The 72,089-nt window shown below is 35.0% G+C and overlaps 2 protein-coding genes, 1 long non-coding RNA gene and 3 pseudogenes across 4 annotated transcripts; 2 read left to right on the top strand and 4 right to left on the bottom strand.

The window, feature by feature from the left end:
- Positions 1 to 18,681: 18,681 nt before the first annotated feature.
- Positions 18,682 to 21,473, bottom strand: LOC148210042 (uncharacterized). The gene is made up of 5 exons (XM_088126232.1): positions 21,293 to 21,473; positions 21,069 to 21,202; positions 20,066 to 20,340; positions 19,727 to 19,988; positions 18,682 to 19,425 (listed from the first exon to the last, which is right to left on the bottom strand). The coding sequence occupies exons 1-5, from the start codon at positions 21,471 to 21,473 to the stop codon at positions 18,682 to 18,684; spliced, it is 1,596 nt and encodes a 531-aa protein (XP_087982358.1).
- Positions 21,474 to 28,647: 7,174 nt separating this feature from the next.
- On the bottom strand, positions 28,648 to 29,322 carry LOC148210043 (trans-resveratrol di-O-methyltransferase pseudogene; annotated as a pseudogene).
- A 2,890-nt stretch (positions 29,323 to 32,212) lies between these two features.
- On the bottom strand, positions 32,213 to 38,588 carry LOC111023437 (trans-resveratrol di-O-methyltransferase pseudogene; annotated as a pseudogene).
- Positions 38,589 to 44,392: 5,804 nt separating this feature from the next.
- LOC111023429 (putative O-methyltransferase 3) lies at positions 44,393 to 46,086 on the bottom strand. The gene is made up of 2 exons (XM_022300859.2): positions 45,188 to 46,086; positions 44,393 to 44,842 (listed from the first exon to the last, which is right to left on the bottom strand). The coding sequence occupies exons 1-2, from the start codon at positions 45,947 to 45,949 to the stop codon at positions 44,516 to 44,518; spliced, it is 1,089 nt and encodes a 362-aa protein (XP_022156551.1). The 5' UTR covers positions 45,950 to 46,086; the 3' UTR covers positions 44,393 to 44,515.
- Positions 46,087 to 55,946: 9,860 nt separating this feature from the next.
- LOC148210044 (uncharacterized) lies at positions 55,947 to 59,118 on the top strand. The gene is made up of 2 exons (XR_015792386.1): positions 55,947 to 57,097; positions 58,574 to 59,118. It is a non-coding gene; the product is annotated as an uncharacterized LOC148210044 (long non-coding RNA).
- Positions 59,119 to 61,873: 2,755 nt separating this feature from the next.
- On the top strand, positions 61,874 to 65,108 carry LOC148210045 (uncharacterized; annotated as a pseudogene). The gene is made up of 3 exons (XR_015792385.1): positions 61,874 to 62,802; positions 63,980 to 64,771; positions 64,879 to 65,108. The product of XR_015792385.1 is annotated as an uncharacterized LOC148210045 (transcript).
- The last annotated feature ends 6,981 nt before the right edge of the window (positions 65,109 to 72,089 follow it).

Consider the following 72,089-nt stretch of genomic DNA (forward strand, 5'->3'; position numbering starts at 1 on the left):
CAATAAACATAATACATATATGACCACCTGTCCATTTACAAACCCAAATTCAGCAACATCCAACACTTCTCTATATATGTAATATAATTGTAGTAAGATCACTCATTCCTCCACGAACTACATTCAGCAACATATCCAACATTTCTAAAACGTAACCCAACTACTTAACATCAAACAAATAAAATTACAAATCCATAAATAAGCCTACACAAATATTTCAACAAAAATTACCCATTCTATTCAAACCTCGTCAATTTCTTCTTGAACTATGTATTATTCACTTTTGAAGTTGTTATGTATATTGATGGATCTGACTTACTTCCCTTCGCATCATCACCTACAAATAAAAAAATGAGTTCATAGGCATTGAATTCAATTATAATACCTGATCTACATTTTGCTATATTTTTTCTTTTCCCCCTGTTGATAGAACAAAATTAGTTATATTCTACATTTTATGAATTCTTAATATCTAATGACATGTTGTTTTCTAGAGGTTTAACATGCTTGTTGACTATAAAATTATATAACAGTATAAAAAGTAGGAGAATCCTACGTGAAGAAGCAAATTTAACTTGAATAAGAGTTTTGGGCTTACCTTATTCCATTACTTTAGATCAACCAACTGAACTAGAGGCATGAAACTTACATTGTTTCTGTAGCTCGAAATCCATCAGCAGCGATCTCATAAGCCTAGAATTCCTAAACTCTACTTGTAGAAAACCAAATTGATCGCCAAACTCCACGCAGATTCGAAGGATCAAATGGAGGTGATTGAAGTTAAACGAACTCATTTGGTTTGAGAGCATCGAATGGGCTAACTTGGCTTCAGCAAGAGAGTGATATTCCAGGCGCGGAGGACCTCGCAAAGCAAAAAGGATAAAAATGGAACTTGCTAGAAAGTAATTTACCTAGGTTCACTCTTCCATGCAAAACCTCCTCAAGAGTTCCATTGAATCACCAAATTATCACAAAACTCTCACTATAACCCGAGATTGAATAACTGTGTCTATGAAATGCTTACCTATGTGCACAAAACAATGCTATTTTGTTAACAGTCAATCAACTCTCTTTCAACTACATTAATGGAGAGAAAAGAAAAAACTATGGTAAACATCAACAAAAGAAACCAAAAAAATAGAGAATGATAATGGATATTTCATCACCAGATGGAATAGGATCTAATCATTGATTTATCTCTTGCTTATAGAATGAATTTACAAAACCTATCCCTTATATGTTAATTGTACTTCCCTGTTATGCAGAGATAAACAAATTATCTTACAAGATACTTTTTAAAATTTCAATTAAAGCTGAATACATTACCCATCAAGAAATAACATAAACAATAGATATGGAATAGTGCCAAAACTGAGCAGAGTAATATGATACTTGAACTCAGTGGACGACTAAAAGGACCTATGCCTCATCATAGTTGTAAATATAATAGATGAGATGAAACCCAAGAAGTCCATTATACTTTGCTAATTAAATAATCTTCTACAATATATCACTTTTAACAAGAAATATCGGCCGCGTAATTATACAAAATATATCAAATGTTAAGTTCATGACACTGTACGCAAGAATTTCTTGCCATCAGTTGGGAATCAAACATAATTCTACTATAAGAAACGTACAACAATTGGTAAAAACTACGAGGTTAGACAATCACTACAAGGAAAACGGGCTTCAGCGACCAAATTGATTTTCGTAGCTGGAATGCTATTGTGACGCTATATTTTCGTCGCTATTTATTTATTACATATATATTTTTACTTGTACGTTTTTTTATTTCTTATGGTGACATTATGCGATTCCGTCGCTAAATACAACGACGTTTTCATTATTTCGTCGCTAAATAAAATCTAAATTTCGATATTAACTACTTAGTTTTCACTACAACAAATTTAAAAAAGAAAACGATGTCAATCAGTGACCGTCATCTATGCGAGTGTCCTTGTTTCTTTTTCAATTACGGACGGTTTTAATGACGAGCAATGCCCGACATGGAAAGTTTTGTTTTCATGACGGGTATGACCGTCATGAAAGGATAACCATGATGCGCAGTGACCGACATCTTTACGAGTGTCATTGTTTCATTTTAATGATGGACGACTTTTAAGGACGGTCATTGCCGGTCATCGTATGTGCGTCATTAAATGTGTGTCATTAAATGTACGTCATTGTATTTGTGCTCTTAACGACGAGGATTGCCCGTCATTGTTTCTTTGATAATTGAATAAAAGAATAATATTGTTGGTTACACGGTAGCAAACCAACAATATCCTCTTTCTCAATCTACAAATAAATATGAAAATATCCTCTAATTCACAAAGAACCATGGGAGAAGAACACAATGAATAATTCAAGAGTTTTCAATAATGAATATGGGCAAATTACACCATTACGCAAAAAAAAAAAACTTGGAATGTAATATATATGTAACACGATGCTTTATAGTTAATGAAAGCACACATTACCTCAACAAAATACCAACCAACTGAACTAAAGACATGAAGCTTCCAACATTTCCAACGGTGCCCTTTCACAAATCTTCCAACATTTCCAACGGTGCCCTTTCACAAATCTTCCAACAATAGTTGCTCATTCTATTCGGACCTCGTCAATTTCTTCCTCAACTATGTATTAGTTACTTTTGAAGTTGTTAGGTATATTGATAGCTTCTTTTCCTTCACATGATCACTTACAAATAAACAAATAGAGGCATTGAATTCAAATATAATACATGATTAAGATTTTGCTATTTTTTCTTTCTTTTCTTTTCTCCCCCATTAAATAGGAGAAAACTAGTTTAGTACGTTTCAAACTTAATGGAAGAAAAGTCAAATTTCAAACACTAATTGACATCCAGTACAAGTTATTACCAGCCCATATGGGTTATTAAAGTACTGCCTCCTCCACAATGGCCTCAATTTCTCCTCTTCTAGCATCCTCAACGGTGAAAATATTTTTCTACTAAACTTTCCTAAAATTGAAACCTGCATGGAGAATGGCAACTCAATTTATTGCCCGCATCAACATAAAATCCACCCTTGTTAACTTCAAGCACCAAACTTCCATGGATGCCATAAAAATTATGAATAGTAATAATGGCACAAAGAGTTGAAACAACGATTGACACAAGCAAAGACCAGAAAACCCGACACATATGCAACCTACGAGATGATAATGTGTTTGATTATTAGTAAGGTGTTAAATCTTCCAAGTGCTACTAATCAAACTTCTATGAAGGATGCACAAGTGAGGATGAAGTTAGAAAAGGGAACATAAAGTGAGCTCTAAGTTTCACTTGATCGCAAGTCCATATAATTTAGTCTTCCAACCTATTCACACAAAATAGTATCTCAATATTGCAACTCAAATCTAACCAACCATGTCTATCTCCTTCCAACCTATTCACAAAATAATATCTCAATATTATTTTCTAATGAATTTATTCCATTTGACACCACTACAACACTACAACAAACTTTCTCAACGTTGTTACAAAGCAAGACAAAGAACAATAAAAACTACCTATCATAGTTATCACATACTCCAAGTGTTAAACTAAAAGAACAAGAAAGCACCAGCGAAGATGTAACCTTGAAAACCATAAAGATTTAAACATATAAGACTATTCACTTGCAATATTTTAAAAGTTATCAAATTGATGTTTACAATATTCAACCATTTAAAAAGTTAATATATTGCTGCTAGAACTGATCCTAATGCCTAAGAAGACTAATTTACTTCCTTACTTGAACAATATCTATTTTACCCCTTGTACCTCTCTGACATTGAGTTCAAAAGAGATTAGCTAACTTTAATGGTGATATCCCATCAGAATAGGTAATAAACAGAAGTTAAATAGCGGCGGGTAAAGTTTTCCAACACAAGTTAAACAACACATCAGAACTCAATAAGTGACTGATCTTAATATTTCACTGACAGAAAAACTATGCAACACAATTAATATTGGAATCAATTTAAAGACATTAAATGCCTTCATCAAAGAGCACAAATATTTCAACCGTATATTTATCCCTTTTCCTATAAAACTATAGATAAATACAACCATATAAATCATTGTTATTATACTTACTTGAACTACTAATTATGACCCAAGGTCAATATAATTAAAAATAATTGAAACTCAATTTTACCTCAACTTAGTTATAAGGATTAAAAAAAAATTATTAGAAAATGCAGCCCAGAATCTAGTTATAAGAATTTTTTATGTAGACACCGGAGAGTAGAAAGATACCAACTTTTGATGCATACATACATGTCTCTAAAGTTAACCATGTGAGTTCTCTTTATTAAATCATACTATTTTAGTTGCAATTTTTTTTTTAGTACAACATGTGGTGGGGGTGGGAGTTCGAACTCATAACCTTTTGGTTAGAAATAAGTGTCTTAACCATTTGAGCTATATTCGGTTTGACATTTTTAGTTGCAGTTATGTTGTTATTTTTGGTGTATTCTATTAAGCAGTTATTTATTTCTGTTTAATTCTCCATATCAGTTAGTGTATTTTGGCCTATAAATAGGTCTGTAATATCTTTAATAAAGTATGGAGAATTACCTTTATTTCTCAAAAGGTATTGTTACATGGTATCAGTTTTTTTTCAAGCCCTTTGACTCACGTCGTCTAGATCCTTCTCCACGCGTCCGCCATTATTGTTTCTCTCACATCGAAATTCTTGTTTCTTCCGCCATGGCTGACTCCTCAACCTCGAAAGAAATTTCTTCTCAGATTTTTCTTCTTTCAAATATATTTAACTTGGTTTCGATTCGTCTTGACGCTTCCAATTTCGTCCTGTGGAAGTTTTAATTGACATCTATCCTGAAGGCACATAAGCTTTTTGGCTTTGTTGATGGTTCTGATGTAAAGCCATCTCCTCGATTACCTTATGTTACTCCGACAGATGTTCCTCAATTGAATCCGACGTTTGAAGACTGGATTGCGAAAGACCACGCTCTTATGACCGTGATTAACGCCACTTTCACCGTCTGCTCTGGCCTACGTTGTTGGTTGTGAGACTTCTAAGGAAGTTTGGGATACGTTGGTGAAGCATTACTCATCCAACTCGAGAACTAATGTTGTAAATCTAAAATCTGATTTACAATCAGTTGTCAAGAAGCCGTTGGAGTCCATTGATCAATATATTCAACGCATCAAAGAATTCAAGGACAAACTTGCGAAGTTTTATGTCCTGATTGACGATGAAGACCTTATCATCTATGCTCTAAACGGCCTCACTGCTGGCTATAACACTTTTCGAACATCGATGCATACTCGTGAGAAGTCTGTGAGTTTTGAAGATCTTCATGTGTTACTCGTCTCAGAAGAAACATCTATTGAAAAGTAGAATAAACGTGATGAAGTTTTCGCTTCTCCTACTGCTCTCTTGGCTACAAGTTCTATGACTTCTCGGAATCAGAATTTCAATCCCAATGTGGGACGTGGTCGTGCTTCTGGTAAGAATCACTTTTCTAAAGCGAAATCTCCTAATTTTGCTCCAACTGGCAATTATTCTACTAATGTTGGACGAGGTCGAGGTCTTCTCCCTCTTGCTCCTACTGGCAAATCATCTCAAGAAGGTTTCTCTTCAACAATTTTTTGTCAGATTTGCCTGAAAATTGGTCACTCTGCCTTGGATTGCTTTAATAGAATGAATTACAGCTTCCAAGGGCGTCATCCTCCTATTCAGTTGACAGCAATGGTGGCCAATCACAACTATGCCACTCTTGCATCCTCTAATCCCTCATGGCTTACTGATTCAGGGTGCAATGCTCATGTCACTGCAGATTTGGATCAACTTAGTACTGCTTCTGAATATTCGGGCGATGAACAGATTGGAGTAGGTACTGGTCAGTCATTGCCAATTGCCCACACAAGTAGTGGTATTCTTCATACCTCTACCTCTTCTCTAAAACTTTGCAACCTTCTTCATGTTCCAACTATTTCATCTAATCTTCTTTCCGTTCACCAATTATGTGTTGACAATAATTGCTTTGTTGTTTTCGATTATAACTACTTCTATATTCAGGACAAGTTTTCGGGCATGATTCTCTTCCAAGGACCTAGTCAAAATGGCTGATACCCAATTCCCTCACTTGACTCTATTGCTTTTGCTTCCATTTCTTCTTCCACGGTTGCTCATGTTGGCACACGGGTATCTTCTACTTCTCGGCATAATCGAATAGGACACCCAAATGATGTTACTCTTAATATTGTTTTTCTTAGATCTTTAAATTTGTCTACTCATTGTAAAGCATCTACTGTTGGGTGTGTTGCCCTAAACTCTTAGTTTGTATTTTGTGTAAAAAAAATGTATATTCAATGAAGTTTTATTCAATAAATTTGTTGTTGAATTCATAGCATTGCATTGTCCAAAATCCAAAAAACTAAACATCCGAGGTTATTTTAGTGTAACCGGGACAGTATATGTACTGGGTATATATTTGATATACGAGGTATATATTTGATATACCCTGATATACAAGTGGATAATGTCCTGTGAATAACCTAAAGGGTTTATAGTATATGGATAAGGTTGGGTACCTTATCCTGGCAACACTATGGATACGGTCCACTCTGTAAAGGTTACAGACGACTCGATTCAGGTCGTTCGTGTGGAGACATGCGAGTGGGGTATCCTATACAATGAGTTTGTATAAGACCGGACCACGAAATAGTCAATCTTTAGATGTAACACCGTTAACTAATAGATTGTTGTTTCTTAGGATGACCAGACAACTCATTCTCAATCCTGAGTGAGTTATAGACTCCTGCCCGTGAGGGCTCGTCCTTTGATCTGTATGGGTGAGAGTGGCCCGAGTTGTTGACTCAATATTCATACCATTTTGGGGACGAGACCTAGTGGGGAGCTAGGAACATAACTTCACAAGATAGAATTCACTCCTCTCTAACTTTAGGGGAATAGATTGTTCCCTTAAATGCTGACTCCGGGACTTGAACAAGGGGCTCCACCCTCTCATTGGCCCGAGAGGGACTTCCGATTATTGGTCGGACCATAACCGGGTTGTTCATTAGAGGAGCAGTGGTATTTAAGGAGTAAGATGTAACTTAGGGCTAAAACGGTAATTTGTCCCAACTTGAGTTACGAGCACTCGTGAAGGATTGACTTGTCATTAATGGTCGTATATCCATGGACACGAAAACATTCTGCAGTGAGAAGAGTGCAACTGCGGGTCTTTAGTGGAATGACCTGTAGTTAACGAATCTTGATTAACTCAGTCAATGAGTTTGACCGATTAATCTTGCATCGTTGGAGCTTCTGATCTGTAGGTCCATTAGGTCCCCTTGCTAGCTCATAACGGGTAAAACGAGGATCAAGTTTTTGGAAGAATTTGAACTGTTCAAATTTCATAAGGGATTATATGTATATTGATACATTATAATATATAGTTAATTCTAAATTAAAACTATATATTATGAGAGAAATTATTTGAATGAGATTCAAATAAAATTGATATGAATAAGATTGATATTAAAACTATAGGTTAAAAATAATGTGCATACGATGTACATTAAAACTACAGGTTATACAAGAGAGAGTTGTTTGAATATGATTCAAACTTATAATTATATTTAATTAATATTTGAATTTGATTAATTATTAATTAGATTAATAATTAATTAAATTATTGATTAATTAAATGTTAATTAATTAATTTTAATTAGTTAATTTAATTAATTGATTTTAATTAACAAAAAGAAAAAAAAAACAAACACCACCTCTCCCCCCAAAAAGGTAGGGGAGTGGTGATGTGGTGATGTGGGCAGTTATCCCACATCACCTCCTTTTTGGTAGAAAGCAGAAGTGTTCTGCTTAGGCTTTCTCAAGAAAAAAACCTGCAACGAAAAAGATAGAGAACTCTCATCTCTCTCAAGCTCTCTCAATACTCCCTCTCATTCCAAACGAGGTGCTCCCACAAGCACGGTCTCGAGACCCAAGAGGATAGCGAGGAAGACATGGTGGTGGTGTTCGGGTGGAAACCATTGAAGAAACGTTCTTCAAAGGTAAAGTTTTCCCCTGTATTTTCTTCTTAACCATTTTGATTTTGTTTCCCACATATCACGAACAACGGTCCGCTTCCTCTCCGGGATTCACATCCCTTCAATTGGTATCTGAGCCAGGTTGTTGTTATGATTTTTTGGGAGCAAAATCGGTGTTTTTGGTGGGTGTTTTCATATTTTCGAAATATGGGTTTGTAGGTTTGAAAATTTCCGATTTTTGGCATTTAGATAGCGTTTTTCTTCTTGATTTGATCATGTAAGGGCCCGGTGTTTTGGATATATTGTTTCTGTATTGAGTCTGTAAGTCCGAGTCGCTCGAAAGTTGTTCGTGGCATCGGATTTGGCGAAAAATTGCAGAAAACAGCGAAGAAGACGGCGCAGACAGCGCCGTGGCGCTATGCAGCAGCGCCATGGTGCTACAAGGACAGCACACAGCGCCACGGCGCTGCACTGTAGCGCCATGGCACCATGTCTGGGCGCTGCTACTGCGACATTTTGCTGCTGCAGCACCGTGGCACTGCCTTTAGGCGTCGAGGCGCTGTCCCGGGTGTTTTTTGACGAGTTTCCGTGGTTTTGGTTCGCTGTTTGAGGGCGGTTGCAGTCGTTTTCTCTTTTTTGTATTATTTTGCTTTCTTAGGGTGCTAAAAACCGTTCCAACTTTGCTATTTAATTATTTTATGCATTATGAATGTATATTTTAATTAAAATCATATTGCATATTGTACGCCATATAGTTTTAAAATCCCACCATAGGTTACATGCATAATATGTATGTTTGATATATAGTATGTATGTATGGTCATGCATCATATAGTTATAAATGTTATAATGTATGAATGCATGTTATTATTTTCATAATTAATATAAGTGTTGTATTAATTAGATGAAAATAAAGTTGCATTGAGCATGACATTACTTTGGTTAATATAATTGTTATATTAATGTATGCTTACAATGCATGATTATAGTTTTAATTTCTTAAATTTTATAAGAGTTATAAAATGTGATAGAAAGAAATTAAAATCTATAATAAAGAATTGCATGCAAACATAGGGTCTAAGTTAATTAATTTTAAAGGGGTTTAAAATTAATTAGGCCTTAGGTTATATCTTCTAATATGATTAGGGGATAGTCTTTTATTTTATTTTAACTAGGTTTAAAATGAAATGATAAAAGACTAAATATAAAATATTGCCTATAAGGGAACCCTGTCTAAGGAAGGTTCTCTCTAGGTTGAGGTATTTAAGCTGACCGTAAGGGAACACCTCTACCTGGGAACCGACCTAGGGGTTGAATTAGTCAATATTTTATATACATGCAATAATGTCGTTGGTTTATTAAAGTGCTTAATGAACAAAAAAATATTGTACAACTACCAATATAAGAGTTATATTGGGCCGACTAAAATTTCACTTAGTTAATTTCATTTAGTCGGAATTTATCTAAGTAAGATACCTTAGTCTTAGAATACTAAGTGGGAGCAAAAGAGAATATGTAATATACTGCGTATATATTTGATATACAAAGTATATACAACATACTTTTCTCTCTTTCACATGTTCTCTTTTATATTCACACTGTGAGTTCCATGCTCGGCCTCATGTCGCCCTAGCCGCGGCCTCCCTACGGAAGGTGTTTGCATGGTTCAATATCGAGGTGAATGGAGATAGTATTCATAGTAAGTGGGAGAAGGACGTGTGACAACACATCCTGCGGTCTCCGCCATTGATTTGCACCGTGAGGTTTCATATATGACCTGCGTGTCGTCCTGGAGCGACCATCCCTATGGAGGGTTCATTATATGGAATCAAAACTAAGGCAAACTCCATAAATGGATAAGGGTCTCTTAGATTTTGCTCCAATATTTTCCTTCCCTACGGCGGGATTATTGTGGTGGATCTCTGAGGTCCGAAAATGACGGGTCACAGTTACGGGGAGTTGTTAAGTTAGTTAGCAATTTCCTGACCAAATAAACGATTACTTAAGTTTATAGAAATAAGAGTTATTCTGGTGTAAAATTTAGTTGAGAACGTCTCAATTCAGTGAAGGAGTACCTGTCGGTCCTATGGTAGTTGTTGCTCTAAATCACTGAAGCGTCGTTGCAAAACAATTTTGTTAGGGTGCTTAATTATTTTTGCTAAAATTTGATTGGGTTTAAAGGCTAATGCATGAAACTGATATAGGTTGTTTTTACTTTCAGCATGTCTAGTTCCATTATTGCACTCCTAGCGGTTCAAAAACTTAACGACGAGAATTACAAACAATGGAAATCAAATCTAAACACTATTCTCGTGATAGATGATCTTAAGTTCGTCTTGCAAGAGGATTGTCCTCAAGCTCCTACACCTTACGCCACTGTGGCGGTGCGCAACGCCTATGACAGGTGGATCAAGGCCAATGACAAGGCCAAGGTCTACATCCTGACGAGCATATCTGATGTGCTTGCCAAGAAGCACAAGGACACGGTCACCGATAAGGAGATCATGGACTCGTTGCAGAGTATTTTTGGACAACCGTCCTCACAGGCTCGACATGAAGCCCTTAAGTTCGTTTACAACTCCCGCATGAAGGAGGGTTCCTCAGTGCGAGAACACGTTCTCAACCTGATAGTCCAATTCAATGTGGCTGAATCGAACTGGGCCGTCATAGACCAGCAGAGTCAGGTCAGCTTCATTTTGGAATCTCTTCTGAATAGTTTCCTGCCATTTCGCAGCAATGCAGTTATGAATAAGCTGGAGTACACTCTTACCATGCTCTTGAACGAGCTGCAGACCTACTAGTCTTTTATGAAAAGTGAGGGACAAGAAGGGGAGGCAAACGTTGCCACCTCAAAAAGGTTCAACCGAGGTTCATCCTCTGGACCCAAGTCTGCGCCCTCTTCTTCTGGAAGTAAGACTTTTAAGAAGAAGAAGGCTACTGGTAAGAGGTCTAAACCTGACTCCGCTACTGCCGCTGCCAAGAAAGGCAAGGCCAAGGTTGCAGAGAAAGGAAAGTGTTTCCACTGCAATATGGACAGGCATTGGAAGCGCAACTGCCCAAAGTACTTGGCCGAAAAGAAGAAAGCCAACGAAGGTAAATATGATTTACTTGTTTTGGAAACATATTTAGTGGAGAACGACGACTCCGCCTGGATATTGGATTCATGAGCCACTAATCACATTTGTTCTTCATTTCAGATAATTAATTTCTGGAGGCAGCTTGACGCCGGAGAGATGACTCTCAAGGTATGAACGGGAGAGATCGTCTCAGCTGTGGCGGTGGGGGAGCTCAAGTTGTTTACAAACAAGAATATGTATATATTATTAGATAATGTGTACGTGGTTCCTAAAATTAGAAGGAACTTAATTTCAGTTTCTTGTTTGTTAGAACATTTGTATTCCATTTCATTTAATTCAAATGAAGCGTTCATTTCTAGAAATGGTGTTAATATTTGTTCTGCTTTGCTTGAAATCAACTTGTATGTGCTAAGACCAACCATAACTAAAGCAAAATAAAAGGTAAAAAAGTATATATTATGAGAGAAATTATTTGAATGAGATTCAAATAAAATTAATATGAATAAGATTGATATTAAAACTATAGGTTAAAAATAATGTGCATACGATGTAGATTAAAACTATAGGTTATACAAGAGAGAGTTGTTTGAATATGATTCAAACTTATAATTATATTTAATTAATATTTGAATTTGATTAATTATTAATTAGATTAATAATTAATTAAATTATTGGTTAATTAAATGTTAATTAATTAATTTTAATTAGTTAATTAAATTAATTTGTTAATTTAATTAATTGATTTTAATTAATAAATAGAAAAGAAAAACAAACACCACCTCTCCACCTCTCTCTCAAGAAAAAAACCTGCAAGGAAAAAGACAGAGAACTCTCATCTCTCTCAAGCTCTCTCAATACTCCCTCTCATTCGAAACGAGGTGCTCCCACAAGCACGGTCTCGTGACCCAAGAGGATAGCGAGGAAGACATGCTGGTGGTGTTCGGGTGGAAACTGTTGAAGAAACGTTCTTCAGATGTAAAGTTTTCCCCTGTATTTTCTTCTTAACCATTTTGATTTTGTTTCCCAAATATCACGAACAACGGTCCGCTTCCGCTCCGGGATTCACATCCCTTCATCTACTTGCATCTGTCAGCATTGTATCCTTGCTAAAATGCATCAATTGTCCTTTTCTGTTTCATCTAGTGTTTCCTTGTATCCTCTAGAACTTGTACATGCGGATGTGTGGGGACCTTCCCCTGAAATTTCAATAAATGACTTTCGTTATTATGTTTCCTTCGTTGATGATTATTCCAAATATACTTGGTTTTAAACGTGTCCTTTGTTTTTAAGACTTTAAAGTCTCTTGCTGAAAATTTACTTAACTCTCATATTAAGATTCTTAGAACTGATGGGGCAGGGGAGTTTATTAATCATTCACTTGGATCTTTTCTTCAAACACATGGTATTTTTCATCAAAAGTCTTGTGCCTATACACCTCAACAAAATGGTGTAGTCGAGCGCAAGCATAGACATCTTGTCGAAACTGCCATGGCTCTTATGTCTCATGCCTCTCTCCCATTTAAATTTTGGCCTTTTGCCTTTGCATCTGCTGTTTTTCTTATCAATAGATTTCCATCTTCTAACTTGTTTAACAAATCTCCTTTTGAACTTCTCTTTCACAAGCCTCCCGATTATTTCTTTCTTAAAACTTTTGGGTGTACCTGCTATCCTCTCTTCAAACCGTATAATACTCACAAACTTGAGCCTAAATCTACCAAATGTATTTTTCTTGGCTACCCTCTTGATTATAAAGGATACCTTTGTTACAACATGAGCACCGATCGAGTTTATACTTCTCGTCATGTTCTCTTTGATGAAAATAGCTTTCCTTTTACTGATCTAACTTCTTCTTCTTCTAACACACCTATATTACCTTTTTCCTTACTTCTTTCTCAACCTGAATCCTTTTCTGCTATTTCTCAGCCTTCTTCTTCGATTGGCAATAATTGTCCTCTACCTCATTCTCCTTCTTACATTGTTCCTCATTCTCACCCTGATGTTCCTGAGTCTAGACTTGAATCTCAGCTTGCACCACATGCTCCTGATATTAGTTCTAATACTACTGCACCTCCTACTAGTTCTCTACATGCTATGTCTGAGCCTAGTGCTGCCCCTATTGCTTCTCAGAATGTTCATAGCATGCAAACATGGAGTAAGTCAGGGATTTCAACGAAGAAATTGTTTATGGCTGCTATTAGCTCTTATTCTGATACTACTGATGAACCATCTCCTTTTACCAAGGCCTCTAAAATTCTTGTTTGGTGTCAAGCTATGTCTGAAGAGTTTCAAGCCTTGGTCCAACAGAATACTTGGTGTTTGTGCATCAATCCAAGTATACTAAAGATGTGCTTCATCGTTTTGGTATGACCAATGCAAAGTCTTGTTCTACACCTTTGGCTTTAGTCTCTTCTACTGATTTGGGGATCCTTTGCTCTGCTGATGATTCTCGAAATTATAGAGCTCTTATAGGTGCTCTTCATTATCTTGCTTTCAACCGGCCGGATATTGCATTTGTTGTAAGCAAGCTCTCTCAATTTATGCATATTCCTCATGAAGCTCATTTGGTGGCTGCTAAACGTATTTTGCGTTATCTCAATGGTAGTCTTGGTCATGGCATATTATTTCGCAAAAGTACTTCTGATCCCCTAAGACTTCTTGCTTATTTTGACTCTGATTGGGGTAGTGATTCACTGGATCAACGTTCTACCTCTAGGTATGTTGTTTTCTTAGGGAGTAATCCTATTTCATGGGGAGCCAAGAAACAAACAACAGTTTCCAGAAGTTCTACAGAGGCTGAGTACAGAGCTCTTACCTCAACTGCTGCAGAAATATATTGGATCAGACAAGTTCTTTTTGATCTGCATCTTTTATGTCTCCAAGCCTCCACTTTTATTATGTGATAATATTTCTGCAATACAATTGGCTCATAATCCGGTTTTTCATGGCCGTACTAAGCATGTGGAAATTGATTTCCACTTTATTCGAGAAAAAGTGGTGCGAAAGGATATTGATCTTCAGTATGTTCATACTTCTCAGCAATTAGCTAATTTGTTCACCAAATCACATACCAGTAATCGCCATCTACAACTTAGGAGCAAACTCATGCCCCGAGGCTTTGTTTGAGGGGGGATATTAAATCATACTATTTTAGTTGCAGTTATGTTGTTATTTTTGGTGTATTTTGTTAAGTAGTTATTTTTTTCTGTTTAATTCTCCATATCAGTTAGTGTATTTTGGCCTATAAATGGGTCTGTAACATCTTTAATAAAGTGTGGAGAATTACCTTTATTTCTCAGAAGGTATTGTTACACTCTTTGTAGCAATAGATGGAACGACTAAAACTATTGAACTACACAATAAAGTCCATGAGGGTTTTCAAAAATACACTTCTATAATGATATACAAAGGTATCAGATGGTTGCCTCCGTAAGTTTATGGACTTCTGCTACTTTCTACATTTTCTCACCCTCCAACTGGGTTGTCTTTGCTACTAGCCTGTTTTATAGCATAGTAAAGTTAGAAGCCTATGAAAACAATTTGTAAGAGCTTCAAACAAAATGACTGAAAGATCTTGAATTAGAACTTATAACTACTGGTGAACCCCACCTCTTTTCTTTTTTATTTGTACGAGGACATTTTTACATAATGACCAGCTTGACGCCAAAAATCGCTATATGTTCAAGCATACATTATGAGGCTCAGGGGGTTTATGGTTTGATGTTTGGGTTGTGAGGGGTTCTACTCATCATAAATTTATGACATGATCCAATTGTTGAACACTACTATTATGAGCATTTACCAATTTAACATCTGAAAATTTTGAAAATTCAGAGACTAAATTCAAAGCCAACAATGGTTTGCTCAGTACATTTTTCTTAAGACAAGCAGCATAAAAAGAAAATCCATTACTTTTGGCCTTGCTATAGAACTACACTTTAAATAAAGGTCAGTCATGGGCTGACTCACCAAACAATACAACTTCAATAAAATCTTACTGCAATGAAGATCATAAATGTGCAGTGAGAGTTGAAAGAATATAGATGAAGGAGTATAATTAAACCAAAAATACTAAAACTTATATCATCCATGAAAGTAAAAATCTACTAAATAAATCAGATGTAATCTAAAAAAAAAAGCAACGAAGGCCAAAACAATAGAACATAAAAGATATACAAACCGTTCAAAGAGCCTCTGAATTGTCTAAAACTATTATTCTGATGAAAAAAACAATTAATATTCAAAAGTGTTAATTACAGAAGAATCGAAAAATAAAGAGAGGGAAAAAAACCTGAAATACTTTGGCAAGATCGGGGGTTAGATACGTCTAGAAAATTGGATACAGAAGCAAAGGATGAAGATGATGATGCTACTCAAAGCCCTACTACAATTACGGGGCAAGATGCAACTACAGGGTGAGGCACAACAACATCAGGTGACAACGGAAAGAGACGACCAAGAGAGTGTACAAACCTTGACAAGAAGAAAATAAAAAATCAGGAAAACAAGATGGTGAAATCAATGAAGAAAAAAAGGAGGAGATTCACTCTGCCATTCAGTTCCACCGCTTCGAGATCTGAAGAATCGAAACATTCAGATATGGAGATCCATCGTTGCTAAAGATCTGCCATCGCTGCTCGAGGGATACTCATTGCTACTTGAGGTATTGCCGGAGGCAGAAAGGAATGTCAAGAATGATTCGACGGAGGAGTTGGAAGCGTCGTTCGCGTGTTTGAGAGAGAAATGAAAGAAAGACGATAGCTTGTGTTATGGCAATAGAAAGGAGACAATAATTTTTGGAGTGAAAAATTTTGGGAGTGAAATTGAAGTGAGGGTTACAATTGTGTAACTTTTAATGTTGGGCCTAGCCCGACATTGAAACTTCAGTTTTGTTTTTTTAAATTTTAGTGCTTTTTTTACTTTGTCCGTCATGGATTCCTCCGTGCTTTTTCGGTCCGTCATTGTTTTCTCCGAGTTTATTTTTTGTGCGACATTAAAACCCAAATTTATTGTAGTAATCCGAATCTTCGAATCCTGACAAGTTTACCGACAAGTTTCAATCGTGCACAAATAATTTCATGTGATCAATGTTTTTTACCTTAAAAATATATCCAAAATCAAAATGATAATATATAATATAACAAACTACACATAAACACATCTATGAACACATCTATGAACACACATCTATATTCAAGCTTCAACAACAAACTTAACAACATTCTAACAATTATATAACAAACTTTATATTCACAAGTTTCAAGCTCCAACAATAAACATAAACCACGTTCATATCCACATTCACATTTTTCAAACTTTAACAATAAAACATCACACACATCCAAAAGTTTAACCTCCCCCCCCCCCCCCCACCCCCCATATAATAACAAATTTCATATTCACAAGTTTCAAACTCTAACAATAAATATAAACATAAACCACTTCCATATCTTTCATAGTTCAACTAAACATCAAATACATCCAAGAGTTTGAACTCCGACAAAATTCAATTCTCATTCAAAAGCTCCCTCATCTCAACAACTATATAACAAACTTCATATTTACAAGTTTCAAGTTCCAACAATAAACATAAACCACATTCATATTTTAGCTCCAACAAAAAACATAATCCATATCTTTCAAACTTCAACAATAAAATATCAAACACATTCAACCACTTTCATATCTTTCATACTTCAACTAAACATCAAATACATCCAAGAGTTTAAACTGCGACAAAATTCAATTTTCATTCAAAAGCTCCCCCATCTCAATAACTATATAACAAACTTCATATTCACAAGTTTCAAGCTCCAACAATAAACATAAACCACATCCATATTTTAGCTCCAACAATAAACATAAGTCACATTTACATTTTTCAAACCCCCCTCCCCCCCACCCCCCACACTATATAACAAATTTCATATTCACATGTTTCAAGCTCCAACAATAAACATAAACATAAACCACATCCATATCTTTCATACTTCAACAAACAATAAAACAACAAACACATTCAACCCCCCCCCCCCCCCCCAATACTATACTCCAAATCAATAACTTCACAAAAATACATATTCAATATCAAACACATAAAGTCAAACACAAAAAAATTCAAATTGTTCGTACCTTGCTCAACAATGAACTTCATCCTCCTCTTCTAAAGCTATTGAGAATTTCTTCCATCTGGCTAAATCTTCTTTCATATTCCTGCCGTTGCATATCAAGTAAGTCTTGTGTTGACCATGCTTGTTGTTCAGCTTGCAAACACCGTGCTTCTAATAATTCCTCTCGTTCGCTTCATAATAATTCTTCATTTCTTGTAACTCTGACCTCCAATGTGAGAACATATTCTTGTGAGCATCTTGCCGACGTTTTTTTTACTCGGTGGCTTTGGACCATATCCCATCCCTTTAGTGTATGATGATCTTTTCTCGAGGACTATTTCCATAGCATCTTCTTCACTTAATTCTCGACCTTCTTCTTTTGCCTGTTCTACTAAAGCCACCATTTTCTCCTACACAAACAAATATATTAGCTTGAATTATGAATAAATATTACCACTAAATTTATATCATCAGATTAGTACTTACATATGAAGTTTGAGCAGCTTCGTTGGTCCCAGCCTTTGTCGGATGACAATGTGTCGTGTAAAAAAGCTCAAAGGGGCTCAAATATGTCCCATCTTCTTTTTTCTATAGCATCAGATTATTAACAATAATGAGAGGCAAAACATATAACATACAACTACAAATCACAAGTTCATACCTTATCTTCCCGATGCGAGAGAAATGATTTCGGTCCAGCCCGATGATTAAATGAGAGTTTACTTCTACTTCCTTTGTTTTTCTCTGATTTTGCCTACAGAAACAAGTTATATCATTAATAATAATAATATTCAATTATTAGTTACCTTCCATGCAATAGTCTCCCATTTATTCCATAGCATGTTCCAGTCATTCTGTTCAATTCTTCCATATGGGCGTCGTCGAGCCATTGTTGGATCTTCAAATCCACGATAGTATCTATGTAAAAGACACTGATGATAGTCTTTCGCGTCCCTATCTCATACTTGATATAATCCACATGATGAAAAATAATGACATCAACCTCAAATTTATTCTACACATGTAAACAAATAAAATTAAGGAAATATCACATCCATGTTAAACAACTATACGATAAATAGAATAATGTTATTATTACTATCTTACCAACAAATGTTGAATAATTTCATTATAAACATTGTCTGGGATGTCATTTTTCTTCTGTATTTCTAAAGGAACATTCCAACGTACCAAACGACAAATTTCGCTGTTGAATAGACTGGCTAGATACCCAACAGGTTTGCGTGCTTCTCCAGTCCATGAAATTGGTATCGAAATTACCTCCATTTGCAGCAATCAACTTATCTAATACCACTCATCGCGATTCTCTACGAACTCCTGGTTCTTCATTAGCATCGCTATCTGAGGACATTGTACCTACCAAATTTAAAACAAAAATTATCACACTCATACTACTTTATCACAATTATATTGCATAACATTGAAATGATCTTTCATATACCAATCAATCGCTTTCTTCATCCTCATCTTCTTTTGATGATGTTTTATCATCTTCCCATTCTTCCTCATCTTCATCTTCTTCCTCCTCAAATATGTCATCGTCTATTTCCTCATTGAAATCTAATACTATCTCGAGACTATCATTATTGTCAAAAATTACAATCGGTTTTATATCGTCTCTATGAAATGTATGTGTTTCGAGATCCACTTCTTCAACTTCACACTGATTTATAACTTGTTCTTGTAAGTCAACTTCTTCTACCTTAGGCACATCACATAAATGTCTATGTTCAACCTTTTGAACTACTTTCCATCCACTACCTAACTTGAGATCTTCAACATAAAATACTTGTTGTGCTTGGGAGACAAGTATGAATGGTTCGTCCTTATACCGCAAATAACGTATGTCTATGCTTGTAAAATTACGGTCCTGACGAATACAATTCTTTTTGGAATTCGTATCATACCAATCACACCTGAATAATAGAACTCGTTTTCTAATAATGTAGATCAATTTGATAACTTCTTTAATGACATCGTAAAAATCAGATAACTCAGTGTTATATGCACCCATAACACAGACTCCACTATTTTGTGTTGTGCATCGATCATCCCGATCTATCGAGTTAAATCGAACTCCATTCGTAATACACCCATTATACGAACGAATTCGAATATCAGGACCACATGCTAGTGTATTCAACTCATGTACAACAACATCCGAGTTTGAAGAAGGTTCGGATCTCATCTACAGACATATTTTACAAGAACAAAAGTGAAAGAAATAGTGAATCATACTAAATAGTTCCTATAGAAATTTTTCATATAGTAAAACTTACTTTTCTTTTGAACCATTCTGGAAATACTACATCATGCAACCTAGCTAAATTACCATTGTGTTCTCGTTGTAACTCTAATTTGTGTTCTTTGTGATACGATATCAATAATCAATCACCTTTGAAATACATTTATCCAACTTGAGTACAAGAAAGTTCATATCGTCTATATGGATCAACTGCTTCACAATTGGATAGAACATTCCAATGCACCTTTCGCAACTCAGTAGGCGATAATTCCTTCAGTTGTGAACCACCGATTGGACGTGCATTTTGTGAGAATACAGGAAGATGTGCCTTTGAGTCTTTTAAGTCCACCATGTCATCATTACAAACGGACCTATTGAATTTGGTTTCGATTCCATCGAGGTACATTGAGCAAAATGTCAATGCTTTATTCGTAATGATAGCTTCTGCTATAGAACCTTCAGGCTGAGCTTTATTTTTCACATATTGTTTCAATGTCCTCAAACTCCTATGAGCATATGTCATATTAATTAGTTATATCACTAAATATCATTTGTAACTAAATATATAAATAAAGGTGTATACCTCTTAATTGGATACATCCAGCTATAACCGACAGGTCCTACTAGTTTGGCTTCTTCAAGCAAGTGAACAGCTAGATGAACCATAACATCGAAAAACGCCGGAGGAAATATTCTCTCAAATTTGCATAGAATCAATACAATTGCATCTTGCAACTTATTCAACGTCTCAACTTTCAATGTCTTTGCAGTCAATTCTTTGAAGAAATTCGACAATTCAACGATAGCCCCAATAACATCATTGGGAAAAAATGGACGAACCATAACTGGTAAATGCCTCTGTAGCAACACATGTGAGTCGTGACTTTTCAGACCATATATTTTTTCGTCTTTACCGCTGACACATCTTGATATGTTTGATGCAAAACTATCAGGGAATTTGACGGTTTTCAAAAAGCTACAAAACTTCTTTCTTTCATCTATTGTTAAAGTTTAGCTAGCATGCGGTTTCAAAAATTTATTCCCGACTTGTCAGAGATGTAATTCTTTACGTATGTTCAACTTCATTAAATCCTTACGTGCTTTATTGATGTCCTTTGTTTTCCCTTCAATATTTAATAATATGCACATGAAATTATCACTAATATTCTTCTTGATGTGCATGATATCCAGTTTGTGTCAAATTTTTAGACTTAACCACTATAGTAACTCAAACAATATGCTTCTCTTCACCCAATTAAATTCATTATGAAGTCCTTTTCGTTTCCACTGTAAAATGTTGATAGTTTTCCCGAGTGGCGGAAAAATAATGGAATCTAACTGGTGGACGACATCCAATCCAGAAAAATGTCGTAGTGCAACTCTATTCTCTATTTTTCCATTGTATTGTTTGCTTTTTCGCCAAGGATGACTTTGTGGTAAGAATCGACGATGTCTCATGTAGCATATCTCTTACTATGCAATTTGTCTGATGTAATGTCCACATTACATACTGGGCATGTCTTATATCCTTTCGTACTCCATCCTAATATATTGCCAAAAGCCAAAAAGTCATTAATCGTCCATACCAAAGCTGCATGGAGTCGAAAGTTTGTACCACTACATGCATCATACGTATCAACACCAATAGACCATAATTCTTTCAATTCTTCTATCAGTGGTTGCAAATAAACGTCTATCTCTTTTCCTAGAGATTTTGGACCTGGTATGAGTAATGACATGAAAAAAGATGATTCTTTCATATATTTCCAGGGGAGTAACTTATATGGAATCAATATTACTGGCCACGTACTATATGACAAATTCATGCTTCCTAATGGATTGAATCCATCATTAGCCAAGGCTAATCTTACATTCCTTGATTCTTGTGCAAACCAAGAATGTTGTCTATCAAAATCTTTCCATGCCTCTGCATCTGCTGGATGTCTTAAAGCCCCTTCATTGTCTACTCTTCTCTCTTTATGCCATCCCATTTCTTTTGCTGTATGTTTAGACAGAAATAATCTTTGCAATCGAGGCTTCAATGGGAAATGCCTTAAAATTTCGTGTGGAATCTTTTTTCCTTTACCCTTGTCTGTCTTGTAACGAGATACGTTGCATTGTGGACAGACATCAGCTTGCTCATTTTCTCTCCAAAATAAGATACAATCATTCTTGCAAGCATGTATTTTTTCATATCCTAAACCCAAATCTCGTAACATTTTTTTTGCATCATAATAAGACTTTGGAATACTACAATCAATTGGAAGAGCTTCTTTAAGTAATTGCAACAACATATCAAATGACTTATTACTCCATAGATTAAGGACTTTGATGTGCATTAACGTAACCATGAATGTTAGCACTGAAAATTTCGTACTTTCAGGGTATAATTCTTGATCAAGTTCATCAAAGATTGATTGAAACTTGGTATTTTAAGTTTGCCTATTTTCACTTGTTTCGCCCCTAATTTATTGATCTTCCCCCCTAAATTCAGTGTATCTCTCATTTGTTAAATCATTTAACATCTCACTCATTCCATATTTCTGTTGTGTGTTTTGATTAATACTTGTACGTATCCTTTTAGAAGGCAACTCTCGAGTTTTCCCATGGAAAGTCCATATCCTATAACAAGAACACATTCCATACGAGTACAAATGACCTTCCACATCGCATGGTCATTTCCATACTAAGTTTTGGCATTTCCTACATGGGCAACGTATAAATCCTCTTTTATCGACATGCTTCTTCGACAGTTGAACAAATGATCTAATTCCTTCCGTATATTCTTTACTTAACCTATCCAGATTTTTTATCCAACTTTTATCCATAACTTTTCCTTGTCAAAAGTATAATACAATTTAATCACTAACATAATTAAACAAATGAAAGAACAGAATTTATAAGAAAAATATATCACAACAAAATCATAAATCTAACAATCCTAAATTTTTTTACTCCAACCCTATATAAATATATTTAAGGTCATAGATCATTTTCTACCAAACAAAAGCAAATATATTAGAAGTATAATTTAAAGCAAATTCTAAACAACAAAACTAATTCCAAACATATTTTAAACAAAATTTCATTATTCCAATTAAGAAACCTACAAAGAATAATTTTAAAAAGAACTCTAAACAAACATATTTCATTAAGAATATAACTTAAACATAACTTGATAAGAACATACTTAAAATTAATTCAAAGCAAAATCTAAATAAAATTTAAACTAAATTTCAAACGTAATACATAAATAAATTCAAACAATAGGCATACTTTTTCAATGCACATGAACTATCTTAAACTTAATTCCAATCAAAGTCTAAACAAAATCAAAAGTAAATTTCAAACATATATATTTAACACAAATTTAATATTATTGGACTATAAACAAAACATGCATAACACAATAAACCAACTTTAAATAAAATGAAAAGAGAAAAGTTTGTACCAATATGCTAAATCCTTCAATGGAAAACAAGGATCGATGAAAGAACTCCGGCGAAAAGAAGTCTCAAACAGTGATGGCCAATTCTACACACAAAATAGGGCATATAAGATATAAATCAACAAAAATAAAACTCAAAAACCAAATATACTAACCTAGGATTGAAACGAACCAACGGCCGACGATTTTGTTGAAGAAAATCGGCGGCAAGGATGACCTTTGAGGCGGACGGCAGCATTGGAACACGAAAATGGGGGAGAGAAATGGAAGAGGCGGCAGAAACGTTGAATGAGGAGGAGGAGAAAGGGGCGGGGGTTGGGGTGTTTGAGGGGCTGTTTCGTCGCCCGCCCAAAACGGTGCCGTTTTGATGGGAAAATTTTAATTTTTCCATCAAAACGATGTTGTTTGACATACGCAATGAAAATATTTTCGTCGCATATGTCAACACGCGGCAAAGTGGGCGCCAAAATGCGTTTTGGCGCCCGCTTCAATTTTGCGACGAAAGTAATTTTCGTCTCTGATAAAGCGACGGAAATTATTTTCGTCGCTTCTCCAGCGATGCAAAGTCCTTTTCCTCGCTAGTTTGCGATGATAAATATTTTCAGTGACGAAAAGAATTTCGTCACTAATTAATGTTGCTGAATTCTTTTCTATTTCAATAATTTCATAGGAAAGTGCCACTCAAAAGAACCATAAATTCACTTAAATAGAAAAGAATACAAATGTAAATGAAAATAGAATAAGCTCGACTCGTTACCTTAAGCATAGTAATCCTTCAAAAAATTATTCATAAATCCTATTCTTTATTTTATAGACAAAAGAAAAAAAATGTTTACTTTGAAAATATTTTGGTAAGTTTTACATTTTATTTCACTATGTACTATAAAAGTTGTAAGCAAAATTCAAAAGCTCAATCTGTAAACAAAATACACCAACCACTATTACACTGCTAATTCCAAGCATCTAAATCATAAATTTTCCCACTATTCTTTAGAAAATATTTTACTTCAATATAAAGCATCTAAATCATAAATCAAACTATGACACAAAAGTTTGTTACCAAGATCTTCTAGTGTTGAAGGTTCTCTCTTTAGATGTACTTTTTGCTCCAATTGTTTTATTTTCACTTTCTTCCATCTTATAGTCATTTGGTCGTAGGTCGGGAGCAATGTCCCGGACCCAACTTGCAGCATATAACTTCCTTCAACACCTAAGATCAACATTCGAATTTTTAGTCTTTTAAAGTTTCCACGACATAGAGCTCGTTAGAACGATTCCAACGACTATTGTAGCATCCAAATCGGAGCTTAAACGAAGAAGTTACGATCGAAACAAGAAAGGAAAAAATGTGAGAAGATGACGTGGACAGTTTGTAGACTGACAAGTGGCAAGCTTAATTATATATATATATATATAAAATAGAAACGGATTAAAAAAATTCAAAATCAAAATCAAATAGAAGTTACCGTTGTAACTTTTGAAAAATCATATTGTCAAGTTGCATTAAATACGCTGACGCAAAGAAAAAAAAATGAATTTCAAAGTTCCGTTTCTCTCATGTGTGTGTATATATATATATATATATAATTCTCTTTTTTCAAAATAATCTCCACCCTTCATTTTCAGTAATTAAGATCTAATGGTTCAAAATTAAATTTGATTTTTTTACTATTTTCTCTCCTCTATTTAAACTCAGCTCCTCCTTCAAAATTATGTTTAATTCTGTTATTCTCAATCCTCCATAATCTTAAAATTTTTAATTGCTATTGTCTCCAAGTTCTCAATTTTTCTTTTCATCTCATTTGGGAGAGAAATTTATTGATGTGAGGAGCTCAAATTTGTACATTTACTCTATTTGAGAGTTTGTAAGTGTGTGTTTCAAAATTTCCAACTCATTGTAACGGTGTGATCCTCAATGTTGAGAGGATCGTCTTTGCTCTTAATAAGGATAGCATACCGGTTTGACTTCTCTCCACACATTTTCCATCGCTCCAATCACATAATATCTACTGCATTTATATAAATGACATTACACTTTAATAATATTAAAAAAAAAGAAAAAAAAATGTAGTTTCAGTGACATTATAACAACAAAAGTATCAATTTTCATGGGGTCCATATCAAAGTCAATTGACAATGAGAGGAGTGGATTCTTAACATGCCCTTCAACATGATGCCTTTTTTTGGTTCACCAATCTTAGCTGAAAATCTACAATTATTTGGTTTTCATACCATATCAAATTTCATGGACTTCCATCTCAATCAACAATGAGAGGAGTAGAACCTCAACAAATCATTTAGTCTCCAAAACTAAATAATATATATTTCTATTTTTTTCTCTCACCTTCAATAGAAGTACAATGGCAAAAGGAATGCTTTGAAACGTGTTTGCTTCAAGATATGTCAAGTTATGGCTTTCTTCCAAGTTAGCCACCACATGCTGAAGTGTTGGAAAAGTAACGGCCCTGAATAATTTCACCTTCCACAGGAATATCCAAACACACATCACAATATATAAATAAGGAAGAAACTGTAAAACACAAGAATACGACATAACAAAATTATACTGGTTCACCAACTAAGGGCTACGTCCAGTCTTCCACTCAGGTATGAGTAATTCACTAATATTTTCAAGGATTGGATTACAATAAACTCTCCCCAAAAATATTTCCTAGAGGTCCCAACAATAGTCTCCTAGCTTCTAAGTATTCTGAACCCAATAATTAGGTACATGAATGAGAAAACTCACAATATGATCAAGATACAATTACCCCAATAAAGACGATCTTCATCTGTCCTAATGCCTCTGCCAATACCCCGTCTCTGCCTTGAAACTACCACAAAACTACTTTGAAATTAGCTCCAAACGGCTCTAATTTCGGCTGGGTAACTCTAAAACCCGAAATTGCAAATTTATAGACATCAACACAGCATCATGGCGCTACGTACGGAACGTCCCTTGGTGCACGACAAGATAGCGTCTACAGCGCCACGATGCTGCCTCCTCGGCCCTTCTAACCTGCAACGCCCCGCTTCACCTATTTTCATTCGTACGTCGTCCTGACGTGTCCCGACTTGATCCCAACTCATCCGTAGCTCGTTCCGACGTCGATTTTACTCCACCTATCCCAACAATCTCCATTGGAGATAAAGCGACAAACTCGCCTCCCACTGCACCAACAATATCCCATCATCTTGGCAACTTCGCCAAGGCTCAGTTCTAACTGCTCTATAAACGAGCTGATCCACACTGCTCGGCCCACCCCAAGCTCTGTCAGATTCTGCCTCGAGACTGGGCAACTTTACATGGTCTTGTCCCCCAGACTTAGAGACATAGCCACATACTCCCACTTGATCTAAGTGGTTCCTGCTGCTTCTTTCTTCGATCGAACCCACTGACCTCTAAAAGAAGATTTTCTCTCTGCATTAGGCTTGGCACTCCCACACAAGCATGTCATCATACTAGAAATAGAACGCGTACCATTCAATTCACTAATATGCCTATGCGACTTCACCAGCTCGCCTGAACATCTGATAGTTGAGGTATGAACTCGATGGCTTATCAAATTCCCATTTCCCTTTTCTATACTTCCCAACTGTTTAACTTTAGCTGTTGGCAGATTCTTCTGATCTTTTTTGGCCATCAATGTTGCTGGTCCTTTAAGGTCTCGTCTTGAACCATCTACAGCTACTCTGTGCATTCTCTGTCTTAGTGAACCCTTTGCAACCCCAAACTCTGACACATAAACAGAACGTCTCTTGTGGCCTATCACCACTATCCTGGATTCTCTCTTAAGCTTCCAGCAACCCCCAACAATCTCACTGTTGTAGTCATCATCGTTTAGCTTCCCTGCAGATAATAAATTTAATATGAAGCTATGAATATACCTAACGTCTTGCAACACCAACTTGGCCCATTCACCTGTCTTCAAACAAACATGTTCAATTCCTCTCACCTTGGAGACACTCTCATCCCCTATCCTTACTGAGCCATAATCACCTGCAACAAAAGATGAGGACCAATGTCTGTCTGAAGTAACATATGTTGATGCTGCAGTGTCCACTACTCTCTCTGATTAATGGTCTATAGGTGTGTTCCTCTCAATACAAGCTAGAAACTCTTCAATTCGTTCTTCTTTTGTTACAACATTTGCAGTGTTGTTCAACTTCTCAAACTCTTGTTTGAACTTCCTGCAAAAACGTTTAATGTGTCCCTTATTGTAACAGTAATAACACTCCACTTCCCCACTCAAACTCCCACTAGCCCTGTTACTTATCTGCTGCTACTTTCCTGTGTAATTCAACTTGGCCTTCCCCTTATTCTGAACTACCAAAGCTGACACACCCCCATTTTCTGCCCTTGAGGTAGATGCAAACATTTTCCCCAATTTTCTTCGCGTTTCCTCAAATAAGACAACATCACAAATAGCTGTAAATTTCAGATAACTGTCCACCAACGAACCACGATCTTTCATCGTCTCCCAACTGTGAGGCAAAGATGTCAACAGCCTCATAACCTTCACTTCCTCATCGATCTTGATATTCATCCCTTCCAGTTTGTTCAATATGTCGATAAGCTCATTAATGTAGGAATTCACTGAGGTTCCCTCCTCCATGTAGATAATGAAATATACTTCGTCTAGAGAAGTATTTTGGTGTTGGCAGAAGGTTTCTCATACCATTCTTGCAAGGCCTGCATCAATTCTTTCGCTGTCTTCTCTTTCACCACGACACTAGATACACTAATTGATAAAGATGTCCTAACGTTTGCAATGGCCTACTCATCCACCTCTTTCCAATCCTTGTCAGTCATCCCCACTGGTTTTTTCCCGAAAGTCTTGTGTATCTTCTTGCACATAAGAAGATCCTTTACTTGCATCTTCAAAAAGCTAAAATTCTCTCCAGCAAACTTGAGAACCCCTTCATAGTAATTATGTGCATGATATTTGTCTCGCAACCTCGCAACCTACGCTTTGATCTCATTCCACACGAATATCCAAACACACATCACAATATGCAAATAAGGAAGAAACTATAAAACACAAGAATATGACACAACAAAATTATACTGGTTCACCAACTAAGGGCTATGTCCAGTTTTCTACTCAAGTATGGGTAATTCACTAATATTGTCAAGGATTTGATTACAATAAACTCTCCTAAAAATTATCTCCTAGAGTTCCCAACAAAAGCCTCCTACGTTCTTAAGTATTTTAAACTCAATACTTAGGTACATGAATAAGAAAACTCACAATATGATCAAGACACAATTATCTTAATAAAGACAATCTTGATATACCCCAATGCCTCTACAAATATCCCGAGCCTCTGCCTTGAAACTGCTCTAAAATTGGCTCCAAATTAAACTAACTCTAATTTCGGCTGGGTAACCCTAAAACCCGAATTTGCAAATTTATAGACAGAACTTCCGTCCGCGCGCGCACGACAGGATAGCGTCGCAGTGCTGCCTCATCGACTCTTCTAGCATGTAGTGCCTCGCTTCACCTATTTTAATTCCTACTTCGTCCCGACCCATCCTGGCTTGATCCCCACTCATCCTTAGCTCGTCCCGACGTCGATTTGGCTCCACCAATCCCAGCATAAAGATTAATCACAACACATTATGTTTGCGGAAAGGCTTCAGTAATGGCTCTCGCGCCAGTTCTAATGCCACCTCCTATACATACCAGCAACTGAACTCCACTAAACATGTTCTTTTATTGTCCCAACAAAACACTTGTCAACAACCCCACATCACTGGCCATGGTTGCATTAAAGAGCCCATCATCTCTGGCCATGTGCTCCAGAACTATTTTCCATGAGCCATATTAAATGGGGTTCGATCATGGCTATCGAACTAGGCGGATAGAAGCTACCATGGCTTCAAGAGGAAGGGGTCGAGCATGGAAAGCAACAAGGGAGATAGAGAGGAAGGGTTGTGTTTGAGGAGAAAACAAGACGAGTCGGCGAGGGAGTATGCATCTTCTTCTTCTTTTCCATTTCTGTGTGTTGTAAGGAAAACAAAATGAGCTAGTATACGCATTAAGCGATGGAGGTATTATGAGTTTTGCGGGTGAAGTTTAAGGGCTGAAACGAGGTGAGAGATGGGCATGGGACCATGGCCGTGGCGGGCAATGGGGTCAAGAATGTCGAGCTGGAGGGCGCATTTCAAAGCCATGGAGTTTATGAAGTTGAAGATGTTGTTCCATATGTGAGCTTCAACTTCCGAAAACCTCCTTGCCTACAGCTTCTCCCACTTTTCATTATTTCACAAAACTACTTTCTAACTCTTCCAAGTCTTTTGAGCCCAAGCCCTCTTATTTATATACAATGTTTTTTTTAAACGATACTTACATCCTAATTGGTGAAGACTTATTTATGCTAACTGCCATTTAAAAAAATTATATATTTTTGCATAAGGTAGATCCTCACCGGTTATAACCTAAGTATTTTTCTTTTCTTTTTTTTTTTTCCTTATGGAAAGCATTGTGTATATGCATATTGAACATAAGTGCTACAAGAATGGTGAATATATTATAATTGATCTCATATATCTCAATAATGGTATGATATATTATTTACTTTGAACATAATTAAGGTTTAGACGGTTGATGTTGATAGAAATATCGAGGTCTGAATCTTATGAAAATATTGATAAAAATATCACACGAATGTTGATGTGATAGTTATTTTTGGAAAAATTACTTTTAAAAAATTCATAATAAATATTTATATTAAAAAATAAACATTTTGCCATTTTATATATAAACTAGTGCATAACACGCGCTTTGCACGTGATACTTTTAGTTTTATTTATTATTTTTTTAGGAAAGGTATTTTTAGTTTTGTTTTAGTATATAGGAGATATGACATAAAAGAAAAAACAATTGTAGTATGCTTCATAACTTGCGTAGAAAAAAATTTAGAAAAAAATTATATGAATGTAAGGTAGAATGATGAGATAGATTTTTAAAAAATGGAAGATCAATTCAAAGCGAACAAAGATCAGCGGTAATTGACATATATGTCCAATCAAGAGGTTGTGAGTTCGATCAAACCAAAAAAGGAAAATTGATTTAAAAATCATTACGATTTGCTTGCAAATCAAGGGGTAAATCTTTTGAAATTCCAAAACTCTTGATATTAAAAAAATTAAATATAATTAAGAATTATAATTATTAAATTAATCGATTAATTTATGCCAATTAAGATACAACTATTCATATTACATTTTATGATTTAAATTAAATTAATATATTTTAATAGTTATTGATAATTAAACTTGAGGGACATGCTTTTAAAAATTTTATATTTCGTGGAGAAATAAAATTTTACAAAAGTATTTTTAAAAATATGGCGGTTTTTCCATCAATTTTCCATAGTTATAAATTTTTAAATTATTTTTAGAAAATAAATTCACAAAAGTTTCTTTTCAAAAATTATTTTTAGATTTTTGTGTTTCACAAAAAAAAATTGTCATTTCAATTTTATGAATACGCCTATTATTAAATTTTAAATTTTAGGGTAATTGCATTGGGTGGCAATAGTTTTAGGTATTTAACAATATAGAACCCACTTATCAAAATTTCAAATATAGCAATTTTTTAGGATTCTGATTTTGAATTTTTTAGTATTCCCAAATTGCCCTTCTCAGATTTTGCGAGTGTCTTTGTTCTCTCTCGGATCATCGCCTTCTTCGTTCGTCTCTTCTTCGCACGTTTTCGTTCGTTCATCAGGTATCGATTTTAGCCCTCCTCAGATTTCACACGCGTCTTCGTTCTCTCTCAGATCATCGTCTTCTTCGTTCATCTCTTCTTTGCACGTCTTCGTTCGTTCATCGGGTATCGATTTTAGCTTCTTCGTTCGTCTTTGTTCGTTCATCAGGTTTCGATTTTAGCTCTTTCGATTTTATTTCTTCTTTTTCTTCGATTTTGTTCGTGAAGAACTTTCAGCCTTTGAGGAACTTTTGTTCGTTTTAATAAGGTAGATTTCTAAGAGAAGAATTTGGACTTCTTGAAAGACTATTCTGCATCCCCTTTCCCATACCTAGCCAAAAATTATAAAGTTTGTTCACCAAGCTCAACCTACTATTCCATTCTCTATCCATAATTATATTTAGTTTTTTTTTCTTCTTCTTCTCCTTCTTCTTCGATTTTGTTCGTTTATGAGGTCTTGATTTTAGTTTTTCTTCTTCTTCTTCCGAATTTAAGCTTGATTTTAGTTATTGGTGTCTGATTTTGGGCGAAGGATCACCATTAAGATTTTGGAGACCCTGCGTGAATTTTAGGTGAGGTATATCACCTAAATCAGTAAGGTATATCACACTTATATACTTCCATTGAATGAAGTATATCAGTGAGGTATATCACACTGATATTTTAGGTATATCTATAACTGATATACTCAATATAGATATTAAATATAGGGTATATCTGCAACTGATATACTCAATATAGGGTATATCAGCTGCTTATGTTATGTTATTTGTTGATTGATATACTAAAATCATCAATATTTTATATTTTTACAGTATTTGTAATCATGAGAAAGCTTGCAATAATTGTTTTTCCTAGTGGTGAATGGGATGATAGTCACTACTATATTAATTACAAAACTATTGTGATTTTGGTTGACAAAGATATGAATTTTCAGAATTTTAGGAATTTGATATTGAATGAAGTGAAGTTGTATCCATCAACAATGAAGTAGTTTCTTTGTTACACGATGTGTATACCCAATGGAGTTTGCTTATATGATTTTGCTTTTGTAAGTTAAAGTTGATGACATAATTTAGAGCATTACATTAGTCTGTATATCATAATTATATCAGTTGTAAATCTGTATATTAGTAATATAGTAGTAAATCTATATATCAGTGATATATCAGTAGTAAATCTATATATCAGTACATCGTACATATATCAGTAGTACAATTAAGTTTGATTTAAAGTTTTAGCCACTTGGAGCGATAACTAAGTATTGCAATAGCCAACTAAGATGTATCAAGGAGAAGTAATATCAATATGAACTCAAAAAGTTAAAGGTTTAAATATCAAAATGAACTCAAAGGTATTCATATCAAAAGAACATTGCTCCAAAAAAATTGGCATATCATTTAAAACCTTTAAGATATTGTCTTGTAATCTAAACATAAGTAGATTGTCATATTCATAAACACAAAGTAGACTAACAATGTCATTTTCAAAAGTCTATAAAAGTAGAAGTATGAGTTCCAAAAGTCTAGAAAAGTAGAAGCACGTTCCAAAAGTTTTTCTTTCTTCATCATTGAGTAATCTTCAAGTCAAAGCTTGGGCAATCATGATCAATCTTCGTTCTCGGTGATTGTCGCGCTTTAGGAGATGATATTTTTGCAGCTTTTCGTTTTTCCATAGACAACACCTTTGGAGTTGGTTTCCTTGTTTGGACCATTGTTTTCATCTGGAAAAAAAAATATTTGATGTATTAGTAGTATATTAAGAAACATATTAGAGATAATATATTTGAAATAATTTGTAGATATCATATTTATAGCAGAAGTAAATCAGTTCTATATCATATGTCTATCAAATATATATCACATATTATATCAGGAGTATATCTGTCAATCATTAGTATATCAGAAGTAAACCAACAGTATAGCAGAAGTTAATCAGTTATATACCAGCTATAGTAGTAGATATCATATTTATAGCAGAAGTAAATCAGTTCTATATCATAAGTCTATCAAATATATATCACATATATATCAGGAGTATATCTGTCAATCATTAGTATATCAGAAGTAAATCAATAGTATAACAGAAGTCAATTAGTTATATACCAGCTATAGTAATAGATATCATAGTTATATCAGACGTAAATCGGTTATATATCATATGTATATTAAACATATATCACATACATATTAGGAGTATATCTATGAATCATTAGTATATCAGAAGTAAATCAATAGTATATCAGAAGTCAATCAGTTATATATCATATATATATCAATCATATATCAAGAGCATATATGCAAATTAGTAGTATGTTTAATTTCTCAAATATGCTAAGCCAGTGGTGCCAACGTATTAAAAAAAATAAAGGATCTATCAGGATATATCAAAAAAATGAAAATTAGAAAGTGGTAAGAGATCCAAGTGCCCCCAAGAGCTAAAAAGTAACAGTGGAAAATAGACAGAGTATCAAAGAATAACATTTGAAAATGAGATAGAGTTGGATGATTTCAGCACCAAGATAAAATAGTAAATGGAAATCGAAATGGAAGCAAACATATATATCTCTACTTATTCCAGAAATCGAAATGGAAGCATTGTCTGTTAGGAGTTCAGCAAAAAGAGAAATGGAAACATATATACCTCTACTGAAAGAAACTGGAAGCAAAAATGGAATGGAAGAATGTAAATCGATGCTGAAAACTGAAAGCCCAACAAAATGAAGCCAAAATAAAGATTTCGAAACGTGGACATATACTTACATAAGTTACCAAAGTCGATGGGAGGTTACACCAAAAATCTTCAAAGGAGGTTACGCCGAAAACCGTCAAATTAAAACTAAAAAATTTGGAAGGGCGGGAAAACAAAATACAATGGTGGAGAACAAAAGAAATCGAACGGAAATCGAACGATATCAGAAAGAACGAAAGAACGGAAATCAGACGAAAATCAAAATTTGGTAAATATTGTAGCTCCTTGCTAGTTGGATGAGAATCGAACGAACGAAAATGGTAGTTGGGGATGACATTCTTGATGGAAATTGAACGAAAATCAAACGATATTTGGGCTGGAAATCAGAAGCTCGAAGGTTGGATAAGAATCGAACGAAAGAAAATGAGTTGGAGATGACATTATTGACGGAAATCGAACGAAAATCAGAGTGAAAATTGAAAAATTAGGTTTTGTTTTGATGGTTTGAATGAAACAGTAGTGGTGAAGGATGAAAGTCGAACGGAAAGGGAAATGATGGAAGTCGAACAGACGGAAATGATGGAGTTTGAAAAATTAGGTTTCCTATTGGTCTGGGCTACCATCTTTGGGCTTTTACATGTTAATATTGAGCTTGTAGGGTAAATAGGACTTTTAACAATGTGGGCCCCGTGAATTGGTAAAAAATTGCTATATTTGAAATTTTAGAATGTCAGTGCTATTTTATTAATTTTATGTAATCTTTTTGTCATATTTGCAAGGAACCCTAAATTTTATAGCGAAATAAATTGTATAAAAGTATTTTTCAAAATATGGTAGTTTTTTAATCTACATTTTATAGTTATCAATTTTTTAAAATTATTTTTAAAAATAAATATAAAAAATTCTCTTATATTCAAACATTTTGGATATTTGTCATTTCAATTTCATGAATGTAGGTATTATTAATTTCAATATATTTTTATACTTTTTTCCTTTAAACATTATTTAACCATTAAAATACTTTTAACTTTTGAAGTTTCATCATTGATTATATTTAAATATAAAATCATTAATTAATAAAGAAACTTAGAAGAAGGTATTAAAAAGATTAAAAAAAGGAATAATAACCCTTATTTAAAGAGAGGGAAGAAGCGTGAGAGGGAGGGTGGAGTGGAGGATTTTAAATAAAAAATAATGACATAGAAAGGATAATTTATGCATAAATTTTTAAATTAAGGATAAAATTGTCCAAAAAAAAAATTCCTTCCACGTCTGTACCTTTATATAGATTATAGATAAAAGAAAAGTATTAGTATTAATATTATGTCACATCTCTGATATCTTGTTGATATTTTTTATATATTTTTTCGTTATTTTATTTTATTATTATTTTACAATATTATAGAAATATTGATTGACTTCGTCTCTCAATGTAGAACCTATGAACATAGGTAAATATCAATTGAAATTTAATAGCCTATGCATAACTTTCATGAATTTGCTTTTGGTTATTTCAACTAAAAGATTTCATACTGGTTGGAAAAATTTACTTACCCTTAATATTTTCTCCTCCCACAATTTGTCAACGAAAACTAAATCACACACAATAATAAGAAAAATAGAGAAAGCATAGAAATGAAACAATCAAATTTATATTGGTTCACCCCAACTTTATGCTACATCCAGTCTTCCGCGACAACAAGTTCGACTATGATATTGGGATAAATATCATGGGTCTCACAAACGTTCTACAAAACTCTCTCTAGATGTCACAACAATGACCACATAGCTTCTAAACACTACGACAATAACTACTTAGGAATATAGAATGAAACCTCACTAACCTATAGAAAACGGACTGCCGACGACGTACTACAAAACCCTTATTCTCCTTTGTCTTCTCTACCAAAAGCACCACTGCCGCCCCCTTCAATGTTGTGCAACAACACAACTGAGTCCCCCCCTTTTTTCACTCACGGCTATGTACCCTTCTAAAAAACAAACTTGGTGAAGAAGGCAAAAATTATGTTTGGGCCTTTTGTTTTATTTGGCCCAAAAACTGCAACCTTTTATTTTTTTTTTTCCTTCTTTTCTTATTTTTCAATTGTGTTTTGATTCCATCCCAACAATACTAATTGAAAAAATTATCTCACCTATATATGATGGATCATTCCCCATTTCCTAACTCGATTTTGGTTTGTACTCCTTGCATTGATCCTAACAAATATATGTAAGGAAGGATTATCTTTGTTGTCACATTACTTATGACAACCGATTAAACTATATTCGAATCAACAGTAAACAAATGCCAATTACTACTAAACCAAATTTATGTTAGCAAATGTCACGTAAATTGATAGATAAGAAAGCAAATGCTTTAAAATATAGAGATAAAAATAAAATAAAATATGAAAAAATGATTATCTCATGGTTCAACAGCATGTGAATTGTGAATATCTTAATGGATGATATAGTTTTGATACGATAAAGAGAAGTCCCAAAAATTATATATATTTTAAGTTAAAATACTATTTTGCTCACTTTTAATTTTAGTTTATTTTAACTTTTGTACTTTTAAAATTTTTCTTTTGGTCCCGTACTTTAATTTAGTTCATTTTAATCTCTGTATTTTTAAATGTTTGTTTTGACCCTACAATTTTAAAAATGATCATTTAATCCCTATTTTATATAGACTTTATGCATAATGTAAGTTCTAAAGAAAATGCATTATTAATAGTTTTATAATAAATAGTACTGTCAGGGAGATTTTGGTGTTTGATTTGATGGACTCTTTTTATTTTTTTAGCCTAAAAAATGGTCGGAAAAGTTTGAAAATAATCATGGACAATAAAGTTTAAAAATTCTTCCATGGAATATAAAAATGAAAAGTAAACACAATTTTGATATTCTATTAATATATATGTGTGTATATATATATTTAAATGAAGCACATTTGCCATTTGTTGAAAGTGTCATAAATAAAAAAATGAAACAAATAAAAAGAGCCATATGAAAAGTATGAATATATTGTAAATACTTTAAATAATTAATATTAAAGAGTATATGTAATGTAATATTATTATTATATTTTATACCGCAAAGGCTAATATTTTATATTAATTAGACAAGATTTGCAACTACTCCCTAATTTTTTAGGCCTATGTAATATAATGTTATTGTTGTATATATATACATGAAGAGGGCTGAAAGAAAAGGTGACCAAAAGAAATCAGTAAAACAAAACAAAAATCAGTAAAACAGTACCAAAATTGCGCTAAAAGTATAAAATAAGGCTAAAAAAAAATTTAACCTGGACAGTAAAATAAGGGTACTCTCAAAAACAACAATCTTTAATCTTTTCGTGAAGTGGGGTCTCTCTAGACTTGAAGTTAGGGTTGAAATGTGACATAATATATTGTAAAGAAGGCTTAAAAAGAGGATGAAACCAAAAAAATCAGTAAAACGAAATCAAAATCAGTAAAACAGAACCAAAATCAACCCTCAATGTATAAAATAAGGCTAAAAAAGAATATTAACCTTGTATAAACCTAATAAAATTACTTTTGAAAACTAGAACAGTCTTTTGATTTGAAATTGCCTTTTAAAAGAATTGAAAAGGTATAATTTAGAGCAAAATTTTTTTTTGAAAGATTAAATAATTTCTTTAAATAATTAGATTTGAAATGGAGAGACATTTTCATAACAAGTTTCAATTAAAAAAAAATTTGGTTTACCAAACTTATAACAACACGCCAACTTTTATGATTACAACAATCAACCCATAATCGCAAACACACATCAAAGGTACATGAAAATCGTTTGAAACTTGAGAATCGACCAATATAATTCAAAGACTCCACGAGAGACCTCTAACCTAAAATTGGGAAGATCTTGTGGCCACCAAATTCAGCCTTATGCAACAGGTGAACCCACTCTTTCTTATCTTGTTCTTTTCCACCTACGTTCGCCATCATTAACATGTCCCAAAAGAGTTGAGTTTCAATAAACATGTCGTCTCCATCCCTGCCCCCCTTCTTATTGCCTACCATATCAATTAGAATCACTTTCCCTTTCTTTCCATTACCCGTGATTGCACCTTTGCATTTCTTCAGTATTTCCACACATTGTCCATTGCTCCAATCATGCATTTATATCAAATGACATTACTCTTTAATAATACTAAAAAAAAATAGTTTCAACAACTTTATAACAACAAAAGTATCAAGTTTCATGGTTTCAGCTCAAAATCAGTTGACAGTGAGAGGAGTAGATCATTAACATGCCCTTCAAGATGGTGTCTCTTTCAAGTTCATCAATTTTGGCCGAATCCCCTTTTTCTACTAGATGTTCACTTTAACCTTATTAGGTTCTGATACCATATCAATTTTCATGAACTTCCATCTCAATCGACAATGAGAGGAGTAGATCCTTTTAACAAAACATTTGGTCCCCAAAACTAAATAATATATATTTGTAGTTTTTTTTTTCTCTATCCTTCAATAGAAGTACATTGGCAAAGGAATGCTTTGAAACATTTCCCCTTCAGGATATATGAGGTTATGGCTTTCTTCCAAGTTAGTCAGCACATGGAGAAGATCAAGCACAACACATTGTGTTTGCAGAAAGGCCTCAGCAATGACTCTTGCCAAAATTCCAATGCCACCTCCCACATCCACCAGCGACTTAACTCCAACAAACATGTTCTTATATTGTCCGAGCAAAACACTTGTCACCAGCCTCACATCATTGGCCATGGCTGCATTAAAAGTGTCCCCATCTTGTGGCTTGCTGGCTGTGTGCTCCCAGAACTGCTTTCCATGAGCCATCTTAAACGGGATTCGATCATGGCTATAGAACCAAGCGGATAAAAGCTGCCATGGTTGCAAGAGGAACGAGTCGAGCAGGGAAAGCAACAAGGGAGATAGAGAGGAATGATTATGATTGAAGAGAAGACGAGACGAGTTGGTGAGGGAGTATGCTTCTTCTTCTTTGCCATTTTTGTATTTGGTAAAGAAGCCATAGTGATCTAGTATACGCCTTGAGCGATGAAGGTATTGGGAGTTGTGGGGGTGAAGTTTAAGGGCTGAAACGTGGTGAGAGAAGGGCATGGGGCGGTGGCCGTGGCGGGCGATGGCATCAGGAATGTCGAGCTCGACGACGCATTTCAAAGCCATGAAGTTGATGAAGCTGAAGATATGGTTCCATATATGAGTCTCCGCTTCCAAAACCTCCTCGCCTACAACTTCTCCCATTTCTTCCTTATTTCACAAAACAAACTCTTCTAACTCTTGCCAGACCAAGTCCTCTTATAAAATCGTATTGTTTTATGACTTGGAGTTTAAACTTCGGAGGTTCCAGTATTTCTTCCGTAAACGGAGAGTCTACCTGGTCGACCAACTCTTCAATATCGAACCCCTTCTCCTTCTAACTTCCTAGCAGCTTTTCTAACGGTTCGATTGGATCCAGCCGCTTTTCTTTGTTGAGATCGATAGGCCCGAGGCCTTCTTGATCGTCTTGACGGCCCTTGCCCCCATTACGTACCGCAGGCATTGTCTTGTGGTCGGCTATTAACCTGATCGACCAAAGACACCGGTTCGCGATTTGTCGTTTCCTTCTAATTTCAGTTTGCTCTGAGCATTATTGGTTGACTCCTCAACCTCTTCGAATTATGGGGATTTGCCCTTTCGTGGGTTCTTGATAAGCGGAGGTAGCCTCACTTCCTGTTGCTCCAGTTGTTGGAGGAGTAGGGTTATATTCTGATACATCCCCTCAACCTTCTCCTCTACGGCATCCAATTTGTCCTCTGGTTGTCCTAGAACCTCAATTAATCCCTTCCTTCGTTCTTGAACCTATCGATCGGTCTCTATTAGAACCTGCTCAGGAACCTGTCCACTCGTCTCACCTTCGACCCCTTCTAGTGAAGGGACATCCAAATTCAGCCTTCTTCTCGGCTTCCTAATCGGAACCTGTCCACACGTTAGAGCGTCGTGGACTCCCCCCAAAATTCATGTCGATATATTGTTCGGTTTCCTAATCGTCCCCACAAACGGTGCCAATTGTTAATATAGGAATTTGACATCCAGGGATCTCATCAAATTCGCACCAAACTTCGATAATTATGGGACCGATAAACCTGCAAAACCAAATAGCACTAGACCGGTGTGACTCTTGTCACATGGGCTTCAATGCTTAAGTTAGAGACGGAGAAGTCGTATATAACACACGAATTACGGTGGTTTGAGCTTACCTCTAGGGTTTAGCTTGCTGTCCTATTTATAGTAGTTTCTCCATTAAAATCTTCTTCGAGATCTTCCATGTTAGGTTTGTCCAGCCCACAGTTGATGGAGTTGTGGAGTCGCAAGAACCCTTGGACTGAGACGCCTCACATGACCGGAGAGGACGGAAGAAGGTTCTCCACCGTTTGGTCGAGAACTGCTCAGCGCCGAGTAAGGGTCGGGGCTGAGCCCTGGTCGGCCCGCGTTGTTTAGGCTTTTCGGTCCTTGCTTTGCTGTTTTGTACAATTGGGCTTCCTCGACAATTGGTCTAGGCCGACTATTTCATCGCTGGCCGAATCTCGTCTCATTTAACCCATAACATATATGATCTCATATTGCTTCTTGAACTGCTCCCAATTCAATCTAATATGTTCCCTCGTAAATTTTCCATGCGTGAATATGAAAAGATGTAAATTCATGAAACTTTTTTTTGTTAAGTTTCATATACATATATATATATATATGGATAAACTAAGAGGGACCAAATATGTTTATATATGTGGATAAACTAAGAGGGACCAAATATGTTTATAAATTAGAAAGATTAAATTCTTATATGATAAAATAAATTTAACACTTAGTTTTAATAAAGTTTGTTACGATAAGGACTAAATTGTTACAAATTTTAAACTACAGGGACTAAAATCATTACAAGCTAAAGTTTAGGGACTAAAATGCTACTTTAATGAAAGTACTGAGACTAAATTGTTACCAACTAAGTTCACGGACTAAATTATTACTTTAGTAAAAGTACAATGACAAAATGTGTTTTTTAACCTAATTTAAATATACTTTTACGTTTTTCCTTTAGACATTATTTAACCATTAAAATAATATAACTTTTGAAGTTCCATTATTGATTATTAGGGGTGTAAGTATGCGAACCGAACCGATCCAATTCGGTTAGTCGGATCGGTTAAAATACAAATCTAGTTGGTTCGGTTCGGTTCTACCAACCGACCTTTATAAAATAAAGGTAACCTACCGTCACATAACCCTACTTTCCTCGGTGGTTGCGCCGTTCTTCTCTCTCTCCTCTATCCTTCCCTCTCCAAATGTGTCGGTAAGAACATCCACTATGGTGGCAAGAGAGAAGATCTACAGCGGCGACAAAGGAGATGCATGACGGCGATGGCGACGGTGACCTCTCTACGTGCCGACGAGCTAATAGATTAACGACGGAGCGACAAGCAACGAATAGATGGTTCTTATTTTGAAGTGGATTTTGTGGAGGTCGGTTTTGATGATGATCAGTAATGGGTTTTTGTGGGTTTCCATAGAAAGAAGATCTGAAGAGGAAGATCTAATTTTTTTGAGTTTTAAAATTTGAAGAAGAGAAAGATTTGAAGTAGGTTTTTGTGGGTTTTCATATATACATATGAAGAAGAAAATAAAAAATAGAAGTGGGTTTCTAAATCAAAATCACAATGTGTTTTTAAACAGTAATTTTGTGGTTTCTTCAAATTCCACGGGACATTTTGATTTTGAAGAGATTTCAGGATGAAGAAGAAAATCTTAAGAACTCATGCTCTATTAAAACGAAAAAAAGCGAATTCGACCCGACCCGAACCGACTTGAGTTCGGGTCGGTTCGGTTTCTGGAGGAAACCAACCCGACCCGAAATTATTACACCCCTATTGATTATACTTAAACCTAAAATTATTAATTAATAAATCAACTTAAATGAACGTATTAAAAAGAAAAAGAAAAAAGACGAAATCCTTACATAAAAGAGAGAAGAAGCAACGTGGGAGGAGAGCGGAGGATTTGAAATAAAAATAAAAATTTAATAAAGATAATTTTAAAACTAAGGATAAAATTGTCCAAAAACATTTCTTCCACGTCCGTAATTTTATATATATTATGGATCCTGGATAAAATAACTATTAGTATTAATATTATATCCACATCTGTAATATCTTGATGGTATTTTTTCTTATATATTTTTCGATTTTTTTTTTTTTTGCAGTATTATATAAACTATTCACCTCATCTCCATGTAGAACTTATGGACATAATGTCGATTGAAATTTAATAGCCTATGCATAACCTTAATAACTATACTTTTGGTTATTTCACCCAAAAGATTTCCTACAAATAGAGAAAATTGTCTCAGCTATATTTCATGTATCACCCCATTCCCTAGCTAACATTAGACTTTGGTTTTTACTCCTTGCACTAATCCTAACAATATATATATGGAAGAATTATCTTTATTGTCATCATACTTATTTAATTTGGTAGAGTAATTTAAAAGACGTTATTAATTCCTTAACCGATTGAACCATGTTTGGGTCTACAATATAATTCAATATTTTTATTACAGAATTATCAAAACAAAATTTTGTGTAAATTTTTTTTTAGTACAAGTGGGGTGGGGGAGTAAAACTCATGACTTTTTGGTCAGAAACAGATGTCAGTTATTACTGCCGTAGAAATTGTTTGCGTTTGATCAACCATGTGAATTGTGAATATGTTAATGGATCCTACCGTTTTGATACCTTAATCACATTGAAATTATATATATTTTGGGTTAAAATACTATTTTTAAAATGTGTCTTTGTACTTTTAATTTTAGTTTCTATATTTTTAAAATTTTTATTTTGATCTCCGTATTTTAATTTGGTTTATTTTAGTTCATGTATTTTTAAAATGTTTGTTTCGATCGCTATACTTCTACTTCTAAAATTGATATTTTAGTTTCTGTTTTAAAACTTTTGACGTAGTTTCTAAAAGGAAGTTGTATTTTCAAGAAAGAAAATGCATGATTAATCGTTTTATAATAAATATTACTGTCAGAAAGATTTTGGTGTTTGATTTGATGGACTCCTTTTATTTTTTTAGCCTAAAAAATGGTCGGAAAAGTTTGAGAATAATCATGGAAAATAAAGTTTAAAAATTCTCCCATGGAATATAAAAATGAAAAGTAAACGCAATTTTGATATTCTAGTAATATATGTGTGTGTGTATAAATGAAGCATGTTTGCCATTTGTTGAAAGTGTTATAAATAAAAAAATAAAACAGATAAAAAGAGCCATATGAAAAGTATGAATATATTGTAAATATTTAAATAATTAATATTAAAGAGTCTATCTAATGTAATATTATTATTCTATTTTTTAATATTATATATATATTTATAGACTTGAATTTAGGGCTGAAATGTAATTTGTATAGAGAAGGCTTAAAAAGAGGGTGGAACTGAAAAATGATAACCAAAATGGATGCTCAACGTATAAAATAAGGGTGAAAAAGAATACTAACCTCATATAAGCCCTAATAAAGGTACTTTTGAAAACTACAATAGTATTTTCGTGAGGTGGGATCGTAGTAGACTTGAATGTAGTGCTCAAATGCAACAAAAGCACATGGGAGGAGAAAGTCAAGTCTCATGCTGGGATTGACTTCCAAGAAAGAGGCAAAGGAAAATTTTCCTTCTGTTCACTCTATATGGCTGGAATACTGAAAGGGATTAAAAAAAAAGGGAGTTCAGAACGACGTTGTTTTGAAGCCCTAATGCTTTTAAAACTATGGCACAAAATGACGTCATTTCCACATTTAGTTTTAATTGGTCTGACAAAACGACATTACTTTTCCTTTAAGAAAACGACGTCGTTCCATGTCCCTGCATAAACCAAACATCGTCGTTTTTCTTAAATGGAAACGACGTTGTTTTCAGCACAATAGGCGGGAAAATATATTTAAATCCAAACGACGTCATTTTTGCTTTATTCAAACGACATCATTTTGAACTCCATCGCACGCTAATTTTTCCTTTCCTAGCATATCGTTTCTGAACCGACATTAATGTAACACTTTTAATGTCAGTTTCTTATACAAGTTTTAATGGCAATTATAAATTTGAATGAAAGTGATGTCATTTTCAACCGAATCATGGCTGCAAATTTTTCTTTTTCTACCATGACGTTTCTTTACCGACATTAATTGACTATTTAATGTCAATTATAAATTGACATTGTATATCAAATTTATGGAGAATCAGAAGTCAAGTCACAAGACGAACATCATTTAGTCAACTGATATTGATTATAAATGACAGGCTGACATCAAACATCTCAATTGTTGTAGTGGGTAAATTTACATTTTAATCCTCATGAAGATTTTTCTAATTTAGTGTATATTTAAAAGCTTGAATTTAGGGTGAATTTGGAATATTTTTTTAATTTAAATATTCTTTTACACTTTATTTTGGTAATCAATATCCCTCAAATTGCTTAAACTACTGAGAGTCTCAATCATTTTAATGTAAATTTTTTCGACATTCATTTCATATTTCTTTAAATAGAGTTTAAAGCAATCAAATTTTTAAAAATTATTTTATATTCATGACTGGCTGATTTTTTTTTAAAGAATACTTTTAGTTATCTAAAATTAGATAGGAGACTATATAAAACACCTTCCTAATTCATAATTCTTCTTTTAGACAAAAAAGTAATTGTATTTTAAATACTTTATTTAAAATCATCTCAATCGCACTATTAATTTCTTATATTTTTATATTTTTAAATGTATTATGTTACATATATATACATATACATATACACACGCTCTCTTAACATTCATTTCATTGAAAATTGTCTTTTAAAGAATTGAAAAGGTATGATTTAGAGGAAAATTTCTTTTGAAAGATTATTTTTTACAATAGTTTAAATAATTTCTTTAAATAATTAGACTTGAAATAATTAGATTTGAAATAGATGTGAATACATTTTCATAACAAGTTTCAATTGGAAAAAAAAAAAACATAGTTTACCAAACATATCACAACAAGCCAACTTTTATTTAGACTACAACAATCCACACATAATCACAAACACACCTTAAACATACATGAAAATAGTTGAAACTTGAGAATCGACAAATATAATTCAAGGAAAGATCACTATGGATAAATCTCTATGAGAGACCTTAAACCTAGAATTGGGAAGATCTTGTAGCCACCAAATCCAGCCTTATCGAAGAGCTGAACCCACTCTTTCTCATCCCGTTCTTTTCCACCTACGTTCACCATCATTAACATGTCCCAAAAGAGTTGAGTTTCAATAAACATATCGTCCCCGTCCCTGTCCCCGTCCCCATCCACCTTCTTATTGCCTACCACCATATCAATTAGAATCACTCTCCCTTTCTTTCCATTACTCGTGATTGCCTCTTTGCATTTCTTCAATATCTCTGCACATTCTCCATCGCTCCAATCATGTAATATCCACTGCATTAAATATCAATGACATTACACTATAATAACACTACAAAAAAAAAGTAGTTTTTGCGACGTTATAACAAAAAGTATCAATTTTCTTGGGGTTCCATTTCAAAATCTATTGACAGTGAGAGGAGTAGATCCTTAACAAGTCCTCCAAGATGGTACCTCTTTTGGATTCATCAATCTTGGCTGAATCTCATTTTCTACTAGATACTCGTTTTAAACTTAGGTTCTGATACCATATCAATTTTCATGGACTTCCATCTCAATCAGCAATGAGAGGAGTAGATCTTTAACAAAATATTTGGTCATCAAAACTAAATAATATATCTTTCTAGTTTTCTGTCTTACCTTCAATAGAAGTACATCCGCAGACGGAATGCTTTGAAACATGTCCCCTTCAAGATATGTCAAGTTATGGCTTCCTTCCAAGTCAGCCACCACATGGGGAAGATCAAGCACAACACATTGTATTTGTGGAAAGACATCAGCAATGACTCTCGCCACAGTTCCAGTGCCACCTCCCACATCCACCAGCGATTTAACTCCATCAAAGATGTTCTTATATTGTCCCAACAAAACACTTGTCACCAGCCTCGCATCACTGGCCATGGCTGCATTAAAAACGTCCCCATCTCGTGGCTTGCTGGCCATGTGCTCCCAGAACTGCTTTCCATGAGCCATCTTAAATGCGGTTCGATCATGGCTATGGAACCAGGCGGATAGAAGCTGCCATGGCTGCAGGAGGAATGGGTCAAGCATGGAAAGCAACAAAGGAGATAGAGAGGAAGGGTTGCATTTGAGGAGAAGACGAGATGAGCTGGTAAGGGAGTATGCTTCTTCTTGTTCTTTGTCATTTTTGTGTGCCGTAAAGAAGCCAGAGTGAGCCAGTATACGCATTAAGCGATGGAGGTATTGGGAGTTTTCGGGGTGAAGTTTAAGGGCTGAAACGAGGTGAGAGAGGGACATGGGGCCGCGGCCATGGTGAGCGATGGTGTCGGGAATGCCGAGTTGGACGGCGCATTTCAAAGCCATGGAGTTGATGAAGCTGAAGATGTGGTTCCATATGTGAGTTTCAGCTTCCAAAACCTCATTCCCTGCAACTTCTCCCATTTCTTCCTTATTTCACAAACCAACGCACACAAAACTTCTTTCTAACTCTACCAAGTCCGGCGAGCCATGTCCTCTTCTTTATATACAATGTTTTATATACAATGTTAAGTGTTTAAATATAAGGAATGTATAATTAGTCTCATGTAATATTTACAATGGGTATGATATTGGCCACTTGGACATATCTAGAATTTTAAATATGGATGTCAATAGAAATATTGAGTTTTTAATTTTATGAAAATGTTGATGAAAATATCATTAAAATGTCAATGCCCATAAATATTTCTAAAAAAAAGTACAAAAATAATAAAATTCAACAAGTATTTAAATTAACGCATAAATATTTTAACCTTTTTAAATAGTAAAAATATTACTACTATTAATATTATGTCTACATTAGTGATATTTTGTTAAAATTTTTTCTTATATATTTTTTCGATTTTTTTTCCAATACAATAAAAATTTCCATTAACCCTATGTTGAGGTTGGATCCATGGACATATGAAAACGTCGACATGTGGATAGAAATTTAAATATTGGGCACAACCCTCCTGACATTGCTTTTGATTTCACCTAAAATGCTTCATACAATATAATGAAAATAAGTGTCTCAATTATATACCATGAATTACCCCTCCCCTAGCGAACGGGCGATTTTGTTTATACTTTTTATGCTCCTAATTACAATATGTATAAGGAAGGATTATGTCTATTGTCGCCATACTTGTTGGTAGAGTCTAAAAGAAGATATTAATTTATTAACTTATTATTATTATTTTAGTACAATTTATTAATTTATTGAAACTATGTTTGAGTCAATAATAATTCAAGATTTTATTAGACAATAATCAAAACAAAATTTTATGTAAATTAATAAGATAAGAAACACAATGCTTTATGTTAAAAAGACAAAACCAAACAAAATGCTTTAACATTTAAAGATAAAAATAAAATAAAACATGAAAATGATTAATTTAGGGTTTAATCTTAATTTTACTGTTACTGCAGACTCGGGTGAAGAGAAAATTGGAGTGATGGTTTTGATGGTGAGACATGATTAAATTATCAATTAATAAAAAACTTAAATTAATAATCATTTAAATGATATCTAACTTATGGGAAAAAAATGACAATACAAGGATTCAAAGAGAGGACGTGTCCTTATATCATATGAAACATGATTAAATTACTAATAAATTAAAAAATTTAAGGAAATATGTGTTAAATTATTTATAGGATATCTAACCGACACATTAATCATGTTGAGAAAAGTTGAAAACATTATATATATTTTATCAGGGGAAAAAAGTGCATGATTAATAGTTTTAATATAAATATTGCTCTCAGGAAGATTTTGGTGTTTGAATTGATGCTCTTTTTATTTTTTTAGCCTAAAAAAATTTCAGAAAAGTTTGAAAAGAATCATGGGAAAATAAAGTTGAAAAGTTCCTCAATGAAATATAAAAATGAAAAGTAAACGCAGTTTTTAAATTCTATTAATAACTTTTTTTTCCCATATTTGCTGTTTATTGGAATTGTTCGTACTATAAATAAATAAATAAAACAAATAAAAGAAGCCATATGAAAAGAATGAATAAAAGTTTCAAGTAATATTAGTTTCATAAATTTAAAATTGAACAAAGTTTAATAGTTATCAAGAATAAATAAAATAAATTAAAATATGTAATTTCAGAAAATAAAATCATTTAAATATCTACTAAATATCTAAATTTAGAATTAAATATTAAAATAGGGGAGACAATAATAAGTTTATTCTCTTGCAAGTAGGTTTTCAACAAATTTAAAAACAAAATATTTAAAAAGTACAATTTATTCATACCATTATATTTATTGATAACTTTACTAAAGAAAAACCATAAACTTTATCCAATTTAAAATTTGAAAATGAAAGCATTGAAAAATTAAAAATGTATATAATTATATTATATTATATTTAATATGATTTAAATCATAGCTAACCTCTAAATTTATGTTTAAAAAAAAACCTCTAAATTTAAAGTTTTCAAATATAAACTAATTGAGTACTCCATTAAAAATACTTTGATGGCCACTTTGATTCATGTGTAATGTTTTTAATCATCATCAAATATATATATTTTTTAATTTTAATTAATAACGTGCTAAAAAAAAAGATTTTTAATTTTTTTAATAGGAAAATTCTAAAGTTTAAATCTTCATGAAAAAAAAATAATAAAAGATTTTGGTCATTAAGAAAGCATTTTCTAAAAGTACAATTGGTTATATTATTGAGGAAATAATATATTGATTATGTGCTATGATACGGTTGAGATCTATTAATTTTACTTTTTAAACTAAAATTAGTAATGGGATTTAATTATTATTTCATTATGTACTTTTTTTCAAAAATAAAAATATGTATATACTATTTCATTATTTGCTGAGTCATCTCGCACACACACAAATAATAAATAAAATAAAAAGGTGAGATTCTGGCAAGGAAATAATTGACATTCTATACTATATATTATGAGTTGGAGGGAAAAAAAAGTTGATTTCTTTTTAAATCTTTAATTTTGTAGAAAGTCTGAAATGTCATCTTTTTCTAGTTGAATTAAACAATTCATTATCAGTCAATTATTGACAATATAAGAGGTTTAGGTGATCATTTTCTAACAAAATAAAATTTTATTTAATAAATTTAAGGGTAAAATTACATCTTTAAGAGATCTCTAAAGTTTTAAAATAGATTCTATTTAGTACTTGTAATTTAAAATTGACACTACTTTTGTTTCTAAGGTTTAGATTCAGTTTCTATTTAATTTTTAAGTTTCGAATATTAATTTTACCAGCTTCAATCATATATATATATATTTTTTTTATGGTAACAAGCATTTATTATACTCATGACTTTAGTGTTTTAAATATGTATAGTGTAGAGTTTGAAATGCCAATTCCAACATATTTTGAATTGCTACATCAAATAAGACAGTTAGGAGCAAAGGAAAATTGAAGGTAAGATTTTCAAGAGGACATAATCAATCCCATGGATTAACGAGCAAGTTTGAGTAGGAATGGTTATGTGGTATATGATGTGGCATCTCAATTATCAGTGGATGATGTGACAAGAATATCAAAATATCACTTACATGGCAAACACGTGTTGATGACGTGGCAAGGTAGACGAACCATAGTATGTCATATACCATCGATTTCGAGGGAAAATTGGAATCTAATTCATGTTATTTTGGGACTTAGTTATGCAAATAGTATCTATATTAGCAACATTTAGTTAAAGTTGTGAATATTCATTGTGAAAGCTTCATTATTCCTCCATAACTTAGTAAAACAGTGGTTTTTGTTGCATATTGTAAGTAAATAGTCTGTTTTTGAACCTGTGAATTCCATAAAATTGTAAAACACAAACTACGAAAAAGTTTTGATCAAGCCTTTCTGCAAATCCTTTTGCCAGATTCTAAGCTTAGTTTTCCCAATAGTCTTTCTTTTAGTTTTTCATTCTTAATTTTGTTCTTCATTTCCATAATACTTAGAATTATTTGTTTTTGCTTTTATATTTTGATCTAGTCAATCAAAGAAAGAGAAATTGAGAGTGTGTTGTGAGCTTCTTCAAGAGATTGAGCTTTGTGTAATTATTGAACCTTCTCTTGTTTTTACTCCCATCCGCTCCTTCTCTTGTTTTTACTCCCATCAGCTCGAAAGAGAAAGGGTAAAGCTAGATCTTGCAAACTCTTGAGATTTAGGAATTCCAGCTTGTTATTTCATTTTACATGATGTAAACCCTCACCTATTTCTTAATGAAAATGACTTGTGTTTCTTCTTATTTTTCATTCTTTTATCTCTTTTAAACATGATCTAAATTATCATCTAATCCTTCTGTATATGCCCTAACCAATTTATAAATAAACATAATTGTTGAGGAAGTAGAGCGCCAAGCGCTCCATTGATTGGCTTGATTGATTTGCTCGATTCTTAAATCTAGCTACTTAAGCATTAACTAGGCTCTAGTTTTAACCTAGTACTGAAAATATTAGGGTAAAATGAATTTCCTCAAGTTAAAATGGGAAGTAGGTTTAGAAATAAAGTACTGAAACAAGAATCCTAGACATACAACCTCTTACCCATTAAAGAAAATTTGGTGTGTTGGGGGAAGAGAATACCCTGGACACGTGGAGGACCCCTATTGGTAATCCAAGGTGACTCATGAGTCACGCCCAGCTCGGACCGTCGAGATCACCACCACTAGCGTTGACAGATGCTAAGTATGAGGGCCGAGGTGAACCTGGCCGAGGTCCGATCTACCGGGATGCTCAGTGGCGGCCGATGTGAGCTACTGTCAGCGGCGTGATTATCGGGCGTAACCGTCGGTCCCGAGATTACCGAGTGTAACCGACGGTCCCGAGATTATCGGGTGTAACCGTCGCGAGATTAGCAGGACTACCACCCATAAGTAGAGGACCTCACTTCACGATCAGGTACGATGATTTCTGACCTCGAACTAAATTGGGAATCCGACCTATACTGACTTGATCGTCGGAGTGCTCACCTTTTTGTGCAGGTCCGCCCAAGTACTCAGATCGGTTCGGAGGCCGAGTTCGAGCTGCAATCTGAAATACACTGTTGTGCATATCCTTGCATAAACATTTGGCGCCGTCTGTGGGGACGACAATCTAAGTCATCCCAATTCTTTTAAACCAACACGCAAGCGAAAATGGTTCAACCCGGAAACTCGACCAATATGACAGATCGAAAGACCCTAGCTGCCAGCGATGCCCACCAGAGGGAGGTCAGAGCAGCAGTGGTAGAGGGGCAAGGTCACGACGGCCTAGCAACAGAACCCCTCCGCAGGTCGGCACGAATCACCGCGCCTGTTCTACCACCTGCGCACCCCCAAGGACATCCAAGGCCACCCGTGGCCGAGGTGGAACCTCTAAGAAGGGCGCCTGGGGTCCAGCCCCGGCCCCGACAAGTGAGAACTTGGACGCACTCCAGAGAGAAATGGAGGCAATGCGCACAAAAATGCGGTCCATGGAGGAAATGTATAACGAAATGATATTAGCTGCAGGCGCAGGGTCCCGATCTGAGAATCGAGTGACGCGCGCTGGCATACGCGAGCAAAGGGGTTCCCACCTCGGCCCAGTCGAGGAGGAACATCCCGAAGACAACGAGAGCGAGGGACACACTCGCCAGAGAGGAGACCTCCGTGAACACCTCAACAGAAAGAGAGTTTCATCTCTCCGAAAAGGACAGTCACCATCCCGCTCACACAGGAGCTCCAACCAGCAGGCTGAATCCTCTTGCAACCCAGCAACTCCTACAGGAGTGATTACAAGGGAGGAGTTCGACCAGCTGAGGGGCCAGCTCGACGCTCAGGTGGAGGCCTTAAAGGCCAAATGTGAGCAGAAAGAAGGTCCACTGAACGATGGCGACTTGGGAGAATCGCCCTTCACCTCGGACGTTTTGGAAGCACCGATCCCTCCAAAGTTCAAAGCTCCTACCGTGAAACTTTATGATGGGTCGAAGGACCCCAAGGATTATGTTGAGATCTTTGAAGGCCTCATGGATTTCCAAGCGGCATCAGACGCAATCAAATGCCGTGCCTTTCAGATCGCGCTTACTGGCAGCGCGCGATTGTGGTATCGGAGACTGTCAGCCAGGTCGATCTCGACCTACTCTCAGCTGAGAAGGGAGTTCCTCGCCCAGTTCTCTTCTCGGCATTATGACAAAAAGACAATGACCCATCTCGCCACCATCAGGCAGAAGGAGGGTGAGACGCTGCGAGAATATGTCACCAGATTCCAGGAGGAGCAATTGAAGGTCACACACTGCTCCGATGACTCGGCCATGTGCTATTTTCTCACCGGTCTAGCCGACGAAGCCCTCACGGTGAAACTTGGAGAGGAGGCCCAGGCCACCTTCGCCGAGGTGCTTCAGAAGGCGAAGAAAGTCATCGATGGACAGGAGCTCCTCCGAACCAAAACCGGCCGACCAGAGCGAAAGATCGGCCGGGGCAGAAGTGGAAAAGATATAGAAAAGGCAGATCCCAAGTCCAAGGATAAGGGATCCTTTTCCAGCGGCTGAGCTGAGTATCGAAGGGCGGAGAACGGACCTACCAGGAGCCGGCCTTACGAACGCTTCACCCCGACCACAATTCCAATTTCCGAGATCCTAATGAGCATCGAGGAGTCTGGAATGGAAAAACTACTTAAACGTCCTGAGAAGCTTCGGGGAGCCCCGGAGAGGCGCAGCAAGGACAAGTATTGCCGCTTCCATCGGGAGCACAGCCATAACACGTCGGACTGCTGGGAGTTGAAGCGCCAAATTGAGGATCTAATTCAAGATGGCTACTTCAAGAAATTTGTGGGAAAGCCCAGGACCAGCTCGACAGAAAAAAAGGAAGAGCGGAAGCGTTCGAGGACGCCGCCCCGGCGCACTGACCGACCTGCGGTCATCAATACCATTTTCGGAGGGCCAAGCGGGGGTCAGTCCGGACGTAAAAGAAAGGAGTTAGCTCGTGCAGCCAGACGCGAGGTGTGCATCATCAGGGAGCAAAGGCCGACCTGCCCAATCACCTTCGACGGTGGAGACTTGGAGGAGGTCCACCTGCCCCACAATGATGCACTTGTGATCGCTCCTTTGATTGATCATGTGGTGGTCAGGACGGTGCTGGTAGACGGAGGCGCATCTGCTAACATCCTGTCCTTACCGACCTACCTCGCCCTGGGATGGACGAGGTCACAATTGAAGAAAAGCCCGACACCGCTGGTTGGGTTCTCTGAAGAATCGGTCATCCCAGAGGGTTACATCAACTTGCCGGTCACGCTTGGGCAGGACCAAACTCAGGTCACCCAAATGGCCGAGTTCGTGGTAATTGACGGTAGATCGGCCTATAACGCCATCTTTGGGAGACCCATCATCCACTCATTTCAGGCCATTCCCTCGACACTTCATCAAGTTTTGAAGTATTCCACCCCCAATGGCGTGGGCACGGTCCGAGGAGAACAGACCGCTTCGAGGGAGTGCTATGCCTCCGCACTCAAAGGCTAATCGGTCTGCGCCCTTGAAACTCTCGCCAGTAGGGATGAGACGCTCGAGTTCAAGGCCGACCTACCGAGGCGGGAGTTTGCCGCACCCACTGAGGAGCTCGAGCTTGTTCCTCTGCTTAGTCCCGAGAAGCAAGTAAGCATAGGAACCAAGCTGGGGGCCACCGACAGAGAGGAGCTAATCCACTTCCTCATATCCAACTCGGACGTCTTTGCGTGATCCCATGAGGACATGCCCGGCATTGACCCAAAGATTATGACGCATCGCCTCAGCATAGATCCATCGTTCCGACCTGTAAAACAAAAAAGAAGACCTATAAACAAGGAGAGGAGTGATGTAATTGTTGAGGAAGTTAGCAAACTTTTGAAAGCTGAATACATAAGAGAAATTTCGTATCCCGAGTGGCTCTCCAATGTTGTTTTAGTTAAAAAATCTAACGGAAAGTGGAGAATGTGCGTAGACTTTACGAACTTAAATAAGACATGCCCGAAAGATTGCTTCCCACTGCCGAGGATTGATCAGCTCGTGGAAGCCACAGCCGGGCACCAACTGCTCACTTTCATGGATGCCTACTCTGGGTACAACCAAATCAAGATGCATGTCCCGGATCATACCGCATTCATAACGGACCAAGGTCTGTACTGTTACAAGGTCATGCACTTTGGTTTAAAGAACGCAGGAGCGACCTACCTGAGAATGGTGAACAAAATGTTCGCCAAGTAGATCGGCCGGAATATGGAAGTGTATGTGGACGACATGCTTGTCAAGAGCAAGCAGTCTAAGTCGCATCTCTCCGATCTGACCGAAGCTTTCGAGGTTCTGAGGACATATCAAATGAAGCTCAACCCAGCTAAATGTGCCTTTGGAGTCTCTTCGGGAAAATTCCTTGGCTTCATGGTAAACAACCGGGGGATCGAGGCCAACCCCAAAAAGATTAAAGTCGTGCTCGAGATGGAGGCACCTAAGACGCTGAAACAGCTTCAGTGCCTCAATGGCAGGATTGCGACCCTGAACCGGTTTGTTTCACGATCGACAGATAAGTGCCTTCCTTTCTTCAAAGTCTTACGAAAGAAAGGGCCGTTTGAATGGACAGCGGAGTGCGAGCAAGCATTTCAGCAGTTGAAAAGTTACCTTTGCTCGACACCTTTGCTCGCCAAACCCCTGCCAGGGGACAAGCTCCAGTTGTACTTAGCAGTGTCTGACAGTGCCGTCAGCTCGGCCCTAATCAGGCAAGAAGAAGCGCGGCAAAACCCGGTCTACTACACAAGCAAGGCTATGACCGAAGCCGAGACCAGATACCCTCAAATGGAAAAGTTGGCTCTTGCTTTAGTCACCTCGGCCCGACGGCTTAGACCATACTTCCAAGCCCATACTGTGGTGGTGCTCACTAACTTGCCCCTAAAAAACATCTTCCGTAAGCCAGAAGCTTCTGGACGCCTGATGAAGTAGGCAATGGAGCTAAGTGAGTACGACATCCAGTTCGAACCCAGAACTGCGTTGAAAGTTCCCTTGTTGGTCTGGCAAATAAAACACCTAGAAACAAAATTAAGAACATTTTTTCTTAGTTGAGGCCAATAAAAACGAACAAAACTAAATTCAATGTTTTATCTCTCCGAAAATGGCATGTCAATCCTCCATAATGCATATCTTGTATGAGGGCCTCACATAACGATGGATGTGGGATACATAGTTGGTCTCCCTTGAAGAAGAGGTAACCATTATGATACGAAAGTCCCTTGAAATAACATTGGAATATCAATTAGACCATATGTCTTGAAAGTCACGATAATGAGTGGTAAGGGTTGTCGAGGCGCGCCAAAATAACTACTGATTTTACTAAATTTAACTTGTAGAAGTAGTAAGACCAGGTCAAATCCCAAGGGAACCAATGAATTAATATCTCAAAGTTAAAAATGGGGGTTTTGTAATTAAATTTTGAAATTTAAAATGATAAACTAAAAGGAAAACGAAAGTTAATCTTATCAAGCTTCCAATCCAAAGGTGTGATTTTCATCCAATTGTAATCTTGATCATCGGCTTTATATAAAAAAAATTGATTTCTTGATTCAAGAACTTCGTCTACTTACTCGGAACAGCTGTGGTAAGTTTTAATTCTCCTAATTTAATTAATTTAGATCCAGCATCAAAATTAAATCTTATTAATTAATCAACTGGGCACGATAGCGTTCCATATTAATCAAAGTCCCCTGAATTAACATTAGAATATCAATTAGACCATATGTCTTGAAAGTCACGATAATGAGTGGTAAGAGTTGTTGAGGCCCTCCAAAATAATTACTGATTTTACTAAATTTAACTTGTAGAAGTAGCAAGACCAGGTCAAATCCCAAGGGAACCAATGAATTAATTTCTCAAAGTTAAAAATGGGGGGTTTTGTAATTAAATTTTGAAATTTAAAAAGATAAACTAAAAGGAAAACAAAAGTTAATGTTACCAAGCTTCCAATCCAAAGGTGTGATTTTCATCCAATTGTAATCTTGATCATCGGCTTTATATAAAAAAAAATTGATTTCTTGATTCAAGAACTTAGTCTACTTACTCGGAACAGTCGTGGTAAGTTTTAATTCTCCTAATTTAATTAATTTAGACCAAGCATCAAAATTAAATCTTATTAATTAATCAACTGGGCACGATAGTGTTCCATATTAATCAAAGAATAGCATTAAAGATGATGAGAATGACTAAACCAAAATCAATTAATTTGAGATAGCTGCAAGTTAATTAATTTTGTCCCTTTGTTTCCCTAGAGTCTATTATGCAAGCTATGTAAACATGGAAAAGCCATAAATACACACACATAAGCCAACCCTTTGCTACTCATTTCAATCATTCATGACAATTACGGATCACAAACTCATGGATAGCAGTAGAACAATTAATATGAATTAAGGTGTCAATTTAATTAATATAAATTGTTCATAAATAATAAGAACAACAAACAAAGAATACTTGAAAAAGAAGAAATCTCTATCTAACTTGAGCCTCCCAAGCTTACAATTGGACTTGAATCACCTTTGAGTTGGAAGAATTAAAGCCTAGCCACTCATGGTAGAGGGAGAGAACTGAATTTTGGGGAATAGAGCTTTTCGTTGGAACTTGGATGATGGATCTCCCAATAAGGCTTCTCTATTTATAGAGATTAACTTTATCCTCTTTTAAGGAGGAATTATCTCTAATAAGGAATTCCTAACTAATTGGGAAATATCATTTTTAAAAGAAAATAAATTCAATAAAAGAGTTCCTAATCAATTGAGGATTATGTTTCCTACTTTGATTATATATCTTTATTTACAAAATATCCTAAAAATTCATAATTCTCAAATTGAAGCTTCCGGCCATAATAATTGTGTCTGTATTTATCCGTTGAACTCTTCCCAAATTGGTGAAGTCCACATTATCCTCTAAAATTGCGGTTTTAAATTATTATTCTTGAATATCTTCAATCTGCCACAAAATTATAAATTAGAATTAAATTCAAATATTTAAACATAATAAATTAATAAAATGTAAAATAACTATATAAAATATGGGTGTATTTTTCGTCTTATCAATGAGCATAAGTACACGGTAGGTGTTCAAAAGCTATCACTTCTCCTTGAAGTAATGTTAAGAGACTTCCCCTCTTAGCTTAGGGTATCCATAGCCTTATTAGTTGTGTCAGCGCTGTGCTTGATCATAAAATCAAACTGTTGTAAGAAGGACAACCATCGAGCATGCATTAGACTGATGGTTTTTTTAGTGTCAAGGAATGTAAGGACATGTTTGCCCTTTAAGCTGTAAAGAAAAAAAAAGAAATTTGGAATATTCTACTTGAGTTGGTTTATGAGGGTAGAGTTGGTTTATGAGGGTATTATGATCTTTTACCACCAAAGAAACAAAAAAAAAAAGAAAATTGTGGTTTTGGGACACGTGTAAAACAGAGATGGCTTTAAAGGAAAGAAAAGAAAGAAGGAAAGAAAAGAACATAATAGAAAAGAAAGGAAAAAAAAGAGGAGAATGAAAAAGAAGGAAAAACAGAGGAAAAAGGGAAATTCAAGTTCGTTTTGGGCTGATTTTAAAGATATTTTCGAGGAAGAAGTGAAATTGGTAAGTATTTATGTTTGAGATTATGGAGTTTGTTTGAAGAAATTTTGAATGAATGGAAATTGAAACTTAGTTGTCGGTTCGTTCTTCAATCATTTTATTTTTTCAAAAATCTAGTTAGAAGAGTTAAAGAAATTAGATTTTTTGGCCTTAATAATCCATTTTACAAAGGAGGAAGGTTTTATTTCTAGGTTTATGACAGAAACTTGAAGGAGAATTTGTTGAGGCTGTTGAAGAAAGAATATGAAAAATGATTAGGGACGAGCTTAAGGGTTTTATTATGGGGATTGGAGATGTCACAGAAATCAAGTGGAAATGGGTTTCTTGGTTGAGAAAAAGAAAGAAAGCAGAGAGGGAAAGGAACAAGAAGAAAGGGTAGAGAAACGGAGAAATTCGTGGGTTTGAAGCGATAAGAAAGAAGAAGATGAATAACTATTGAAGGGAGAGATAAATTTGTGGATTAAAATTAAATAAGAAAAAGAAAAGAAATTGGGTAAAAGAGAGGGGAGGTTGCGTGAATGAATTAACAAGAGAAATTGATTGGTAAATGGTGGATCCCACTTGTAAGTAGTGCTGTGAGGGAGAAAAGAAGAGTTTTAATGAAGAGAGAGAATGAATTGTAAAATATTGTGAGTTGTTAATGAAGAAAGAGGAAGGGTTGTTTAATTGATAATTGATTTTATTTGAAGATATTGGGGTTTAAGTTTGAATTAAGTGTACGATGGAATTAAGGAGTTAATTTGGTGTAATTTGGTGTTGAATCGATATTTTAGATCAGGCGAAAATTGGAGTAAAGGATGACTCAATTTAAAGGATTTGTGGGTGGTTACTCTACTAAATGTTTTGGATTTTATTCTTAGAATTTGTGAGTGGTTATTTTATTAAATATTTTATAGTATCTATTAATATTGAATTTTTAAGAAGTTATATATATTAGGTATGATTTAGCATTTCTGCTAAGAACGGAAGAAAATGCGTTTGTTTGATAATTTAGAAATATTTCTTAAAATTTAGAAATGTTTTATGATTTCAAAAAAATGTTCGAGAAAGTTATGAAATGTTATTTAGAAAGAGATTTCATAAATGATTTTAGAGTTTTATGAAATGTTTTAGAAAGAAAGATTTTAGAAATTATTTAAGAAAGTTAGAAAATTTCTTAGAAAGAAGAAAAGAAGAATTCTAGAACTATTTATGAGATTGAGAATTTTATGCAGAAAGAAGTTTTCAAACCACCATGTTATTGTATCTAGATGATTACCCATATGCTATAAGAATATGTTTCTATAGTATACCGAGAAATAGAAGGTCTTTGGGACAATTTTACTCTGCGCGTTAAGAGAATTATTTTGCTGTATGTATTGAGATTAGTCTATGCCAGTAGACCATAATAGAATATGGATACGAGTGTGGTGTTCAGTTTTATCTATCTGTTTTATGTTTTAAAGAACAATGTTTTATATGTTTTTTAATGTGTTTTAGAGCAGGTTGAGAAGTTGGCGTAACTAGGTCGTACAGGACGCAGGGGAATGCCGGGGCGATTAGGGCCAAATTCGGATTCCAAATCCTGAACTTGGGAGCGTTGTCTTTTTAGTTTGTCTAGAAAGAAATTTTTTTTACAAGTTTGATCTTAAGAAAGTTTACTGAGTTTTTAGTTGCTCAAGTTTTGTGAAATCTAAATGAGAATGTTTGTTACTTCAGTTTTATGAGGTTTTTTTTAAGAGCTGAATTCTAGTTGTTTATGAAAGAAGTTTTACGAGAATATTTTCTTATTAACCTACCACTCACTGAGCTTCCCAGTTCATTATTTATGTTTTCTTTTTCCTTCCAGGTTGTTTTGAGCTTCTGAGCTTTAAGGAGAAAGTAGATCAGCTTCTGCCACCCAGAATAATTCAAGAATTGTATGACATTCTATATGCGTGTGTCAATTGTATGTAAATTTCGTTGGTTTGTAAGAAATTTTATCTGCACACTTTTGATAAAAAGGAATGTTTAGAATGGATGTATGAATGGTTGTTCGGTAAGAATTATTAATTTATTATGCATCCATTCAAAGCTTGTAAGTCAAAGTTTCAGGCCAAAAGAAATAAGAAGTTGACCATGAACTTCGTAGTTAGTCGGAGTCTATGGTCGACGCGACTTGTTCTAGGATTAGTAAGTGATTTGGGACGGGTCGTGTCAAGGAATTTAAGGGAAAAATAATTCGAAAACAGTATAAATTCCTTGCTAATATGTAATGTTTCCATTGCTTGAGAGCACGAACTAAAGCATATAATTCTTGTTCGTAGGTGCTCCACCTAGAGGGATTGAGTTTTTCACTAATATATTCAATTGGGTGGAAATTATGATTATGAAGAAGTTGAAAACTACATGTTTGTTCTTCCCTAATTTTTTTTTTTCCTTTTTAAGACAATTGGTAATGGGAGAGTGATGGAACTAAAGTTTTTAATGAATTTGTGGTAAAAAGATGCTAATCTAAGGAAGCAATGTATATCTTTTATGGGTTTAGGGTGTGACCATTCGAAAAACAGAAATAGACTGTAGCTTCTTTCGATCCATTTTAATTCCATGTTGTCTACTAATAAAATCAAGGAGTGATATTTTAAGGACAAGGAAAAGATATTTTTTAAGGTTGATATATAACTTCTGTTTAACCAAAGTAGAAAACAAAAGATTGAGATGTGATCATCCCTAGTTTTGCTATAAATAAGAATACCATCAAATTAAACAACAATAAACTTATTTAATAATGGAACAAGAACCTTGTTCATTAACCTCATCAAGGTGCTTGGGACATTAGAGAGACTGAAGAGCATGACTAAGCATTCAAATTAACCTTCATTTTTTTAAGGCGGTTTTTCATTAATTCTAATTTGATGGTAACCACTCCTTAAATCAACCTTTGAGAATTAGCCCCACCTAATTGATCCAATGGACCATTAATTCGTGAGATGGGGAAATGGTGCATTTAGTGACAACTCAACTAATGTTTGCAGTCAATTTTCTTTGTTTACCTTCCTCAATCGAGTTCATTGCTGCTCACCTGGATGATGACTAAAATCATTAGTCTCCAGCCCTACTTCCTCATACGGATATTTACAATATTACCCTTTAGTGGGTTTATGCCAGCTGTAGAAATTGGTTATTCTGATCAAAATTGGTTATCCAGTAATGGGAGCTCCACTCACGAAGTCTAGATCCTTCTAATGGGAAGCATGTAAAATCTCTCTCTTGTTGTAAACCTTAGATTTTAGGAATAAAATCTGACGGAATAAAAGGGTGAGGTTGCTTTTTAAAAGGGGTGTGGTAATTTGAGGAGTGAGAGCAATGGGTACATGTGCAAGCTGGAGAATAGTAGAATGAAGATTATAAAGGGAGCAATGGTGAAAATTAAAGGAGTGTTGAGTAATGGTCTGTACATTTTAGGTAGTATAGTAGTAGGTTATCTAACAGTGGCTTCCTTTCATGATCAACAGCTTATAAAGTTATGGCATGCTCGGTTAGGACATGTCAGTGAAAGAGGTTTAAAGAAACTTCACAAGTAAGGGCTGTTGGGAAAACAATCAATTGGCACCTTAGAAATGTGTGAACATTACATTTATGGGAAAACAACAAGAGTATCCTTTGGAACTGGACAACATCATTCAAAGGCTATTCTTGACTATGCCCATGCTGATTTGTGGGGCCCGGAAAGAATACCAACTATGGGTGGATCTAGGTACTTTCTTTCGATTATAGATGACTATTCTAGAAGGGTTTGGACATACCTGTTAAAATCGAAAGATGAAACCTTCAAGAGGTTTGTTGAATGGAAAACTTTGGTGGAAAACGAAATGGGACGCAAGTTGAAATGCCTAAGAACTGACAATGGCCTTGAATTCTTGAAAAATGAGTTCAAGGATTACTGTGCAAAGTATGGAATTCAAAGACATCTCGCTGTTAGAGGAACTTCTCAACAAAATGGGGAAACTTTCAACAAATAGTGAGATGTTTAATTTCAAATGCAAACTTACCGAAGAAATTTTTTTGGGGAAACTTTGATGATAGCCACATATTTGATAAATAGGAGTCCATCAACTGTGATTGGCTTTACAACTCCTATAGAAAAGTGGTATGGACATCCACCTAATCTTAGCAATCTCAAAATCTTTGAATGTGTTGCTTTCACTCATGTGAGGGTAAACTTGATCACAGGGCAAAGAAGTGTTTGTTCTTGAGTTATCCAAATGGAGTTAAAGTTTTCAAACTATGGTGTGTTGAAAAAGGGGAAGAAAGATGTATTATCAGTCGAAATGTGGTATTTGATGAAAATAAAATGGCAATGGAAATTTTATCTCACCAAACAGAGAAAAATTAACCTTTAAAATGGAATTGGACTCACTTCATTCAGAAATGAAATATGGTATAGTGAAGACGCCTACTAACCACGAGCAAGAACAATTGGACTCACTTCAAAAATTAACCATGGCTGGAATGGATGAATTTAGTGGCAGCTGAGCTAATGTTTGCAGTAAATTTTCTTGGTTGACCTTCCTCAACTGAGTTCACTGCTGCTCACCTAGATGATGACTAAGATCATTAGTCTCTAGCTCTATTTCCTCATACGGATATTTACAATATTACCCCTTAGTGGGTTTATGCCAGCTGTAAGAGTTAAGTATTCTGATCAAAATTGGTCATCCATATCAATAATGGAAGCTCCACCCACGAAGTCTGGATCCTTCTAATGGGAAGCATGTAAAGTCTGTCTCTTATTGTAAACCTTAGATTTTAAGGCTAAAATCAGAGGGAATAAAATGGTGAGGTTCCTTTGCAAAATGGGTGTGGTAATTTGAGGGAGTGAGAGCAAGGTGGAGTTTAAAAATTCTCATAGTGCTTTTATCAAATCCATTAGTTGATAAGTCTGTGATAGGCTTTGGGTTGTCTAAAAGGATTAGGGTTGAGCCAATTGCTCTGTATCATCAATTTGTTCGAGAAGATAGTGAAAAAGGGGGTCTCAAAGTAGATGTAGATCAATTAAGATTGAACCACTATAATCACTGGTGTTATCTTCTTCTTTCCCTTCTCTATTTTAGCTTAATTACTTGTGTTGATTGATTTACAGTATTTCATTAGAGTTCTATGTTTTTGTTGAATAACTCTAATCTTATTGCTCGGTTTTATGCCATTTTTGTTTGTGCTGATCAGATTTTTACAACAGGAAACGGTACTTGATAGTAATCTTATTGATTACCTAACTATCAACACATATATGCAAGTTCCATCCTTTATAGGTGTTAGGAGAGCGGGAACAACACAATGACTAAGGCTCGGCTGAATGTGTTCTTTATTGAGTAGCTCATGTATTTGATCATGAAGTTGTTGGAATTAATTTAATTGATTCCATTAAATGGGTAACAATTTATGATAAATTAAATGTACTACTATTCATGGGAAAAATAAGTGGTCTAATTAGGGTCCATAAACTTCCTATATGTGGTGTGGCCCGCTAGGCAGATACCAGCCCGTTGATCCTAGGGGATTATGGGAAACCCTAGAATCAACTTATAAATACAGGGTTATGGTCCCCAATATACTATGCTTCTTTAGTCTTCTATTCTCCATCCAATAGAGTGTATTGCCCATCTTTGGTCTAAGGTCGCATAGTTGAGGAAGACCCAAACCACGCTGATATTGCTACAGGAACTTGGAATCTCTACTCATGGATTCAGGTAATTCGAAATAACTTATAGTTCTTTAGCCTACTCCCATGCATAGATCTTATATAAAGTTTTTTGTTTTCTAACAAGTGGTATCAGAGCCTGATTTTCATGGTTGTTTGCTAAATTATTTGATTGTTGTTTATGAATAAATTTGTTGGTTTTCCATATAGTCAAGTTTATTATTAAACAGCATGAATTATTAGAACTATTTGGATTGATTAGTTATTGGACAATTTTGAATAATTTAATTTGAAAGTCATCTGAATTTATTGATTTGATGAAGTTTGATATATTTATTCTCCCCAATATTTTCCAAATCGATCGAATTATAATCAATTCAGTTACTGTTTAAAAAAAAAAAAATCAAAGATGGCTGTGAAGGTTCAATTTAATAAAGAAAGAAATTTTTTTTTTAGAATGGCAACTGGGTTTGATTCAATTAGAAAGGGAGAAAGAAAGAAAGAAAAAAAAAAAAAGATTGCGGCGGCACTCCAGTGCCGCCATGAGGCTGCTGTGCTAGGGTGAAACCCTAGCACAAATATTTACATTATTATTTTTTTTTCCCACCTTTTTTCTTTTTCTTTTTCTTGACTTATTTTTATAAATATTCTTTATATTTATAGTCTGTAATAAATTTTTGGGCATAAAAGTATAGAGGACAATATTTTTTATTACTTTTTTATTGTGCTAATTAAAGATTGACTATTACGGTGAATAAATTTATATTTAATTTATTGGTAGCACAATTTGTCTAATTTCGTTAAATGTTTTGATGCGTGAAATATGCTACCAAAGTAGTCTCTATTTTATAAATTGGAACATTTAAAGTTCTTAGATGTAGTGTATTTCTTGCTTATGAGGATTGTGATCGGCCTAAAGGAAGATTGCAATTTGGGCAGACAACAAATACACATGCAATAATAAATATGGATAACATAAGGTTGCGTCCTTGAAGTTGTTAGTCGGCCCAAAGGAAGGCTATCATCTAAAAGGAATGAGTTATTAATGTTTTATTATTGTACTGAGAGTATCACTAGCAAATTAACATTTTTTTGTCCAAAGACTGAATGTAAATGTTGCATTAGGTATCTCACTTGTCCTCATAAAGTTTATTTAGAATGTCATGAATATTTATATATATCTGTGTGACATTACTTACTATATTGAGCTTGTGTTCTTTATACAGTTAAGGTTGCTAATTCTGATAATATGTCCACTCAAGTCAACAACATTCCTAGACTGAATGGGGCTAATTTTAAGGACTGGAAAGAAGACATCCAGATAGTACTTGGGTGTATGGATTTAGATCTTGCATTAACGGTAGACCGTCCTACTTCAACTAAGGAAAATCCTAATAAGGTTGAAATTGAGAAGTGGGATAGGTCTAATCGCATGTGTCTAATGATCATGAAGCGTTCAATTCCAGAAACATTTAGAGGCTCTATTGTTGAGGGAACGAATGCCAAAGGCTTTCTAAAGGAAATAGAGCAGTACTTTACCAAAAACGATAAGGCAGAGGCGAGTACCCTTATGGCAAAACTCACCTCTTGAAGATACGTTGGTAAAGGAAACATAAGGGAATACATAATGCAAATCTCAAATGTTGCAACAAAACGTAAGGCACTGAAGTTGGAAGTTTCTGAAGACTTTTTAGTGCACTTAGTTTTGAATTCTCTTCCAGCAGAGTATAGCCACTTCAGGGTGCGTTACAACACTCAGAAGGATAAATGGTCCCTGAATGAGCTAATCTCTCACTGTGTTCAAGAGGAAGAGAGGATGCAGCGAGAGAAGACAGAAAGTGTTCACATGGCTTCTACCTCAAAGAGTGTAAAGAGAAAGAGAGTGAATAATGCTGCGGAATCTTCTAAGCAGAAAAAGGAAAAGAAACAGGATTCAGGACCTGCTTGTTTCTTCTGTAAGAAGACTGGGCACATGAAAAAACAATGTGCCAAATATACTGCATGGCTATTGAAGAAGGGTATGTTTCTCTCCCTTGTTTGTTCTGAGATTAATCTAGCTTTTGTACCTATGCATACGTGGTAGGTAGATTCAGGTGCTACTACTCACATAAGTGTATCTATGCAGGGTTGCATTTGAAGCCGACTGCCAAGTGATGCTGAGACTTTCATCTACGTGGCTGACGGCAATAGGGCAAAAGTAGAAACAATAGGAACATTTAGATTATCTTTAGGAACTGGTTTTCATTTGGATTTGTTTGAGACTTTTGTTGTTCCGTCATTTAGACGGAATTTAATTTCTGTTTCTTCATTGGACAAATTTGGTTATTCTTGTTCATTTGGAAATAACAAACTAAGTCTTTTGCATAATTCAAATATTATTGGTACTGGTTCATTGATTGATAATTTATATATGCTTGATAATGTTCCGTTTGATAATGAAACCTTGCATATTTCATCACGCGGTACAAAGCGAAAATTAAATGAAAATTCTGGTACATTATGGCACAAACGATTAGGACATATCTCTAACACTAGAATTAAGGGACTCGTGGATGAAAGAATTCTTGATTCACTTGACCTAACAGATCTTCAGGTTTGTGTTAATTGTATCAAAGGAAAAGAAACAAACAAGAGGAATATAGGTGCTGAAAGAGCTAAAGAAGTCCTAGAACTGATACATACTGACATATGCGGACCATTCCCTACGGCTTCATGGAATGGGCAACAATATTTTATCACGTTCATCGATGATTATTCAAGATACTGCTACCTATATTTAATTCATGAGAAATCTCAAGCTCTGGACACGTTCAAATCTTTTAAAGTAGAAGTTGAACTTCAACTTAACAGGAAGATTAAAACTCTCAGATCTGACCGTGGAGGAGAATATTATGGTCGATATGATGGATCAGGTGAACAACGTCGAGGACCCTTTGCGCTTTTCCTTGAACAATGTGGCATAGTTCCTCAGTACATGATGCTTGGGAAACCTAGCATGAATGGAGTTGCTGAGAGGTGAAATAGGACTCTTAAAGATATGGTAAGAAGTATGATTGCTTATTCTTCTTTGCCAGAGTCTCTTTGGGGAGAAGCATTAAAAACTGCAGTATATATACTTAACAGAGTGCCTAGCAAAGCAGTAAACAAACCCCATATGAGCTGTGGACAGGAAAAAAACCCAGCCTAAGGCATTTACATATTTGGGGATGTCCAGCGGAAGCAAGGCCTTATAAGCCAAATGAAAAGAAACTGGACTCAAGAACCATAAGTTGCTACTTTGTTGGGTATGCTGAGCGCTCTCGGGGCTTTAAGTTCTATAATCCCACTTCAAGAATTTTTTTCGAGACGGGAAATGCTCGATTTCTTGAGAATATTGAGTTTGAGGTGAGAAATAAAAGTAAAGATGTTGTCTTTGAAGAAGAAAATACTACTATCATGAATGATGTGGTTACTTTACCTACCATTATCAGTAAAGTAGTTTTAGATAATGACACTCAAGATAAAGTTCCAACGCTCGATGTCATTACCTCTCAAGACAACACTGAAGACACATCATCCTTCCCTATAGATCAACCTCAACATACTCAAGAAGTGTCATTAAGAAGATCCACTAGAGAAAGGAGAAGTGCAATACCAGATGATTATATTGTATTTCTTCAAGAACATGAGGATAGCATTCGCCTTACAGAAAATGATCCTATCAATTTTCAACAGGCAATGAAAAGTTCTAAGGTAGATAAGTGGATTGAGGCTATGCAAGATGAGATGAAATCTATGAGCGATAATGGCGTTTGGGATCTAGTTGAGTTGCCTGCAGGAAAGAAACCTATTGGTTGTAAATGGATATTTAAAACCAAAAGGGATTCAAAAGGGAACATTGAAAGATATAAAGCACGTCTTGTTGCAAAAGGTTTCACTCAAAAGGAAGGCATAGATTATAAAGAGACTTTCTCTCCAGTTTCCTCGAAAGACTCTTTTAGAATTATTATGGCACTGGTAGCACATTTTGACTTAGAGTTACATCAGATGGATGTTAAGACAGCTTTTCTCAATGGAGACATTGTTGAAACCATTTACATGGAGCAACCAGAGAACTTTGAATCAGGAAATCCAAAGTCAATGGTTTGTAGACTAAAAAAATCCATCTATGGACTCAAGCAAGCTTCCCGTCAATGGTACCACAAATTTCATAATGTCATTACTTCTTTTGGTTTTGAAGCTAATGTAGTTGATGAATGTGTGTACCGCAAGAACAGTGGGAGTAAATATATCTTCCTAGTATTATATGTAGATGACATCTTATTGGCTTGCAGCGATTTAAACCTGCTACAAGAAATCAAGAACTTTCTGACAAAACATTTTGAGATGAAAGATCTTGGCAATGCCTCTTTTGTTTTGGGTATACAGATACTGCGAGATCGTTCTGAAGGTATATTAGGGTTATCACAAAAGAGTTACATTGATAAAGTATTGAGTAGGTATGACATGAATGGATGTCAGCTAGGAGATACACCCATAGCTAAAGGAGACAAATTCAGTTTGAATAAAAGCCCTAAAAGTGATCATGAAAGGAGTGAGATGCAAAAGATTCCGTACTCATCAGCCGTAGGGAGTCTTATGTACGCTCAAGTTTGCACCCGGCCTGATATAGCTTTTATAATGGGAATGCTAGGCAGATATCTGAGCAATCCAGGTATGCAACACTAGAAAGCAGTCAAGAGAGTTATGAGATATTTGCAAAGAACGAAAGATCACATGCTCACATATCGGAGATCAGATAATATAGAGATCTTTGGCTTCTCTTACTCTGATTTTGCTGGATGCCAAGATAGCAAGCGGTCCACATCTGGGTATATCTACATGATGGCAGGAGGAGCCATTTCATGGAAAAGTGTCAAGCAATCACTTGTAGCTCCTTCAACAATGGCAGCAGAGTTTGTGGCGTGCTATGAGGCGTCGAATCATGGAATATGGCGTAGGAATTTTGTCACAGTACTTAAGATAATTGACAGTATTGAAAGACCATTAAAAATTTACTGTGACAATAATTCAGCAGTGTTATATTCCAATCACAACAGGAGCTCGACAAAGTCAAAACATATTGACATAAAGTATCTTGTTGTTAAGGAGAGAGTTCAAAATAATTTGGTAGCTATAGAACACAGGAACACATAACATGCTAGCAGATCCTCTTACCAAAGGCTTAGTACCTAAGGTCTTTCATGATCATGTAGCCCGTATGGGTGTCATTTCAGTAGATAATGCCTTGGTTGAGTGGGAGTAATTTTAATTACAGCTATGTTGTTCTATACTTTTCTGCAGAATAAAGATGATGGTTTATTTGAACTCACAATGAATATGTATTTATATATATATGTGTTTATTGCGTTGATCTCTATAAAGTACGATAAGGACCAGTTGAGAATAGACATGAACAGATCACTATGAATGTAATTCTCATGCTGCTCTTCCACACTTGATCTATGTCATTAAGTATATTTGGTGTGGTGATCATTAAAGGTTGAGTTGCGCTTATATATGTTACAAAAGCCGCCTTGGTCCCACATTGGTATACAAGATGGACCAGATTGTAATTAAAGGAAGTTTTTTTTTTAAATAGTATTTGGTTGTGCACTAAAAGTTGAAACTTATATGATTTGTCGTAGAATTCTGTTACCCAAGTGGGAGATTGTCGAAATTAATTTAATTGATTCCATTAAATGGGTAACAATTTATGATAAATTAAATCTACTACTATTCATGGGAAAAATAAGTGGTCTAATTAGGGCCCATAAACTTCCTATATGTGGTGTGGCCCGCTGGGCAGATACCAGCCTGTTGATCCTAGGGGATTTTGGGAAACCCTAGAATCAACTTATAAATACAGGGTTATGGTCCCCAATATACTATGCTTCTTTAGTCTCATATTCCCCGTCCAATAGAGAGTATTGCCCATATTTGGTCTAAGGCTGCATAGTTGAGGAAGACCCAAACCACGCTGATATTGCTACATGAATTTGGAATCTCTACTCATGGATTCAGGTAATTCGAAATAACTTATAGTTCTTTAGCCTACTCCCATGCATAGATCTTATATAAAGTTTTTTGTTTTCTAACAGAAGTATCTTGTATTCAGTTGAGTTCATTCCATTATGGGGAAGAGACCCCCTATATAAGGTCACTGTGATGTTGGATATCACGAATAGGTGGGATGAGAAGGGATGTCCATAATAATAGCATATTGCTTTAAGTAAATCATAGATTGTAGAATGGAAATCTTGAATAGTTGTATCTTGAGTAGGTTCAAAATCTTTAATGATCAAACCGAGATAGGATGATCACGTTCAAATAACAATTGTTCGCCACTAGAAATGTGGAACAATTGGCCTTTATCTTTGGTTTTGTTGGTGGAAGGTGTGCTAGTTAAAGGAAGTAGAACAACTTTCTTCCCCATCCCAAAAAACACATAAGTATTTTCACGACCCTTATGAATAGTTTGAGAATCATATTTCCATGGTCTATCCAATAAGATATGGCATGCATCCATATCAAGGAAATCGCATATAATTTGATCCTTGTAACTATTCCTAATAGATTAAGGAATAGTGCAAATAGTAGTAACTTGAGCTTTGCCCATGTTTTAATCAAACTAACCTTAAGGGTGATGGGTGTTGAGAAACTCACAAATTAAGGACATTGACAAGTTTACTAGAGACAGTGTTCTCCATTCTACCACTATCAATGATAACATTGTAAATTTTGTCGTGCAACGGGTTCGAAATAAAGAATGTCATTGAGGAAAAGATTAGGTTTCAGGAGTAAAAATAAGTCTTTTAAGTATGCAAGAACTTGGTCACCACCATTGGTCTTGATCATCAATAACGGCTACTGCTTCATTGAGATCGATCTTGATCACCACCATATGAAATTTCTTCCTCAGAGTCTTGATTGAGATCAGGATCATTTTGGTCTTCATTATCAATAAAGACTACTTCTTTTCTCTAAGGACATTCATTTGATAAATGTATCGTTAGCCTACATCTAAAACATTTTCCTAATGTCGGTCGATTGTAAGTATTGTTGGGTCTTTTCGCAATCAGATCGATTATCAGGTTGTTTGCTATCATCGACCTGTTTTGCTTTAGTTAAAGAACTAGACCGTGCTTCAGTAGTTTTCCTACTAGTATGAAACACATGTGGTGCACGTGAAATTTCATATTTTTATTTTAATATAAAAACATAAAAATTAATTAAATAGTTAAAATTTTTACTATAATTAGGGTCTCTTATCTTTCCATGTTTACCCCACTAAGTTTTTTGTATTTTTTATGTTTATCTCATAAAATCGGCATCTCAATAATTTTCATCACCCACTGATCCAATTGATATGACTAAAAAACATTGAGAAGTGTCGATTGCTTGAAAAATTTCCATAATTAAAATACAAGTAAAAATAAACAACTTAACACGTATTCCTCGATTACTTGAATTTTTCTTTAAAAAAAACACATATTCATGGATTTTTCATAAAATTTTGTTTTAATTTCATATTTGAGTCATTCAAAAAGAGAATGACATAAAACGAAAAAAATGAAACCCAAGCATGTCATCTTGTAAGATTTTTTAATAAATTACTCACATATAATAGGTAATCAAGGCTTCTTCGAAATTACAATTATTAACATTCCATTCAAAGAAAAACTAAAAGTTAAACATTAGATTAAAAAAATCTAACTAAAATATAAGGAAACACAAGACATTGACTAAAGGAGAAACACATATGGAAGGATAAAGAATTCTCAAGTTTTGGTGAGAAAAGTTGGGAGAAATAGTAAGAAAAGGATCTTTGTATAATTGTAAAAGATAAATAGCTTTAAAACTTTTGAAATTTCTTATTAATTATAATTAAAAATAAGTTATAATTTTTTAAATTAATTCATAGAAACAAACAGACAAAAACTATACATTTTCTAACTTTTTACCTTCCAACCTTTGACATGATTAAATAATAAAAACAAAGTTGAATTAAGAGAAGAAAAAAGAAAGAGAAATTTGAGGAAGTGGCGTGGGAGGAAGAGAATGAGAGAAGAAATTTTATATTTGCAGGATAGAATTGTCCTCAAAATAACTATGAAAATGTTTAAAATAAAAGGGCAAAATAGAGATAAATTTTTTTTCCTCATATCCTCTTTCTATATAGTATAGATGGAAGGATTACCTTTGCATGTTGTACTGCCTTTTTTCTACTATATTGTTGTTTTTTCTACTATATTGTTGTTTGAATTTATTGGAATGTTGCTTTGTGTGACAATACCAATGGCCTCAGTAAGGTATCTAATAGGTTGAAGTTGTAGTTTTTCTTTGATGTTCGTTCTTAATCCACTAATGTATCTAGCCACTTGATCCTACTAAAGTTCCCCAAGATTTATACGTGCCCCCAACCGGTAAAATTCCTCTATGGAATCAATAATCAATCTACTCCTTTACTTGAAACTTTGATATTGGTTGTAGAGGATTTATTCGTAGTTGATAGGCAAGAACCTTTCCCTCATGAGTTTCTTCATTTTCTCCCAGTTCGAATTAATTGCTTACCATAACGCCTTTTGTTGGTTTCCAACTGATCCCACAAAGCCGAGGCACCTCCCCTCAATTTCAAAGCAACAAGCCTAACCATTTTATGATCTTGTGTGTTCATATAAATGAAGAAGTTCTAAACATTCTTACCCATTCAAGAAAGCTTTCAATTTCCATCTTGCCATCAAAACTTAATAGATCGATCTTCATTTATAGTTTTTTATCTCTTGGTATTGATGATGATTTTGACGAAATCGTCTTTTATCGTCCTCCTTGGTGAATTCTTATAGGTTTTGTGGTAGGATCAAAGACTCTAATTGTCTTTGTTAAGGAATCAAGTTCACTATCAAGTAAGATAAAAGCAAGAAGAGATAGAAGAAAAGAGTACAGAAAATGTTTATAGTGGTTCGACATTCAATGTCTACATCCACTGTCAATCAGAGAGCTTTTCTTTATTATCAAAAGAAATTATTCACCAAGTAGAGTTCTGCAGAGTAGTGTTTAGCTTAGGTATTTAAACCCAAGCCTTGGTTTGTTTAACTAAATCAATGAAACTAAAAGCAGTAAACTAACTAACTGTGGGTGAGTTAACTCTAGTAAGAAGAATGAGTCAACTCCTCTAGCTATGGTTAAAAAACTACAAATCACCATCTTGGCGAATATCTTCTTTCTAAAAAAACAAAAGATCCAAAAATAGACCAAAATAGAGCTCTCAAATCCTTTATAATAGGAAAAACATTAGCCAATTCTCACCTTTACTAG

Source organism: Momordica charantia (assembly GCF_013281855.1).
Source record: "Momordica charantia cultivar OHB3-1 chromosome 7 unlocalized genomic scaffold, Mcharantia_2.0 BLBB01000007.1, whole genome shotgun sequence".
Taxonomy (NCBI): Eukaryota; Viridiplantae; Streptophyta; class Magnoliopsida; order Cucurbitales; family Cucurbitaceae; genus Momordica; species Momordica charantia.

Bases quoted from the DNA above. Each gene is read 5' to 3' on its own strand.
- LOC111023429 (XM_022300859.2), bottom strand. From the start codon at position 45,949: ATGGGAGAAGTTGCAGGGAATGAGGTTTTGGAAGCTGAAACTCACATA. The intron at 44,843-45,187 runs GTAAGACAGAAA...TATTTAATGCAG, and splicing joins CGGATGTACTTCTATTGAAG to TGGATATTACATGATTGGAG.
- LOC148210042 (XM_088126232.1), bottom strand. From the start codon at position 21,473: ATGGGATGGCATAAAGAGAGAAGAGTAGACAATGAAGGGGCTTTAAGA. The intron at 21,203-21,292 runs GTACGTGGCCAG...TACTCATACCAG, and splicing joins AAGCATGAATTTGTCATATA to GTCCAAAATCTCTAGGAAAA. The intron at 19,989-20,065 runs GTATACACCTTT...ATATGCTCATAG, and splicing joins TGGATGTATCCAATTAAGAG to GAGTTTGAGGACATTGAAAC.